The following is a 72,089-nucleotide window of genomic DNA, read 5'->3' on the forward strand; positions in this document are numbered from 1 at the left end:
GCAAATAAAAGGTTTGCCAAATGCTTTACATCAGATCATAGATTTGGAACTAGAAGGGACCTTGCAGGCAATCTAGATATGATAATATCTATAAAGGGCTTTGTGAACCTTAAAGCACTATAGAATTATTTTTTAGATTTACATTTTAGAAGCATTTATTAAGTATGTACTATGTATCATATTGGGGCAGCTAGGTGGTGTAATGAATAGAATGCCAGGCCTGGAGTCAGGAAGACCCGAGTTTACATCTGGCCTTAGACACTTACTAGCTGTGTGACCCTGGACAAGTCACTTAACCCTGTTTGCCTCAGTTTCCTCACCTACAAAATAAACTGGAGAAGAAAATGGCAAACCACTCCAGTATTTTTTTTAAGTGAGGCAATGAGGGTTAAGTGACTTGCCCAGGGTCACACAGCTAGTAAGTGTTAAGTGTCTGAGGCCATATTTGAACTCAGGTACTCCTGAGTCCAGGGCCAATGCTCTCTCCACTGCGCCACCTAGCTGCCCCCCACTCCAGTATTTTTGCCAAGAAAATCCCAAATGGTTTTACAAAGAGTGGGACAGGACTGAAAAACAACCCAACAACAACTATGTATCAGGCCCTATACCAACACTTTATAGAAATGATCTCATTTGAACCTTACAATAACCCTGGGAGGTAGGTGTGGTTGTTAGTATATAAATTTTAAAGATGAAGAAATTGAGGCAAACAGTGATTTGGCTACGGTCACACAGCTAGTTAAGTCTCGGAGGGCAGATTTGAACTAAGGTCTTCCTGACTCCGAGTTCTGGGCTCTATCCACTGTGCCCCTCATCCAGTCTCCTCATTTTACATGTAACACTGTCCATGCTGACCCCCCCCCCCCACTGCCTGAAGGCCAGGTGTGCTGCATTTTACCCTCTTCCCAGTGTTCTCTGCTAGTTTAAGGGGATTTGGGAAGAGTCTAGGCTTTCTGCCAAAGGCTCCAACAATCCCTACTGATGATAGTCCCTGGATTATAGAGGTAGGTTACCTGAACCCTCATTTAGCCACTAACATCCCAATCAGCTTGTACAAGAGAACTTTTACTTCAAAGGTATATTAATAAAGAAAGAAACATAAGCCACAACAGGTGAGGCTTAATCTCCCTCTACACCTCTTCAGTCTTTGGGAAGGAGAAGAGATTAAATTCAAAGATAAATGCAGTTTCTGTAGTGCAGTGCCCAGTTCCAAAGTTTGAGTCCAAAGCCCCTGCTAAGCTCATGTCTTAGGCACCCTGGCATCTCTGGGCTTCCTTGCCAGCTGAGTGACTACAAGATCCCACCTGGAATCCTGGCTCCAAAATCACCATGACTTGAAATCCTGGGTCCGGTGAAGATCAGCCCCATTGGCACCTGAAATTGGACAATCAGAAATCCTAGCCCTATTTCTCAGAGTCACGGGGTAAAGAGAGGGGTGGGAGATGTTTCCCGCCCCCTCCCCTTCTCAGCTCGGTTATGGTGCCGGCATTGTGGGTGAACTGTATGTGAGCTTTCCCCTTTGGATAGGAAAAGCACACACTGGCAAAAGAGGAAGACTATCCTCCTGTTCCAGCTACACAGCCAATCAAAGGAGGCTACTCCCACTCACAAAGTGAGAGAATCCATGACAGCTTCTCCCAGAAGAAGGCCCCTGGCATCTACCAATTGGTTGTCTCCATTTTAGGTGATCTGGGAATGAGCAAGCTGCCATTCCATACCAATAAGGAAACCAAGGGTTGGGAAAATCAATTGACTTGCCAATGGTCAAACTATTCGTAAACCTCGGGAAGTAGAATTTTGAATCCAGGACTTCTGACTTCAAAAGTACATTATTGTTGTTGCTTTTCAAACTGCACCATACTGCCTCTAATATGTTCATTTCATTGATCTTCACAACAACCCTGTGAAATAGGTAGTCATTAGCCCCATTTTCTAAAAACAAAACAAAAACAAACAAAAAAAAAACCCCTGAGACTCAGAGATGTCCAGTGACTTGCCTAGGGTCACATAGCTAAATAAATGTCTAATTCAGAATGTCAACTCATATCTTCCTGATTCCAAGTCCAATGCTCTATCTAATATACCAAGCTGCCTCCCCGCCCCCCCCACCAAGTTCCATTTGAAAGGATGTTCATCCTTTAGGGATGTAGGAGTAATAGCATTGGGACTGACCTTAACTCTCAAGGTTGGTTTTTATAGCAATTTACTCTTGTCTCATCCAGTGTTAAAGAATGACATCCGGCCTCCACTTTCCAAGGTCTCTCTCTTAGGAGCCAAAGTTTTTCACCAAGTCAAGGCTCTGAGGGATTCCTTCCTGTTGTATAGCATTTATTCATGGGTAAGAAATTAGGCTACTTAGATAGCAATTCTGGGGCACTCCTTGTTCAAACCTAACTGGACCATTGTCTCTCACTCACAAAGGTGCTTGCTCAGGTTGGCCCAAGCCATTGATTTCTATAATTAGATTTTTATGTAACCACAAACCGACAGGTAGCAGCTTTCCATATCACAGGCCTATTGTGCTATAAATAGCCTCTGCTACTTCTTCTTCTTCAGGGAAGCGTGTCCAACCAAAATATGTGAAACTGTGTAACAAGCTAGTAGAAGAGGATAGAGGTTTAAATGTCAGCTGAGAACAATGTTCATTTTCCTTCCGCCTTCAAAAAAAAATAAAATTCTTTTTAAAATTGTGAAGCTCTTTGAGCTGTTGAACTAAACTGCTCACTGTTTGAAGTTCATCCTGAAAATCCTTTTGCAAAATATTTGCTGAAACACAGTAATGTAGGAATTGTAGGGGATTAAGATTTGTTCAGTCCCTTAAGCTGGTTTCTGCAGACAAGGGAGCTTAAATCCCTGTGTCAGAGATCTAGATACCAAAAACAATATACCTCAGCCTGGCCAGCACATTCTCTCACCTTCCCCACCCCCCCAAAAAAAGTTCTAACTTCTTTATTGATGAAACGCTTCACTTAAAGCTATATCTGCTTCAATGAGCAAACCAAGCCCCTCTCATCTTATCCTTATATAAGTGTTCCTTAGAAATCTTAATGGTTAGGGCAGAGAGTTTTAAGTGGCCCATGGGTTCAAAGCCCTCCTATACCATTCATTATTTGTGTGCCCTTATGTGAGTCCCTTAACCTAGGAGGGCCTCAGCTTCACAGGATAAAACAGAAAGATTGAGAACTGGAAGGGAGCTAGGAGGCCATTTAATCCACCCCCTTTCTTGTAAAGAGGAGCATACTGAGGCCCAAAGGGCTTAACTGCTTTTCCCAGTGCCCCATAGGTGGTAAACTGATGTACATATATTCTGATATACATATATTCCTTCCTTTCTTCTTCCCTCCATTCTTTCCTTCCTTTCTTTCTCCTTTCCTTCTTTCCTCCTTCCCTCCCTCCCTTCTTTCCTTCTTTCTGAGAGAAATGATTATCTCTCTCATGTATTTAATAACTAAATTATTGAATTAGGACCAAGATTTTTTCTTCTTTTCTACTTCCTCATCCAGAAATCAACCATTGTGGGAAATCTTAGGCAAGATTTACCCAAGCTAAGATCTAATCAAAAACAATAAACACATTCTAAGTTTAGGCAAATGAGTAGATTCCTACTCATTGTGTTTACTCAGACAGGTCTGGGAAAAATATGGATTCTCCTTTTTGTCAAGACAGCTGATATGGCAATCAATGTCTCTTTGACCAAGATTTAGGTGATCTTTGTAATAAGCCCACTTCTCATTATAATATTTATTTTCTCATTCATTGTTTTTCTTTTGTTTTTGTGAGGTAATTGGGGTTAAGTGACTTGCCCAGGGTCACACAGCTAGTAAGTGTCAAGTGTCTGAGGCCAGATTTGAACTCAGGTCCTCCTGAATCCAGGGCCGTTCTTTATCCACTGCACCACCTAGCTGCCCCACTCTCTCATTCATTGTTTTTTTGTTTTTTGTTTTATTTAAGTGAGGCAATTGGGGTTAAGTGACTTGTCCAGGGTCACACAGCTAGCAAGTGTTAAGTGTCTCAGGCCGGATTTGAACTCAGGTACTCCTGACTTCAGGGCCAGTGCTCTATCCACTGTGCCACCTAGCTGCCCCTCTCTCATTCATTGTTAACCAATCAGAGTTGATTGCCACCCTCAGGAACACCCACTCTTCTAAGGGCATATAAACTGTGAGCCCAACACCATGAGGGATCTTTGGCATTCAAGAGTTTCACTGATCCTTTTATTAAAAAAAAAAAAAAAAAAAACTAGGGGCAGCTAGGTGGCGCAGTGGATAGAGCACCGGCCCTGAAGTCAGGAGGACCTGAGTTCAGATCCGGCCTCAGACACTTAACACTTACTAGCTGTGTGACCCTGGGCAAGTCACTTAACCCCAATTGCCTCACTAAAAAAAAACAAAACAAAAAAAAAAAACCTTAGCATTATTAATAAAATGATTATCTAGAAACTATGTTCTTGTACTTTTAAAATGTCACACTTTGTTTCTATTCAATTCCGGGCCCATCTGATTGTGAAGTAAGATGTTCATCTAGGCCATGGAATCCAGTATGGCTTCTTTAATTGAGATTTTTATAAGCAGATTTGAGAAGATTTTTAGATAGTCATTTAATTGTTGTTGTTTTGGGTTGGGTTTTATTTGTTTGTTTCTTTGTTTGTTTGTTTGTTTGTTTGTTTGGAGAAAATGGTCCAGGAATACTGGCTCTATTTTAGGGTTTCAAATTGTCCTGTCAAAGGACATGCAACATAGGACATGCTGTTGACTGACCTATTTCATTCAAAATTGGAAGTCTTTAAGCTTTCTTGAGTTGCTATCCCATTAGCACAAGTAGCCTCACCTGGTAGCCTGCTAAGCAAGGCATACTGGTCATTAAAATGCATAGTTTTCAGTGATTTTTTCTTTTATTTATTTATTTACTTTTATTTTTTTGTGTGAGGCAATTGGGGTTAAGTGACTTGCCCAGGGTCACACAGCTAGTTAAGTGTTAAATGTCTGAGGCCGGATTTGAACTCAGGTGCTCCTGACTCCAGGGCTGGTGCTCTATCCATGGCACCACCTAGCTGCCCCTTTTCTTTTATTTTTTAATCCCTTCTTAAATTCTTCTTTAAAATATCCAAAAGTCCAAAGTTTTTAATAGATGATAGTCAAGTCTAAGACATAGCACCCTTATTTTGAATCCTGAATCCACAAAAAATCAAAAGCCCTTCCATCTCTGGCATGAATCTTGTGCTTTCCTTTAAAGTAATGGGTTCGGCTGCAGCTAGGTGGTGCAGTGGATAAAGGATTTGGGAGGACTTGAATGTGACCTCAGACACTTGACACTTGCTAGCTGTGTGACCCTGGGCAAGTCACTTAACCCTCATTGCCCTGCAAAAAAAAAAGTAATGGGTTCAAAGTGTCATGACACCATCCAGTATGTTTTTGGTTTGTTGGTTTGTTTTTCCCCATTTTTACCAGTTACATTTAAAGGACTGAATATAAGATGTACCCAGAGTTGTAACTAGGATGGGGCAAATGGGGCTTTGAATCAAGCACTGAAAGCACTGAAGTCAGGAGGACCTGACTTCAGTAATCAGAGGACTTCAGTAATCAGAAACTTAGAAAAACTTGTTTCATACATAAATAACAGGGACATTGAATTAAAATATCAAGTTAACAGATAACAAGTTTTTTCCCCTAAAATCCCAGGAGAATACTTTCTCAGTTTGACCCCATCCTGATCCCTCAAATCCTGGCCCAAGGGTATCTCTTTTCCCAATCATGGGGCACTGTCCTGTGAAGTCTCATGAACCCATCCATCAGTTGAATTTATCTCAAGGTTGATTTTCTTTGTATATTTTCTCTCTTTTGCTCCAGGCTTCAAAATTATTTTTGTAGGTGGGGGTGTAACTATATAGTAAAGCAAGGTAGCCAGTGTTTATTAAAGCTTGGTATGTACCAGGTACTGTGCTAAGGGTTGAGTTTACAAATACAACAATAACAACAAAAGCAACAGCTCTCTGCCAAGAACTTTTCATTCTAATGGAGGAAAACTGAAAAACTGGAAGTAGAGAAATGAAGATACCCAGAATAGGAGGATGGCTTTGAAGTCCAAGAAGTCAGGAGCAGAACTGGGAGCTCAATGAAGCTTGGCAGGTGTGCCTCCTCCACAAATTGAGGCCCCAGAAGGAATGGGGAAAAGAGGCAAGCCTGGAAGAAGGTTATTTCAGCATTAGAAGACCATGGCAATGATTCGATGTTCAGGATGAGGAGGCCCCAAGTCCCGAGAGAAATTTCAGGATGAGGCAGCAGCTGAGGCATGGCTTTGAAATCCTGAAAGTCAGGAGCATAGCAAAAAGGAGATGGAAATTTGGCTACCCAGCAGCCCTCCAGAAAATAGAGGGCTTGAGAGGAACAAGCAAAGGGAAAAGGGAACCAGTCAGGTGGAGGGATGTACTAGGGTGAGCAGACCCCAGGGAGAGCTGGCTATTCCAGGATAAAGAGGCCCTAGCCACTGAGGGAAGGTCCAGGATGAGATGGGGAGGGGAAAGGAAGGGGAATTGGGATTTCACAGTCTTGATGCAGTGCTCCTATTGGTAAAAACACCCCATTGTGAGGTCAGAGCTGAGATTGTTCAGCCATGCTACTGTTTGAGCCTGGTCATATTAGATGTGAGTATGCTGAGGCTAAGGATGGTGGAGGAGAACAAGAAAACATTTCAGAAGATGTTAAGTCATTTATACATGGCTCCAAAGCCCAAAAGGGTAAATGGCTGTTGTATTTCCATGGCCCCCTCTTTTATGAAGTGTGCAAAAGTTGCCATAAAGGACAAACAAGGAAATAGAATGTATGAAATAAGAACAGGTATGAACAGGCTCAAGCAAGAAGCTGAGGCCTCAAATATATGGACCCCAAACTGTAGAAACAAAGCCCATGTGGAACAGTCAGTCAATGAACATTTATTAGGCACGTTCCATGTGCCTGACACTGTGCTAAAGAGTGGAGATACAAAAAAAGGCAAAAGATAGTCCCTGCCCTCAAGGATCTTACAATCTAATGGAAAGTGAAACAGTCCATGCTCTCAAGGAAGAAAGGAACAAGTATTTATTAAGTGCCAACTTTGTGCTAAGCTCTGTGCTAAATGCTTTACAAATATCTCATAATCTTCACAACAAAGCCATGAGATAGGTTATTATTCTCATTTACAGTTGAGGAAACTGAGGCAGACAGAGGTTAAGTATAAGAAAAAGATGCAGCTCCAGGAAAGAATACATCTTATCAACAATAGAAAAATGTCAAAGTGAAATAAAAAACACACACACACTAAAATTAGGGAAAGTGGTAACATCAGTGAGGTGCCTGAACCACCTTAAGAGAAAAAGGTCTGAGAAGGCCTGTAAGAAATGAAGAAACATTCACCAAAAGAGTAGAGTGCTAAAAGTAAGATGTACTAAGAGCTGAAGCCTTGGCTTCTTTATGACTGGGACTTGTTCACCAAACTCAAACAGCTGTTCTGTCTTGCTGCCAAAAAGATTGTGAATTCAATTCTAGAGGATTATATGAGTTATAAGAAATCATGTGGGGGGCAACTGGTGCAGTGGATAGAGCACCAGCCCTGGAGTCAGGAGTTACCTGAGTTCAAATCCGGTCTCAGACACTTAACACTTACTAGCTGTGTGACCCTGGGCAAGTCACTTAACCCCAATTGCCTCTCCAAAAAAAAAAAAGAAGAAGAAGAAAATAAATCATGTGGAAACACAGATAACTGTGCTGTTAATGAACTTGTGTTAATGGATCAAAGAATACCTCATTGTGATGTTGAGCACTCAACTACTCTACAAACTTGAGAATAGAGTATGATAAAAATCCTAGCAGATTGTCCCAATGCCCCTATGTTGGAGGTCTATGGAACACCAATCAGCTAATTATCTGTACAAATTGGAGCAATGCTGGCCTACACCCTTCTAGAAGGGATCATTTGCTTTTATCTTTAAAATATTTGCATGATATCTTGAAATGCTTAGCATATAATTCTTCAGTTTTGTTGGGTGGAAGTGACAATGAGGTTGTCCCTCTTGAGCATCACAGGAAAATTATACACAATGGTCTGTCATAATTTAATATTTGGATCCTGTTTCTTAATTCCTCTGTTGCACATGAAACATATATGTGTGTGTGTCCATATACATATATATTAAATTTTAAATTGTTGGGCAGCTAGGTGGCACAGTGGTTAGAGAACTGGCCCTGGATTCAAGAGGTCCTGAATTCAAATTCAGCCTCAGACACTTGACACTAGCTGTGTGACCCTGGACAAGTCACTTAACCCCAAGTGCCCACACACACACACACACACACACACACACACACAAATAAAATTGTTTGTGTATGCTAGCCTAAAGAAGGCTGATCTCTGGATCATGAAGCTAAAATTTGAAGGGACCTTAGAATCTATCTAGTCCAAACACCTTATTTTTCAGATGGGATCTCCCATTGCTATGATAAAATTACATAATGAATCATTATTTTGGTGCATTTGAGGAGTACTTGAACATGGGGAATATGGGCATGCCCTTGGGCACCTTGCTGAGAGAATTCAGTTTCTGATTGGTTTCCAGTGACTAGGGTCACCTTCAAGAAAATTGGATGAAAGGACAACCTCAGGATCTCTCCTCTAAAGCCTCAACTTCAAGGGAACCTTTCTGAATTCCTTGTGGAACAGACTAAGCATAGGCTTCCTTCCCCGTAGGCCCAACTCTGCTTTGCTAAATGCTAGAATGTATTCTGAATGACAGAAGTTACAAAGGATGCTCAAAATAGCGTGAGCCGAGACCTCACCTTGTTTTCTTATATATCACAGAATGGGGCAACTCTTTCAGCTGAAGTTCATCCTTTAGAGTCCCAGACGATCAATCATCTTGGAGACAGCTACAGCCACGGGAAACCAATCAGGATTATTGTGTTCTCTCAGCAAAGGGCCAGTGGGCATACCCATACTCTTCATGGAAAGGTGTCACTCAAATGCCTCCAGACAAAGGCTTCCTCCCGGAAATCTCATCCAACTGATTAGGAAACCCCTCCCCCTCATTTTACATTAGAACTTTCAAAGTACAAATCAACCTCTCCCCCTCATTTTACACTAGAACTATTTGTTGCTTAAATACTCTGTTGTTTAAAACAGAAAGGACAAAGTAATGTTTCAGGGTCTCCTTTCAGAATTGTTGGTGACATATGCAGTAATGGACAAAGAGAGTGACAAAGACATATATGCTGTTTCATTTTATAGTTTACAAAGCTGTTTAAATTCTGATGTTTCCATTTCTTTGACATTAAGCACTCTTAAAATGTGTTAATGCAGAATGACCAAAAAAAAAAAAAATCCAACAACCCTGATTCCTAGTACCAAAAGTTTAACTCGTATATAGCTAAAAAATTCATTCATTGGTGTTCATTTTGGTTTGGATTTGGTATAGGAAGTAAACAGATCCTCCTTAAAATCTAACTGTGTTATTCCATGGTTATTTCTCTTGCCTCACATTATTGAAGAACAATGATTTGTTTTTTTTTTCTTTTTTCCATGTTGATTCTAAAGCACATTCTAAAGGATTTGAAGAAATGTATAGGGAATCTATCTCCCTGGTCTGATGGGAAAACTCTTTAAGTACTTCCAGCAGCTGTTTTACAAGTCTTAGAAAGATTTTTTTTTAATTTGAAAAATGTTAAAAATCATACAGGTTTCTTTACAAATATTTCTTAAATATTCCACTTAGTGCCAGCATCAAGTGGGGTACAAAACAGGGGTTTGTTTCCTAAGGGGTTCACCAGTATCATGGAAGATGAGCTTCAAAGAATCTTATTGACTATAAACATCTCCAAATACTTCCTGCTCAATGTTTGTGTTGCTTTTACTATAGTAAAACACTAACAAGTTTCTTCAGTGAGAATAGTATTCCAAAAACATCAGCCTTGCTAGCCCCATTGAAAAATAAAATTGATGAAAAATGCCTAATGTCCAAATCACAACAAGTCCACTGAGTCAGTTGCTATTTTTGGCTGTCCAAATCGTTTTTAAAATATTTGTATGGTCATGAATGTAGAGATTGAAGAAATCTTAGAAATGATTGAGTTTTTTTCCTTTTATTTTTCAGATGAGGAGATTGAATCATACCTACATAACATGACTTGACCAGGGTCACAAAGATATTCAAAGTTTAGATTTAAATTCATGCCCACTGGCACCAAATCCAACATTCTGTCTACTATAATGTCAACATTCTTCAAGTGATGCTCTGTCTATGAATCATAGAGCCCCATGATAGCAGAAAAAAACATCAAATTTATAGGTCAGAGTAGTAGGGTGCAGTATATTCCCATATTATCAACACATAAGGTATTACTCAAGATATCATTAAAGACATGTATGGTGAATGAGGGATTACCGAGAATCTAACTCTTGCAGTATTAAACTCAGGAAACATTTCTAGCTTTAATTTTTACTTCTCTCCAATAAGCATCTTGGTGCTAGTCACCTGGTGTTTTGCTATTTCTGTTCCTTTAGTGAAGCTGTTATTTCCACTTGGAATACCTTGCTCCCATTCTATGCTCACCACACCATAGCCATATTTCCAAATTCAATTCAAATATCATTGTCTTCATGAAGCTTTCTCTGATTCAACTATCTAAATGTAAATTCTCCTTCCAGCAGCCCCCACTAGAAACTTCCAAATTCTTCAGACATGGTGATTTAGAATTGAAAGGACTTCTCACCTTGGTATGATGTAGAAAATATTCAGTGGTCCCTCCCAGCCTGTGACAGGGATAGTGAGGGGGAGAGGAGAGATGAAGGATGGTGAATCAGTGCAAAAAGGAAATGAGCTTCAAGGTGGTTCTATTTTCCTTTGACCCTTCAAGTGGTACCTTATATAGCTCTCTCATTTCCACTGGTGGGAGAATAACATGCTAATCCTTGCCTACCAGCATTATGGCCACTTCCTTGTCACCTAAAGGTTAGGCTCAAGTTGTTCAGAGGTCTTGATTCCATTGAAAGAAGGTAGCTGACAACAAAAAGAAGCGTCTTCATCAGAGAAGATGACACCAACAAGAGAAGCATGAAAAGCTCCTGGCCCGGCTAGCCAGAAGACATGGATTTTAGGAAAGACAGTACAGAACTAAAGGTGAAGGAAAAAATGCTTAATCAGTATTCTTGAAAAGTGCTTTATGTTCTGGTGAGGTTTGCATATGTATCCCAGCAGATTGTGACAATCTTTTTAAGTTAGGTTACTGAAGCCTGTCTTAAGTAGTTCTATCAATGCATCCTGTGCTTTTATGTTTAGCAATTCTATTGTATATAAGAAAAAAACACCTGCCCTGTGTCTGATTTAAATTACTCATTGTGGACTTTTTTTGCTTCCTCTTTGGGGGAGGTGTAGTTACAGCCTAACAACTTAGGTCTTTGGCAATTGTTTCCCCAGACCACCAGGATATAGGACTTAATGATCCAAAGAGTAGGAGAATAGGTAGCCTAGCCCCCTTCTCATTTTAGGCCAAGATCCCCCTGGAATGAACCTCTTATAAACCACATATATGGGTGCAGAGCAGCGGGACCCTCTGGGGAAAGGAATTAGCTGCAGTGCCACTGTCTCCCTTGGGCCCAGCAGTAGATATTAGTATTATATATTCACCTTTATATAGACCATCTGTTTAGTAAATATCCAACTAATATTCGGAAGGAAAGGTAATAGAATCGTGGTATTCCAATGGCAATCTAGTCCAGCCTAGTCCACCCAAGAAGTCATTCTACAACATCCCCTGAAAGGTTCATTCAGCTTCTCCCTGAAGATCCACAGGTAGAGGAATCCACTAATGCCCAAGGGAATCCAAGCCACTTTGGGATAGCTCTAATTTTTAGGAAATATTTCTTTACATTGAACTGAAATCTGACTCTTTGTGATTTCTACCCATTGATCATAATGCTTCCTTCTGGAGCCAAGCAGGGTAAGTATAATCCAGGGGTATATTGGTAAATGTTTAACAACTGGCTCTCCAAAAACATATATTATATGCATTTAAGTTTAATCTGTGTCATTAACATTTTCTCCATCACTTTCTTAAGTCTAGACACCACAAAAAAATGAGTGCTGATTTGTAGAATTTGCCAATCTTTCAAGTACATACTAAAAAGCCAGATAAAAAATAACAGGAAGGAAGGAACGAAGGAAGGAAGGAAAATAGAGGAACAAAGCTAGGTCACCAGTGCTTCTGGTTGGGGAGAATGCAAGTATCATGAATGTTCACCTTGCCTGGCACTCATAGAGAGAGCATCACACTCAAGTAGATGTTCAATCAGTATACCCTGGTGATATAGTAAATGCTTTCCTGAATGGGTAAAGATGACAATGGTCTTCCCAAGAGAACAAGGGTAACTGAAATTTCAATGATGCTTTAGACTGTGCAAAGTACATGATCTCATTTGCCCCCCAACAACTCTGAGAAAGAGATACTATAGGTATTCTTATCCCCATTGTACAGTAAAGAAATTAAGGTTCAAAGAGGTTAAGGGAGTAGTTTGTAATCACACAGCAAGTAAGTTTTAGAGAGAAGGGTTCATTGAACTCAGGTCTCTCCTTAGTCAAAATCCAGTGCTCTTTGCCTTTTAATAGATACTAGGCTGATCAACTGGAAATGTTAAGACCTTTCCTATAAGCTCAGTTTACCCAATTGAACCAAAAATCAGGGGAACATGTTTATAAACCATTCTAAGATTTCTAAGTATTAGGAGTTTTAAAATTTTCTCATATTAGGATATTATCCAATACCCATAAAGGGTTATTATATGCTATGACATATATAATTTAAATCTTTCAAAATCTGTGTAAAATACTACCCCAAAAAAATCTTGTTGCTATAAAAATATATCTGCAATGTCGGCACATTACATAGACAGACTTTTATAACCATCAGCTTAATTGTTTAGAGCCAAGTTTAACTCCTTTTTCCTCCAGTATATTTTTGCACAAAATTTAATTTGAGGCTAAATAGTCCAATACAAGTGGAGCAGAAAAGGCACATGGCAACCTCACATTTTCAGCACATTGTGCCTTGCCATACATTTTTAATATCATGAAATTGGCTCATTCTGTAATATTTTGATTGGAGATTTATGCATACTGTTGTCACATATTCTTTAAACAGATGTGCAATAAATTTGATGAAAAATTCTCTTCCTTGTGAAACTAGGACACTTGCTCATTTAAATAATATAAAACAACAACAGTCACTATAGACCTTTTAGAAATACCATGTTCTATGAAGTAAGAGGCCTTGGAATGTGCAGTCACTGTTCCTTTCCCAATTCATTGTCAGACTCTTAAATCAATGGATATATGTCTTGCTATCATGCCTACAACCATGGCTTCTAGGCACTCTGACAAGCTTTCTACGATTTCACAGATAATTGTGAAACAAGTGAGAAAATTACCCCACTTTGTCATGGGTTCAAATCCTATGTGGGACAGCTACCTACCACTTTTACAGGGTCATGCACTGCAGCCCTAACCCCAAATGGGCTATCTTGCCATCGCGTGCCCTAGGACACATGATAACTAGGTGAGAATATGTGGATGGTTCACTGGTTCAGGGTAAAAAAATCCTTACTGTTAAAGACACAGTTCAAAGTCTTTTCTCTATTGTTGATTTTATATATGTGTTTGTGTATGTGTGTGTGCTTATGTGTACTGTGTATATAGTTGTATATATACATATGTCTGTATGTATACATATATAATGTGTGTTTATATACACACATTATATATGTGTGTGTGTGTGTGTGTGTGTGTATGTTTGTACACACACACATACACATATTCACAGAAAATGGGTTGCTAATTGGCACAGTGTCAGGCTTGGAATCAGGAAGACTTGAGTCCAAATCTGACCTCAGATACTTACTAGCTAAATGACCCTGGGCAAGTCACTTAACCCTGTTTATCTCAGGTCCTCATCTGTAAAATGAGCTGGAGAAGGAAATAGCAAACCATTCAAGTATCTTTGCCAAGAAAACCCCAAAAGGAGGTCACAAAGATTCTGACATGACTGAAAAAAATGACAAAAATTTACAAAATAGCAAATTATTCCATTAAAAAAATATTCAAATCCCAACTCCTTGAAGCTCTCTATTCAGACTTGGGAAATAAGAGACTATGGATGATCTTCTCTTTTAGCCCTTCCCAGTTCTGGGGATTCCAAGATTCTTCTTGAAGATCAACAAGAAAGAGCCCCTTAATTCTCCCAGAGCCTCCAGACTAAGTCCTACAACATTCTCAGTAGATGCCCTTGTCTTCTATTTTATTAAGGCCGGCATCATTCAACTCAACCTTTCTCAGCCTCAGTTTCCTCACCGGGAAAATGTACATAATGATAGAACCCATCTCACAGATTTGTTGTGTAACTCAAATTATACATTTATAAACATATGTACATATATTTGTGTGGGTGTATGTATGTATGTATGTATGTATGTATGTATGTATGTATGTATGTATGTATGTATGTATATGCTAAGGGCTTGGTGAACCTAAAAGTACACTCACTATAAATGCAATGATGAGGGTAATGAATATCTCTCATACTTCAAAACTTTTTATACCTTTGCCCATCTCCTTCTCCTTCATTTTAAAATTACACAAATAACTGAGCTCTATATTTACCAAATGTTACCACTCCAGTTGTGCCCTTGATCCCATGCCCTCCTGGCTCTTCTAGATCCTGAATTAATTAATTAATCATCTCTTTTCCTCTTTATATCTTCAATATATTTCTCTGCACTGGTTCCTTCCTAATTTTCTACAAATATGCCGAACTGTCCTTGATACTTAAAAAAAAAGATCTTTCCTTAAGCCCCAGTGCCCCCTCAAACTACTGTCCCACTTCTTTCTTTTTCTCTCTTATCTTCAAAGTATTACAACTGCAACTTACAACTGCAACTCTCAGACACCTGGAGTGTTACATCTGGCTCCCAAGGTTGACTGGACAGTCTCAGACAATTGCCATTTCTGAGATGCAGCTCATTAGCTTTTTTGGGAAAACCTTATTATCACAGACTCACCTTTACTGAGAGGGTGAAGAACGCCTTCCCTTCTCAAGTGCCCTCTCTGTCCATTCCCAGCCCTCTCCAGGAAGGCAGAACTTGTCATCAGCACTATAATAATCACTTCTACTATGGATGTTTGGATAGTTATTGTGCTATTAGAATGATTCAGGTTTCTTTTTTTTTTTTTTTTTTGATTCAGGTTTCTTTAACCAATTATTTTATCTTCAAGTCACATTAACATAAAAGCAAATTAAAACTAATACATGCTGAAGATAATAACCCTGTAGGCTAGAAAAGGAACTTAAAAATCAATTTACTATACCTTTTAAACTTTGCATTTAAAAAAATGAACTTCAGCATATACATATCTTTATCAGTTACTCCCTCTGCATTCCCTTACATTCTTTTCATTTCTATATCTGCCCCTAAATTTGTAGATATATTTTCTTTTTAAGTAGCAATAGTCAATATCTACACTCTTCTATTGGTTTTTCTTTCCTTACTCTGTATAGCTTCATGTACTTTTCCATATTTCTTCATATTTCTCAAATTTATCACTCTAAACTACATTATAACATTCCATTATATGTCAGAGTTTATTCAGGCATCTCCCAAATATACTTAAGTTGTTCCCAGTCTTTGTTGGGCTTGTTGTTGTTGGGTGGTTTGTTTGTTTTTTCTGTCATAAAATTTACTTTGATTTGATTATATAATGCAGCAATGAAGTTTAGAGACAGCATAATGCTGTGGTGAGATTATTGAGCATGATGTTGGAAGAACTAGGTCTTCTAAAGCCAAGTATTGGCATTATTTGTATTGAAGAAATACTGAAAGCTTTCACAAGAATAGACTGTCTCATCACTACTTGATGTAGTTCTTCAAATGTCTGCAAAAGCAATGGCAGAATAAGGAAATTAAAGGCTTAAATATATGCAAATTGGAAATAAAAATATCTCTACTTGCAGATAACATGATGGTTTACTTAGAAAACCCAAGAGAATCAGTGAAGAAACTAATTAGATAATTAATAGCTTCATTAAACAGGATAAAAAATAAATCCAAGAACACCAAGAATACTTCAATCATAAAAAAACAAAAACATCATATTTTGATAAAAAGCGAAATCCCATTTAAAATAAGAAAATGCACAAGATATCTGGAGGTAAATTTACCAAGATACTGGAACTATATTAATACAAATACAAAAAAGCACCTTCTTGTCAGAATTAAAGGAAAGCAAGTAACTATAGTGATATTCATAATCCATGCACTTATGTTTCAGCTCCATAATTATAATAAAAATGGCATTATTACCTAAATTAATTTACAGGTTTCATGCTACACCAATCAAACTACCAAGAGGTTACTTTACAGAACTGCACAAAGTAATAACAAAATTCATATGAAGGAACAAAAGAATCTCAAAGGAAATAGTGAAAAGAGGACAAATTAAGAGGACATACCACTTTTATGCCTCAAATTATATTATAAATAAGTATCATTAAGTTCAGCTGGTACTCATTAAGAAATAGAAATATATATCAGTAAGATATATTACATAAACAAGAATAAGAAACAACTGAACTCAATGGTCCAATGGTCAATAAATCCAACAACATAAACTGATGGGAAAAAGACTATAGAGCAGTCTGGCAGAAGCTAGGTTTAGGCTGGCAACTTTCACTATATACTACAAAAAATAAGAAATGAATATTCAACAAAAACATCCACATCATTTAAAATTGAAAGCATGCAAGGAGTTGCTTTTCACAACCACAGCTAAGAGTACAATTTTTAACCAAAGGATATAAGTAATCATGAAAGAAAAAGTACTTCATTTCAACTAGATAAAATTTTAAAACTTTTGTATGAACAAAATCAATGCAGCTAGAATGAGAAAGGAAATTATCAATTTTGAGAAAAGTATTAGCAACAAATCTCTCTGATAAAAATCTTATGTCCATGATATATAAGAAATTTTCACAAATGTATGAGGTCAAAAGAAGTTTTCAGAAGAAGTATTGCAAATTATCAATAACCATTTGAAAAGTTGTTCCAAATCAGTAATAAGATAAGTTTAAAATAAAACAGCTGAAGTTTTATCTTGCACCCAGAAAATTGGCACCAGTAACAATGGAGCTAAGGAAAGATAGCCATACTTTTGTTGCTATTGGTGGGGCAGTTCTTAAATGATCTGTCTGAATTCCTAGCACTGTTTAAAGCTCAGTTCAAATGCCACCCATTTCAAAAGGTCCTTTGTAATTGTCCCAACTATCAGCACTCCCCAAGTCATTACATATTTATTTTGTATATCCATTTACATGTGAGCATGTTGTTTACCCTCCAGTTAAATGTAACGTTCTTGAAAGTAGAGACTGTCTTTACTATTTTTAATATGTATCTCCAGCACTTAGGACAGTTAATATCATTGTTTAATAACAAATGGTTAATGATTGATTGATTGATTGGCATTCTCTCCCCTTGGATATTCTTCGTTTCAAAGCCTACTTTTCCTTCAAGATCTAACTCAAATACCAATTCCTCTTCAATATTTCCTTGATCCCTCGCTGAATTCTCATAGTACTCTGGTTGTCCACTTCCTGTGTATTTGTCCCATTCTGCTTGGTAACACATATTTTATGTGCCTCTCTCCTATCCTTTTATGGACTTGACTATTCCTTGAGGCCAGGGACTGCATTTTATTGATCAAAGTAGTCCAGCAACAGCCTGCCATGCTCCTGGTACATAGAAAGCACTTGATAAATATTCATAGAATTGAAGGAGACACCACTGTCAAACTTTTTCATGCTATGAATATTTACTTTGAAACATTTGTTTACAGAGCTTTAATGGTAAAGTGTAAAGTCTGTAATCTGTGCTAATCCATAAGTAATCCCTAATTCTTGTTTAAACCATTATTTTCAAATTACTTCTCCACTCAATCTTCTAAAAAAAGAAAGTGTGTAGCCAAGGTGGATAATTTGAATTCTGGTTTCCCCTCATTTTAGAAGTACTAATGAGCAGTAAAAGAAAAAAAATCCAAAATGTAGATGGAAAAGGGAGAGCCAAGTGAATATAATCAATCAATCAATGCACAGGTATTTGTTAAAAATTTACTATGTGCAGATACTCTGCTAGGAACTGAGGATATAAAGAGAAAAATGAAATAGCCCCTGCCCTCAAAATGCTTATATTCTAACAGAAAAGAACAAGTATAAAATAGTATTTACAAATTAAAAACAAGGTTGTTTGGGGAAGAAATCAGAAAAAACTTTATGGAGAAGGTGGCTTTTAACTAGATAAGTAAACTCAGAATAGATGACTAAGAGCTGTAGCTTTATTTTTTATTTTATTTCATTTAATTAATTAATTATTTATTTATTTGATTTTTTTTTTTTTTTTGCAGGGCAATGAGGGTTAAGTGACTTGCCCAAGATTACACAGACAGTAAATGTCAAGTGTCTGAGGCCGGATTTGAACTCAGGTCCTCCTGAATCCAAGGCCAGTGCTTTATCCACTGTGCCACCTAGCTGCCCCCATTTGTCTGTTCTTCTTATACATTACTTCCCTTCTCATGCTTTTTGATCCAACCATACTGGACCATTCACTGTTTTGAACGAATAATCCTCCATCTTCCATCTCTTTTGAATTGGTTATCATCCATGCTTAGAAAGAATGCTCTGCCTCCTTATCTTTGCCTCTTGGAATCCCTGATTTCCTTTGAGACTCAGCTCAAGTACTTCTTTCTGCATGAAGACTTTCTTAGTCTCCTGAACTGCTAATGATCTCCCTCCTATAAATACATGTATTCATTTTTTGTATAGTATGCTTATGTGTACATATACACATTCTAGGCAAAAGGTGACAGAAACCTACAGAAAGGTGGAGGGTGTGAAGGGTGTGTGTATGTGTATGTACATACATGTATATGTATGCAAATGCATATGCGTATGCATGTATGTGTATATACATGTATTATATATACATGCATATAGATATAGCTGTATATAAATATACACTTATCTATACATGCATATACACATATCTGCATAGGCATTGTGTGGGCATACAGATACATATGTGCATGTGTGTTTGTCTATATTATACATGTCTGTTGTTCCCTGTATTGTGTTGTGTTGTATTATACATGCATGCATGAATGATGTGAAGATAGAAATAACAAGGCTTGGTAACAGACTGGATATGAGTAGTAGTTTTGAGTAAGAAGGATGATACTGAAGATACAAATCTGGGTAAATGGCAGGACAGTGGTTCCCTGGGGGTAATAGGGAAGTTTTGTGAAAGGAGGGGCTCAGGAGGAATAACAAATTCGGTTTTTGGAAATGTTGAGATAGAAATGGCAACATTTGGCAACCAAATAGATATTTAGGGTGGCAGAAGAGTGAAATACCAGAAGGATGGAGAGGCCTTTGACAGAAATAAGGAATTTTTGAAAGAGGGTTGAGTTTGGGGAAAAGATAAAGGATTCATTTCTGAACATGTGGAGCTTGAAGTGTCCAAAAGGCAATTAGTGCTATGAGCTGAAAGGGCAGGGTAGAGACTTTGGCTAGATAAATAAAACGGGGAATCATTTGCATAAAGATTATAGTTAAATCCATGGGAGCTGACAAGGTTACCAAGAAAGAGAATATAGAAGGAGAAAGTATAAAGGAAGAGGTTGTAGGACAGATCCTTGGCCAGAACCCACTGTTAGGAGGACGTTAAGGGTAGTCAAACAGATAAGAGAAGAATCAAGAGAAATTACTGTCACCAAAAAATAGAAAAAGCAAGAAAGGAGAGTGTATCTTAGAGAGGAGATTGATCCACAATGTAAAATACAGCAAACAGTTTGAGAAGGATGCAGACTGAGTTAGAGCAGCTTCAGCTAAGCAATGAGTTCTGAAGCCCGGGGTGCAAAATGTTGAGGAGAGAAGGTAGAGTGAGAAGAGAGAAGCAACAGGTGTAATTGCTTTTTCCAGATGTTTTGTTGAAAGGGGAGGAAAGATATAGGAGAATGGCTTGATTATAGAGTTTTTTTTTGGTGAGACAATTGGGGTTAAGTGACTTGCCCAAGGTCACACAGCTAGTAAGTTTCAAGTGTCTGAGGCCGGATTTGAACTCAGGTCCTCCTGAACCCAGGGCCAGTGCTTTATCCACTGCACCACCTAGCTGCCCCTTGATTATAGAATTTATTGGGTGAAAGGGAACTTAGAAATCATCTCCTCAAACCTTTCATCTTACAGATGAAGAAAATGAAACTCATAAAGGTAAAGTGACTAGCCTAAGGTCACACAGGTAATAAGCAGCAGAGCTGAAATTCAAAAAATAGTCATCTGACCCCAGACTTAATGCTCCTTCTTCACTACTTGGCCACTTTTCCTTTGGGTCAAAGAAGCAGTATATTCTGAGAGGCATGTATAAGAAGTGCTATAAAGCGACATAGAAGGAAGCTCAAAAAATAACTTTAAGTCAATCAACAAACAATAAGTACCTACTATGAGTCAGGAACTATCCCAGATGCTGATGATGCATAGACAAAAGTGAAATAATCCCTGCCTTTGAGGATTCTTTCAGAGAGACACCATGGACATATGTAAATAAATATAGTTTATCTGACAAATAAAGTAATTTTAATGGGAGGTGAGGGGGGAGAAGACACTAGCAGCTGGAAGGTCTCACTAGAAGGTGAGGCTTGATTTTAAGAGTAACTGATGAGGAGAGAGTGCATCCCATATAAGGGGGGACAGACAGCATGGAGATAAGACATGGAGTAGTGAGTACAATAAGAAACAATTAAGAAAGCAATTTTGGTTGGACCCTGCTGTGCATGATAGGAAGTGACCAATAAATTGATCAACAAGTATTTCTTGAGGCAGCTAAGTAGCTCGGTAGGTAAGCTCTGGACCTTCAGTCAGGAAGACATGAGTTCAAATCCTGCCTCAGACACTTATTAGTTGTGTGACTCTGGGCAAGTGACTTAGCCTCTGTCTGCTTCAATTTCCTCAACTGTAAAATGGGGATAATAGTGGCAACTACCTCCAACAGTTCTTGTGAGGATCAAATGAGATAATATTTTAAAAGAAGGAGGAGGAAGAAGAGAAGGAGGAGAAGGAGGAGGAAGAGGAGGAGAAAGAGGAGGAGGAGGAGGAAGGGGAGGAGGAGGAGACAAGTCTTAATTAAGCACCTACTTTATGCCAAGGACAGTGCTAGGCTTTGGGATTACAAAAACCACATCTCTAGGAATTTACATTCTAACAGGGGTGATAGCAAAGACATGTAAATACATACAGGACAAGTAGGAAGGAAATAAATACAAAGTTGTTTAATTCAAAAGAGTTTGGAAGAAAGAGCACTGGCAGCTGAGGAGATCAGCAAAGGCTTTATGAAGAACGTGGTGGTTGAGTCAAATCTTTAGGACTAATGGGATCCCCTAAGGCAGAGGGAAGGAGGAAGCACATGGTGGGTGGCCAGTGCAAAGCCATGGAGATGGGTAATGAAGCATTGTGTGTGAGGAACAGAGAGGTCAGTTTGATCTAATTGCAATGTTCAGGAAGAAAAGTACTGTCCAATGAGATGAGAAAGGTTGGGGCCAGGTTGAGAAGGGCTAAAAAGCTAAACAGAGGAGTTTATATTGATCCTAGAGGCTTAGGGAACCACGGCAGCTGATGGAATAGGAGATTGACATGGCCAGATCCGTGATTAAGGGAAATGACTTTGGCAGCAGTGTGGAGGATAGACTGATGAAGGGAAACACTTGAAGAATGGAAAGCAATTAAGAAGCAAAAAGGTGGTGAGAGTCTGAACCTAGCTGGTAGCTGCATGAACCGTGAAAGGGGCGGGGGGTTGCATGTGACATGTTGTAGAGGTAGAAAAAACAAGATCAGACAACCTATTGGATAATTAGGGCACAGGAGAGGGAATAGATGAGAATAACAAGATTACAAACCTGAAAGGCTTGAAGGAAGAATTTTAATAGAATTTGGAAAATTTGGAAGAGGGGAGGGGAGCATTCAAAGATAAGGAGTTCACTTGCGAATGGGTTGAATTTGATATGTCTCTGAAACATCCATTTTGGAAAGTCCAATAGACTATTGTCAGTATAGGACTAAATCTCTGGTCAGAGGCTAGGGCTGGATATGTATATAAGGAAATCATAGGTATAGAGATGATCATTAAAACAGATGAGAACATCAGAGGAAAAAAAGAGAGAAGGACCTAGGACAGTGTTGGGGGACCTCCATATTTAAGGGAAGTAGTGTGAAATAAGGCCAGAAAGGTAGGTTGGAGCCAAGTAATGAATGGATTGAACCAAAGAGAAGCCCACTTGAAACCTGCAAATAGTAATGGGAATCTTAACCTCCAACCCCCTGACCTGCAGGTGCCCCAGACATCCTCTGCAGAAGAAGCTAGGATTACAAAGTCAGGCAAGAGCATCAAAGAAGATTCAATGCTGTTTTAAGGAAATGAGCTTGTATGAAATAAATGACACCTATAATGGTCCTGGGAAGCCTTTGGCAAAGCGAAGGTTTTGCCAGGTTTGTTGCAACCAGGTGGAATCAACACTGTCTGGTGGCCCTGAGTATAGCAATGGACCCTTATAAGAGCACAAAGAAAAACCCTTTCAGTTACCCACACAGGTGAGTTTCTATTCATCACTTTGCTCTCAAGAAAAAGTTATTTAATTCTAAGATGAGAGGAGCAGCTCTACTAATCATTCCTGTAGCTTAAACTTGCCCCGACCGCCTGCTAAACACATTTTTTACAATCTGGCAGTGATCTTTGCCTATTAAGCATCTCTGGCTGCAGAGAAGTGATATTGATTTATTTCACTTTTATGGTTGGAGGTATTTATGCCTATTTGCTTCCTTGCTTCTTCATCCTAGTTTTAAAAAAAAAAGAATCCCTTGGTGGTGGTAGAATGGAAAGCTGATGATTCATAGTTTTATGGCTTGAAAGAGCAAAGAACTGGACAGTGAGAAAAGGAAAGAACTATTCAGGCAACTCTACTACCTATCAGGGCTTCCTTTTTATTTGCACATCAAAAAGGAGGAAGGGGAAGGAGATGGAACAACTAGAAGAAGAGCCTGAAGAATAAGATGAAACCAGAAAATAGAATAGTAAGAGCCTTTGATTGGGCCAAGGGCCAGGAGTTTGAGCCTCTGCTTTGTCATTGACTAACTGTGTGACCTTGGGTAAGTCACTTACTTCTGTTGGTCTCAATTCTCTTATTGGTAAAAATGAGAGGCTCACTGGATAATCCCTAAATCCCTTTCCAGTACAAAATCAATTTATGCAAATACATTACAATAAAAAAATCAACCAATCAATATAGCATTTATTAAGAACCTACTGTGTGCCAGGAATCATGCTAAGCACTGGAGATACAAAGGGAATAAAAAATATCCTTGTCCTCATGTAACTCACAATCTAACGGTGGAGTTGGTAAATGAACAAACATGTATAAACAAGCTACAAACAGGATAAATAGGAGTAATTAAAAGAAGGAAGTCACTAGAATTAAAAGAGGTTGGGAAAAGCTTCCTATAGAAGACTGAGACTTGAAGGTAGACAGGGAAGTGAGGAGGTGTAAATAAGGGAAGAGAGCATTCCAAGCATGGGAGATAGACAGCAAAAATGACTGGACCCAAAAGATGGAGTGTCTTGTTCAGGTAACAGCCAGGAGGCCAGAGTCACTGGATTGAAGAGTCCATGGTGGGGAACGAAGTATAAGAAAACTGGAAAGGAGCAGGTTGAGGGGACCAAGTGATGAATAGCTTTGAATGCCAATCAGAGGATTCTGTATTAGATGCCAAACAAATTCTGGACGGGAAGACACTGGAGTTTATTGAGGAGGGAGATGACATGGTTGGGCTCACATTTTAGGAAAATCACTTTGGAGGTTCAGTGGAGGATGGATTGAAGTGGGGAGAGACTTGAGGCACTCAGAGCCACCAAAAGGGTATTGCAATAGTCCAGGCATGAGACGATAAGAGCCTTCCCTAGACAGGCAGCTGTATCAGAGAAGAGAAGGGGATGTATTTCAGAGATTTTGAAAAGCAGGAACCAACAGGTTGTGGCATTGGTTTAGAAAATTCTGTGCTAAAAACAATTGGCATTTATATAGCATTTTAAAGTTTGCAAAGGGATATGTATTATCATGGTTACCTTGTTTAAGTCTGAAAACATCTTTATGAGGTAGATACTACGGTTATTATTCACTCCTTTTGACAGATAAGGTAGTTCATTGCCTGCAGCGAAGAAGGAAGGAAGGAAGGAAGGAAGGAAGGAAGGAAGGAAGGAAGGAAGGAAGGAAGGAAGGAAGGAAGGAAGGAAGGAAGGAAGGAAGGAAGGGAGGGAGGGAGGGAGGAAGGAAAAAGCATTTATTGAACATCTACTATGTGCCAGTTACTATATTAGGTGGGATACAAATCCAGCATTAAATAATATTTGCTTTCTAGGAATTAACACTCTTATAGGGGCAAATAACACAAATAAAGGAGTGATGATTAGCTAGGTGGTACAGTGAATAGAGTGACATGGCTGGAGTCAGGAAGACTTCCTGAGTTCAAATATGGCCTCAGACACTTACTAGCCATTTGACCAAGTCACTTAATCTTGTTTGCCTCACTTTCCTCATCTATAAAATGAGCAAACCACTCCAGTATCTCTGCCAAGAAAACCCCAAATGGAATCATGAAAGATCAGACACAACTGAGAAACTACTGAACAACAGCAAGGCAAGGGAATGGGTCTAAAAATCCATAAAGATGGTAAGTAGAGTCACAGGTTAGTCATCATGCCCCTCCTAGAAGCAATGGCAGTATCAGTACCATCAATACTTCCAGACCAGGGGAGGGACATAGAGTGGAAGGGTACATGTCAAGATACAATAGGAGAATGTCTGGATGGGAGAGATGACCAAAGAGTAGATTAAGAGAGTTTGCCCTCATTCCCAAAACAGGACAGCTCAGCCCCAGGATGGAGTTCCAAAAGTGAATGGATTAACTTGATCAGGGAGAGAGACAGTCCCTGAAAATCATACCTAGATAGTGCTGTTCTGGGTAAAGAGAAAAAGGTGGTAAGGAGATGCCCAGGCTGAATGCCTGTATGAGCTGTGAACTGTTTGTTACCTCCCCTGGTTCCTGCTTCCAGTACTGCTCTTCCTCCTATCCTTCACATAGCTGCCAAAACAACATTCCCAATGCACAGATCTGATCATGTCACTTCCTTGCTCAAACAATTTAGATAGGTCCCTATTGAAAGTCTCTAATGAAATACAAGCTCCTTAGCCTATACCAACTCTTTTTTAAAAATTAATTTATTTATTTTTAGCATTTTCCCCAATTTTTAAAATAAAAGTATTTTATTATTTTCTAGTTACATGTAGAGATAGTTTTCAACATTTGTTTTTATAGGATTTCCACCTATACCAACTCTTAAAGCCTTCTATGGTGTGGTTGAACCATCCATTCTCAAAGTGGCTTCATGGGGAAAATGCTGGGTGTGGCAGCAGAGGATATAGGTTCTAGTCTTAGCCAAGTTCCTTATTTATGTGTGAGACATTTCCACCTCTCAGTCTTCCTTCTGTGAAGAGTAAAACTATATGTGTGGTAGCTTTATTTCTGTCCCAAGTTTGGGGAAAATTAGCTGGGTTTCTTAATATGGTTCTTATTTATAAATTAGAAGCATTAGCACCAGTTTGGGGGCATTAAGCATTTATTAAAGCATATTAAATATTAGTAAAGAGAGCACACATGTCTCTGAAAGTTAAGAAAAAGACCTATCTAGCCTAAAGGAGAGAATAGAACTCAGCCTGGCCTGCTTCTTCCTCCAAGCCCTCTGCCACCAAGAGCACCTCAGAGAGAGTCTAACTTAGAGTAACTTCGTGTGGAAGCTTTTTCTAGGTCCGGAGGAGAGGCTGTCCTTACACACTGATTCAAGCTAATTGGCTAGCATCAACCAAATCCATTGGTTCACTGGACTTGTGTTGAGGTCAGAGTTCACACCCTCTGAGAACACAACCTCTTGAGGGCCAGGCAGGTGTGGTTTTAATGGAATTAACTTAAAGTGAGTTAATCAGCAAAGTCAGTCAATCTAATCAATCTTAATCCAATCAATGAGGGGGAGGGGTGCTTTGGGTGTTCCCAAAACCCTATTATTTTTTCACACTTTCTGAATTTTGTGCCCAACTTGTGGTAGAGCATTCTAAGCCCTTATTGGTCTGATCAGCCACAGTTGGACACATTGTAACTTGACTCTAACATAGTAATGTCATTTTGGTACTCTTTGAGAACAAGGGACAACCACCACCACTTTCCTTTCTAAATAAGGGTAACTATAATTGTTCTGTCCATCTCATGGACCTATTAGGGGGGAGAAAGGATTCATAAATCTTGGTGTACTCATAAATATGACTTACATATATTATCTCATTTGAGCCTCATAACAATGCTGGTATATATGTGCCATCATTATCCTCATTGTACAGATGAGGAAACTGAGACTCAGAGAGGTTAAGTGACTTGCCCAGGGCCACACAGTTAGTAAGTGTTTAGGGTGGGATTCAAACTTCGGTCTTTATGATTCTAGGTCGACTGCTCTATCCTGTATGCCATGCTATTGCTCAAAATTAAGAATTAATGTTGGGGGCAGTTAGGTGGCGTAGCGGAAAAAGCACCGGCCCTGGATTCAGGAGGACCTGAGTTCAAATCTGGCCTCAGACACTTGACACTTACTAGCTGTGTGACCCTGGGCAAGTCACTTAACTCTCATTGCCCCCCCCAAAAAATTAATATTATGTGTCCTAATATAAAGACCTCCCCAAATGAAAGAAAATTGTTCCTTAAAGGCAGAACTTGTAGCTAGAATATAAGATCTTAGATTTCAAATTGGGAGAGACCTTGAATTGAACTCTCATTTCCCAGATGAGAAAACTGAAAGCCATAAAATTTAGGTGACTTACCTAAGGTCACACAGCAACTAAGGGTCCAAAGTAAGACATAAATCCACGTCCTCTTGACCTGGATTCCAATGTCTCTTTAACTGCACTCTACTTCCTCTTATTACAGCACTGCTCTTAAAAACTCTACAGGAAAATTGGCATACCAGCTGTTCCCAGACCACATGCTGTGTGTACTCTATCCCCTCTGCAATCCTTTAGCCCATTCTTTGTACCTAAGGTGCATTCCATTGCCTCCCCCTTTCATATCCTTACCTTCTTTCCAGACCTAGCACAGAAGCCACCTCTTCCATAAAGCCCTCACCCAATGCCTATTTTAGCTGCTCTCTCCCCCTCACCAGCAATGAGCCTGGGCTGAGCCTTCAGCTTAACAAAAGGAATGCAGATTGAGCCTTCTGATTAGCTAGGGGAAGAAGCAAACCTAGACAGATGGCTGGAATTTGATCTCTAGATCAACCCCCAAGTTATGTAAATCAATGGAACTGAATGATGCTAACCAATGAGCTTAGATCAATGTATGGTGACCCGCCTCTACCAAAAAGAGGATAAAATCGCTGGGCACACCAGGGTCACTCACTTGTCTCTCTTCTTTCCTGGACTCTCTTTTACTCTCCATGTACCCTCTCCTCTTGGCTAAATATGCTAGGTATGTAATTGTTTAGGCCTGTAAGCCTGTGGTTAGTGGGGAAGTCAGGGAGACATGTAGTCAATACTTTTAAAATATGTGATATTAATTAATAATAAATGCTTACTGCAAAAATTGGTGCAATAACCATTAATATATAATTTAGTAATATTTTAGAAAACCCAGCCTAGTCCCCCAATAATTTAAATAACACATGCCACTGTTGACAGAGCCCTCCTCCTCCTCAAATACCATCAAGAGTGTTTTGTCTGGATTTCTCCTTTTCCATGGTCAGATTGAACCTTGAGATTGTATGGTGTAATGGAATGAACATTGGTCTTGGAGGCAGAAGACCTGTGTTTAATTGTCAACACTCCCATTTACTAGCTGTGTGATTTTGGGCAAGTCTCTTTAACTTCTTTGTACATCAGTTTCCTCATCTATAAGATGGGAACAATAATATTTGTACCACCCACCTCACAGGATTGATGCGAGCAAAGCAAAACATAATGTAAGTGTGAATAATTATTAGCATATTTATTTGTGCATGCATCATATTATCCCTATTAGATTATAATCTCCTAAATAAGGGATTCTGTGGTTTTTCATCTTTGAAATGCCCAGCACAGTGCCTAGCACACAGTAAGCTTCCTGTTAATATGTGTGGAAATGAATTGGATCTAACTGAATGGGTTCAGGAATATTTAAAAATTGATGGGTATTGTCATCAACTGGGACAGTGAGAATCAGCAGACCTGTGGCAAGGTCTCCCCAATGATAAACTCTTTCACCTGGGAAGGCACACCCAAGTATCTCTTAAAATTGAAGTGGATCACAGGTTGAAAAAAGAGGAGCAGAGATTGACATGTGGTGTCTAGTAGATATTAAAACTGCTAAGTCAATTGCAGAAAGGTTAGAGGGTTCTAATCAGCAAAGCCAAGAGAGAGATTCAAAGAGAAAAGTCTAAAGTGGCAGGTCAGATTTAAACACCAAACAAGCAGGAGTGAGAAGTTCCCTGTGAGGTAGACTCAAAGATAATTGAAACTGACTCTTCTCCTTTTGAAGATCTCAGGTGTCCCTAATGAAACTAACTGCCTTCTCTGGTCTTTAAAGCAACATTACCTGACTATCCCCGAATATCCTACCAAGTCCTGATACTAGATGCCATTGTAAGAGCAAGACATGGTCCAGAGAATAATAGCTCTCATCTAAATGAGGACCAAAGGGAAATACAAGGGGATTAGCTGGAGATTAGCCACAAGGAAATAAGAAGGAGGTAGATATAACTGGATAATCATAATTTTTACTGTGAATATATTTCTTTGACCTTGTGATGTTTATATCTTTATCAGTGACTTGGTGAGGCAGTGTAGAATAGTTGATAGAACAGCAGCCTTGGAGACAGGAAGACCTAGGTCAAAAAGACCTGGCTCTTAGGGGCAGCTAGGTGGCACAGTGGATAGATAAAGTACTGGCCCTGGATTCAGGAGGACCTGAGTTCAAATCCAGTCTCAGACACTTGACACTTACTAGCTCTGTGACCCCGGGCAAGTCACTTAACCCCCATTGCCCACAAAAAAAAAAAGAAAAAAGAAAAAAAAAGACCTGCCTCTGACATATACTACCTAGATCACACCTGGAAATTTATTAAACCCCTCTGTGAAGTGCTTCATGCAACTCTCTGAGCCTAAAAAAAATGCAGACCAATTACTGATCCACACTGACAGAGGAGTTCCCTATAACATCAAAATCACGTCTAGTCCAAATAAATAAATGATTGAGATAAATATATAGGTGGCATAGGTGTGTGTAGATGACCCAAAGTAGGAGGGATAACTAACATACTGATACTCTGACTCTAATGGAGTCAGATTCAAAAAGATCTCATTGTTCAGAACACGGGGCTGAATCTAACAAGTAGAAATAACAGGTTTAAATGTAAAATCTTATACTTGGGTCCAAAAAGTCAACTTCAAGTACCAATTGGATAAATGTGACTATTTCCTTTGATAAAGATGTCAGAGTTTTAATAATATTGCTCAACAATGTGACATGGTAGACATAAAAGTTAGAGTGATTTGGGGGAATGGTGTATTAAGAGAGACAAGGGTCATGGAAATAAGGAGAGAGTCCATCTGTCTAGGAATCTATCTTGGTCAGATCCCATCTGAAGAATTATGTTCAGTTCTAGGCAACACAATTTAGAAAAGACGGGAGTAAAAGGGATCATGTTCAGAGGATGACAACCATGGTGGTTGTCCTTGGACATGAATGGTCATGGCATATGGAGATCAATTAGAGGAGCTGGAGATGTTTGACCTAGAGAAGGAAAGACTTGGGAGATATATGATAACTATTTTTAAGTATATTAGGGTCTGTGAATGTGGGAAAATTAAACTTGTGTTTGGTTTTTTTTAACCCCAAGAGCCCAGAGAGCATACCTATGATAAATGGATGAATTACAAAGAGGCAGACTTTGGCTCAATGTCAGGAAAAACTCCCTAGCTCTTAGAGCTGTCCAAAAACATAGGGACCAACCAGGAGAGGGAATTTGTTCTCTCTCACTAGAGGTCTTCAAGCGCATGCTGAATAACCATTTGGGGGGGAGAGAGACATTATAACAGAAATATATGTCCAGATATGTATCGTAATTTATGATTTCTAAGGGCCTTTCCAACTCCGATATTCAATTATTGTGTTTCATCCCAGCAATAAACCCAGAGGCCCCTTATATCGTGATCTCTTCTGCAGCGCTCATTGACTATTGCTCTGCTTACCATCAGCCTCATAGTTGCATCAAGGTTTGTTTCACTATTTCTCAGTCAATGGGCATCTATTTTGTTTCTAGTTCTTGTATCCCACAAAGTGCTGCTATGAATATCTCAACATATAAGAGCATTTTATTTCTGTCATTGACCTCCTTGGATATACAACTAAATTTTATGTCAGTGTCATTGAATATGAATATTTGGTCACTTTTCATCTGGAAGAGGGAAAAGGCAAGAATCACAAGTAGAAAAATTGGGGGGGGGGGGAAGAAGTAGGAATAAAGGGCCAAGCAGTACCAGATTCCTAATTATACTACAAAGCAGTAATCATAACAATAACTTGATATGGTTAAGAAAAATAGAGGTCAATCAGTGAAATAGAGTAGATCTATGTTTTGCAAAAAACAGAAAACATTTGAATCTAGTGTTTGATAAACCAAAAGACAAACTACTGGGGTAAGAACTCAACTATTTGGCAAGATTTCCTAAGACAACTGAAAGTCAGCCTATCTAACTGTCCTGCATTCCTGGAATACTCTCCATCATCTCCACCTACTGGCTTCTCAGGTTTCTTTGAAGTCCCAACTAAAACTCTGTCTTCTACAGGAAACCTTTCCCAAATTCTCTTAATTCTAACACCTTCCCTCTGAGGTTAATTATTTCCCACTTATCTTTTATATAGTTTATACATATTTGTTTGCCTGTGAGCTTGAGGGTAAGGACTATAGTTTGCCTCTTTTTGCATCCCCAGTGCTTAGCATATATTATTATTATTCAATCGTTCAGGTGTGTTCTAACCTTCATGACCCCATATGGGGTTTTCTTGGCAAAGACACTAGAGTGGTTTGCCATTTTCTTAAATGACTTGCCCAGGATCACACAGCTAGTAAGTATCTGAGGACAGATTTAAATTCAGGTCTTCCTGACTCTAGGCCCAATGTTCTATCCACTGAGCCATCTAGCTGCCTCCAATGTGACTAGTACATAATTGGTCCTTAATAAGTGTTTATTGACTGACCACTATTGCAATTGCATTTTCTTTTTTTTTAAATGAGGGGGAAATGGAGATGGAAAGAAAATAGATTTTTGCTCATTAAAAATTAATTTAGGGGCAGCTAGATGGCACAGTGGATAGAGCACTAGCCCTGGAGTCAGGGGGTCCTGAGTTCAAATTCGGCCTTAGACACTTGATGCTTACTAGCTGTGTGACCCTGGGCAAGGCACTTAACCCCAATTGCCTCACCAAAAAAAAAATAAATAAATAATTTGATTCAGAAAAAAGAAAAGGCAATGGTTCAGCCAAGTAGTAAGAGCAAGAGAAATCCCCTGGGCCACACACATATTCCACTGGTATTCTGAACTGAGAACAGACTGTATGTGATAGAAACAGATTGATGGTTCCACAAAGAGCTAAACAGAAAATCAACTCCATAGCTCAAAGGACATTCAAGTGTCTCCTATTGAAGGGGGGAGAAGGAAAACTTCTAACAAGCATGAGTTGTTCACAACCCTTTGCCATAGACTGTCTCTAAGATTGAGCCCACTTTCCCCTGGACTCTGTATGTACTAGTGGGAGAGTATGTCACAGACTTTTGGGGAGAGAAATCTTTTATACCCACATTTCCTACTGTACCACCTTAGTAAATGTCATTGGTCATTTTATATTTACAAATTGATTTTTATGAAAGTTAGAGACCAATTCATATCTCTACCTGATTTAGAAAATAGCTATGTGATACTGGTCATCACTTTGGGGTTACTTTGGGGGTCTCAAAGTTTCCTCATTTGTAAAAATGAAGGGGTTGATACCAATTGCTTCCAAGGTATTTTCTATGATTCTGGTCTTCACTAAACTATTGGAAGGATAGCAATGCTTCCCTAATTGTTGGGGCTGGGAACCAAAATGAAAACAAGTCTTGACAGAATCAGAAATAGAATAAGAACTCTTCTAAATGTGTAATTCAAAATTCCAAATGTGGGTTCTAATCTGTCCCCCCCCCCCAGTTTTGGGAGGAAACTGACTAAAATCACTGATAAATGAGTTTGGAATTTTTTTAAGGGTTTATTGAAAGATAGTAAAAGAAAGAGAAAGATTGAGAAGAAATTTCTTATAACCTGGCAGTCCTAGCCTTCCTCATCTCCCACTTCTGAAGTTCCCTGCCACCATGCCGATGTCTCGAAGCCAAAGAGGAAGCACAGTCCCACCACTGCCTCCTTCCTCCTTCGTGTCCTCCTCCCAGAAATGGGAGGCTCCTCAAGTTGATTGGCTGGTAGCCTTGATAGACAGTACCCACGAACAAACATCACTTCCTGACGCAAAGGACCTTGACTGCAAGGCTTGCCCTCAGAGGTCTTCTCCTCATGGTGGATCTTTTCTATAGTAAGTCTCCAGCAGGTGGCATCATTCCAATCATTATATAATAATGAGTCATATACTTTTGGACCCAAGGGAAGCAAGCATTATTCTACTTGGCTATGCATACTTGTTACAAGAATTTTGTTTTCCTTTTTTTTTTCCAAGGGGATGAGGATTGGGAGAGAGAAAAAATATTTTTATTTAATTAAAAAAAAAAAACTGAGTTTTAAAAATTCTCTTCCTAACTTGCTATGTGACCTTGAGCAAGTCTCCTCATCTTTCTGCACCTTGGTTTCCACATCTCAAAAATGAGGTAGTTGGGGGCAGCTAGATGGCGCAGTGGTAAAGCACCGGCCCTGGATTCAGGAGTACCTGAGTTCAAATCCGGCCTCAGACACTTAACACTTACTAGCTGTGTGACCCTGGGCAAGTCACTTAACCCTCATTGCCTCACCAAAAAAAAAAATGAGGTAGTTGGGCTAGATGATGGTAATAATAATTCACATATTGATAGCCTTTTAGGATTTACAAAGCAGTTTCCTCACAACAGCCTTGTTAGAGAGGTAGTGCAACAATTATTTCAGAGATGAAGAAAATGAAGTTTATTGGGGTTAAATAACCTATCTGTGTTGAGGCAACAGATTGGCTATTGGAACTGGCATTTAAACCCAGGTGTTTTCCTTTCTCCAGGTTCAGTACTTTGCCCACTTTACCATGCAGCTGGTCTTTAAGTTTGTGGCCCCCTCTATAATTTGATCCTCATGTTGGGGGTGGGAAAGAGAAACTTCTATAAGTCATAGCTGGAAAAGAGCAATGAACTTGGAGATGAGAGGTCTGGAAACTCATTCTCATTCTTCCAGTGAATAACTACAAGTCTTCTGTTAAAAAAAAAAAAAAGTTCTGTCTCTCTGTGTATCAGTTTCCTCATCTGGAAAATGGGGAGTTAAGACTTGATGATCGGGGGCAGCTAGGTGGCGCGGTGGATAAAGCACTGGCCCTGGATTCAGGAGGACTTGAGTTCAAATCCGACCTCAAACACTTGACATTTACTAGCTGTGTGACCCTGGGCAAGTCACTTAACCCTCATTGCCCTACAAAAACAAAAAAACAACAACAAAAAGACTTGATCGGAGCAGGTAGGTGGCACAATGGATAGAACATCAGCCCTGGATTCAGGAGGACCTGAGTTCAAATCCAGCCTCAGACACTTGACACTTACTAGCTGTGTGATCTTGGGCAAGTCACTTAACCCCAATTGCCTCACCCCCCCCAAAAAAAAAGACCTGATCTTTAAGTTCTCTTCCAATGATTCTACATGCCTAGTTTAATCATGATTATTTGGCATCCAAAGGGAAAAAGCCTTAACTGAAGCTGGTGATCAGCTCATGTCATGAAAGAAAGAAGAAATTACCTGGGGAGATGCAGTCCTAAGGAGAGTGAGCACGGAAACCGTTGTTATTCTTCTTAATGTCTTGGAGCCTGGCTAAACTATGGGCTTCAGTAATAGCATGTGGGTTAGGTTGTTTCATAGGTTAATTATACATGGTGTAGAAAGTATTTCCTTTCATCTGTTCTAAATTTGTTCTCTTTTAATTTTGTCAAGTGGTGCCTTGTTCTCCGAATAGGGAAAAGGGTAACTGGAAGTCTACAATTGTCTTTCTCTGTGCCATCCATTATGTTCCCCACCTCTGTGATAGCTTGCTTCTTTTCTCCACTCCTTTCAAAATGAAATATTTAATCTTTCTTTGTATAGAAGCTAGTCCTTCCCCCATATTCATCTGGTGTGCCCTTCTGGAGACCTTTTCTATTTCTGCTCTGTCCTTTTTGAGATGAGGTGAGAAGCAGAAGGGAATGAGGTATTCAAGGTGAGGAGGGAGCATTGATTTACTGGATAGAATTATAATACTGTTCCAGTTGTTATCCAGTTCTTTCCTGAAGCAGACTAGTGTCTTTGCTCATCCTTTGGACTGTCACTATCCACTTTGAGCAACTGGGTCCAATGGGCTGTCCAAAATAATGCCCAGTTCTTTTTTTTACTCAAGAAGTTACAACTCAGTCTGAACCCACAGGTGTGAATCAGCAGTTTAAATCATTCTCACTGATGATGCTCAATGCCCCAGATGCTCTCTTCCTTGTAAGTGGATGCCTTGATCTTTCCAGGAAGGAATGAAATAAATTGCTCATTTTGGGAGGGAGATTACATTTTAACTCCTTCTGGTCCTGGAGGTACCTGGTGTAAAAAAGAACATTGGTTACTACATAGAATCAGAGATCATATGGTCTTCTGGTCAATTTCCCATCCCTATAGGAAGAAAATCACATAATCTCAGAGTTGGATCTCAAAGATCTTCCCTGATCCCCTTTCTGGTTGATAGCCTTTTGCTTACAGCTCACAAAACACTTTGTTTTATAACTCTCTTGTGCACTAATTTTATATTATAACTATCTGGATTGGTATCAATCCCTACTAGACTGTTGAAAGCAGATCCCTAAACTTTTTTAGCAAAATGTTTTTATGTCCTATAGAAAGTTGATGATGTGGCTTAAGGGAGATTGGGGTATTAATCATTCTTTAATGAATTCAATTTGATGAGCATGTGATACAATCAGTTTTCAGTTGGAGTATTCAAAAACATCTCTCTCTATAGCGTATGGATAATCACATTGGAACCTTTTCATAGGACAAAGACAACTCTTTATTGTCTTCTGCTGGCTCCCTCCAAGATGATTTATTGGCTGGAATTCTTTGGAGGACAGTATTTTGTCAGAGGCTGCCCATAGATTTACCCACCTATAATGATGAACCAATAGACCACTCAGCATTTTTTCCCTTTTTCACTTCTTTCCTTGTATTTCTTCTAGAATATAGTATGGGATGAGGGGATTTCTCACTCCCAACCTTGCTCTAGTTCTTCAGGAATCATGAGTAGTTTCTTTTCAGCAGAAGCAATCTGAAGAACTCCTTGTGCATGCTCCCAGAGGCCTGAGAGGGCAGCACCTCAAGTTTCTTTAACTTTCTAAGCACAGGTGAGAGAACATGCCTTCTAATGGTGGACTCTCAACCCAAGGGATAGCAGCATTCAAACAAGTGATATAATATGAGTGTATGAATGAAAAAAGTATTTATTAAGCCATTACTACATGCCGAACACTGTGCCAAGTGCTAGTAATACAAACACAAAGCAAAGACATCCCATGCCTTCAAGGAGTTTATGTTCTAATGGGAGATGAAGCATATAGAAAAGTGGTGAAAAGAGAGAGAGGTATTTTGGGTTGGAACATTACAGGATGGTGAGTTGAGCCAAAGAAGAGTTGTCAACGGGTCAAAAAGAAATTGTTAAATATGTACCATGTGCTGGGTACTGTACTAAGAAATAGATGGATATACCTTTTCAAGGAGCAAATGCACAGTTGATATGAATCTGGTTCAAGAATTGAAAAATGGATGTGGGGGATGAGATGAATACATGTGGTTTAAGTATTTTTTTTCTGGTCCAAGCAGCAAAGCAAAAAGATGGCTAGTAAGAAGATACCCAAAGAGTGAAGCAAATCATGACTGAGACCATACCCAGATGTAGTTGGTGACTTAGACCTTGAGGTCCAAGCTAGTTAAGGAGGCACAGGATTGACCATCTCACACCCCAGCTCAAAATATTCAATGGCTCTCTATTAACTCTAAGGTAAAATGTCAGTTTTGCTTGGCATTAAAGAACCCCTGTGAACTGTCTGGAACCTACCTTTCCATTCTTTTTTTCACATTATTTCCCTTCATTATATCTCTTCCAACCAAGTTGGACTGTTCTCAGACTCAATATGGCATCTCCTCTCATGGGGGGCAGCTGGGTGGCATAGTAGATGGAGCACTGGCCCTGAATTTGGGAGGATCTGAGTTCAAATCTGTCCTCAGATACTTACTGGCTGTGTGATCCTGGGCAAGTCATTTAACCCCAATTGCCTTAAAATTCCAGGGCCATCTCCAGTCATTTCATCCTGATATATATCTTGCCACTGGACCCAGATGGTTTTGGAGGAAAGAGTGAGGCTAGTGATTTTGCACCTGCCTCACTTAAAAATCCAATTCACTGCAAGTCATGACAGCACCCCAATGTTATTGTCCACTTCGAGAACAAAGAACAAACAGCAACAACAGATCACAGAGTGTCTGGAAGATAATCCCTCATCCTAGCAAATAACACAGTGCTTTGCACAAAGTAAATGCAATTACTAAGTAAATATATGTTGAATTTTTAATTTTTAATTGAATTAATTGAAAGGAATGGATAGAGAGACAAGGGGTGTGTCAAAAAGGCTTAGTGTAAGAGAATAGAAGATAAAGAATCAGAGGTTGTCACTGGAAAAAAGAATTATGATATTCCAGATCTGTGAAGTGATACAGAAGGTGGAGTCTAAGACTTGGCCATGTCAGTATGTGACCAAAGAGGAGTGGAAATGGAAGTCAATAGGGTAGAGAAGATTAAGACATTGTGGTCAGGTTGACAGAGGGGTTATCTTCATTAATATTGAAGCAAGAGCGGAGATGGAGAAGACGACCACAGGCCAGATATTATTGTCACTGGAGAATATCAAAGAGAATGACCTAGAATGCAGCAAAGGTGATGGAAATGATGATGGTAATGAGTTTAGGGAGCAAGCTGAACACATTGCATTTGTCTCAGAAAAGGAAAGCTCACCAAGGGATGATGGTAGAAGAATACACTGTGATCCAACAATTGATAAACATTTCTTAAATGTGAGTGTATGATAGGCACTAGGCTGGGAGCAGGGGATACAAAGACAAAAGTGAAAACAGTCCCTACCCTCAAAGAGCATACACAGGGTCTAGAGCTCTTGACCCAAACAGCTGCAGCTGTTAGAAATAGCATGTCCTCATAATGATATGTACACTATAGTAATAACATTAAAATAATAATAATAAGCCTTCATATAATGATTTAGGGTTTGCTAAGGGCTTGATGATACAGTGTGCCAGAAGTCCTAAGTGCATTTTTAAGCTTTAATAGTTCAGAATGCCCTAAGACTTTGGGGACACTAAGTTGTCTCATTTCATTCTCACGAGAACCTTAGGAGATAGATACTATTATCATCTCCATTTTACAGATGGGGAAACTGCATCAGACAGTGGTTAAATGACTTTCCCAGGGTCACATGGATTGTGTTTGATATAGGATTTGAAGTCAGTTCTTTCTGACTCCAGATCCAGCACTCTACCCACTGCGTCACCTAGTTGGCAAGTATACACAGGGTAATTTGGGGAGATGGGGAAGGGGTAATATATTACCATCTGGGAGGAAGGATCAGGAAAGACTCCCACATAGAAGGTGACTCTTGAGCTGAACCTTGAAAGAAGGTAGGGATTATGAAAGACAGAAGTGAAAAGAAGAATTGAACTTCATAGCTATGCCTTCTGATACTAAGTCTGATACTTCTGATACTTTGAGTCTGGGGGCTGGATACGAGTAGGAAAAGCAATCTTCCAATAGAAGAAGATTTTTGCTTGTATATTTTTTATGTTTTATTGTATGAACATGTGTTATTTTCTCTGATAGGATGTAAACTCCTTGAGGCCAGGGACCTTTTTTGTCTTCGCCTCTCAAAAATTGTCATAGTGCCTATCACACAGTAGATATTTAATTTGGTTTTTTTAGGTTTGGAGCTTTTTGCAGGGCAATGAGGGTTAAGTGACTTGCCCAGGGTCACACAACTAGTGTCAATTATCTGAGACTGGATTTGAGCTCAGGTCCTCCTGAATCCAGGGATGGTGCTTTATCCACTGTGCCACCTAGCTGTCCCCTACAGTAGATATTTAATAAATGTTAATGGATTGATTGTTAGAAATGTCCTCACCAAAGAGTAAGGTTTTAATGAAATTGTAGAGGTGGAAGAAATGTTGGATGAAAAATGTGAGGATGTAAGGAAATTTGTTCCCATAGATAAGCAGTTACAAGTGACATAGTGGAATTGTTGAGGAGATGGATGAACTGCTTTAGATTGGGCCAGAGAAAGAATAGGTATGATTAGAAGGGAGCTGAGGGTTCAGGGAAAAGCTGAGTGGACCATGACTCTTGTACCTTAGGCTATGAGGCCCTATGACCAATATTGGAGAGTGAATACCACAGGGGGAAAGATTCATACAGACATGCTTTTTCAATGGAAGATTTACACATTTAGCACAGCTGGTGTTTTTGTTTGCCTGTCTGAGGTTTATTCCCCAGGTAACCCTTTGCTCCTTGATTGAAAGAGAGACAGAGAGACAGAGACAGAGACAGAGAGACTAGGGAGGTTGGGGAGCTGAAAAGTCATTTCCATGGAGTTACTTCCACAATAGGCAAAGTCTTGAAAGATACTAAAGAAATGAATGCCTTGGGTGACAGGAAGCCCAAAGATAGTGCCCTAGTTAGAACCACTAGCCATATCACCCTTCTGCACCTGGCTCACATCCTGGGTTTGCTGTCCACTTGAGCAGCCCATGTGACTGGTAGAGAGAAGGGAGGCAAGCTTCAGTCCTTCCCCAGAAGCCCTGCCTGCCTAATGCGCTGACTGTTTATTATGGATTCCTCCTGATCTAATGGGAGTTGAAATTTCCATTAATTAAGAATATAAATAAATAAATGGGTAGGAAGGAAAGCAAGCTGGTGGCGTGTTGCCCAGAAGGCTCTGCTGAAAGCAGCCACTTCACGCTTCATTAGCATCTTCTCTCCCTCTCCAAAGCTGCTAGCACAGCCTTTCAGCTTTGATACATATACAGGCAACTATAGTTTGGAGGAGATGCTTTTATTTTTCCCCTCCAGGGCTTCTCAGCATCTCAGAATTGGCCCTTCCTGGCCTTAAAGGCACCTACCTTGAAGGTACTTTTTCCAAGCCTTCCAAAACAGAAATCAGGACCACCTGGTTGGACTCCAGTTTACTGTCATGATGAGCTAGCTATATGTGAGCAACAAAGCATTAGAACGAAGTTCTAAGTTTTCCAGGTCAGCCCCTTCCCTCATTTGGACCTTTGGAGTTCTCAGGTCAAAGATTTCTTTTCCATATTATCTTTTTTTGTTTGTTTTTTTTTTTGGGGGGGGGGTTTGGTGGGGCAATGGGGGTTAAGTGACTTGCCCAGGGTCACACAGCTAGTAATTGTCAAGTGTCTGAGGCCGGAATTGAACTCAGGTCCTCCTGAATCCAGGGCCGGTGCTTATCCACTGTGCCACCTACCCGCCCCCCCATATTATCTTGAATATGGAGTTGTCACAAGGGGAACAGTCTTTTAGGACCAGTTTGATATTAAGTAAAGCTGAGGCTTTGCTGGGATTGAAAAGAACAGCAGTGTGATTAGTCCAACAACACATTTTATTCAGCAACCACTCAGAACTCAACACAGTGCAACAAACTTTGGAAGACATCAGGAAAGGCTGTCACATTCCATGCCCTCAGAGAGCTTATAATCTAGTTGCAGAGGCAACAGTAAGACACATAAGCAAAATACCAACAATATGAGTACATAATTGTTAAAATTATGTGACTATAAATTCGATTTAAAAATTGCTTAGTAAATGCCTATAATTTGCAGAGGACTGTGTTCAATGTAGGGGAATAACGACACTTAAGATATAATTTAGTCTTTGCCCTCAGAGAATATATGATCTAGGAAGGGTAAATGGTACAGACACAAATAACTTAAGTGCAATAGAAGAAGGAGGCAATGTGGTTCAGTGCTAGGAAAGCTGGCCTTGGATTCAAATCCCAGCTGTGCGGATTACTTGTAGGATTGGGCAGGTCATTTGATCTATCTTGGTTGCAGCTTCCACTAAGTGACATCTTCAGTCCTCTCTGGCTCTAAATCTAGGATCCTATGGGATGTAATAAATACATGAGATGGACTCATTGTATGATCTATAGAATCTTAAGAGGGAAAATATCACCGAATGGTGGAACCAAAGAAGACTTCTTATAGGCGACAGCAAAGAACTGGGTTATAAAGGATATGTAGGAATTAAACAGACACAAGTAAAGGGAAAGACAATAACATCACCATCATTATCATAACAATCACTAGCATTTATTTATTTATTTCACTTAAAGGTTTTCAAAACACTTTACAAATATCATCTAATTAAAATGAGATGCTGTGAGATAACTTCATAACAACCCTGAGAGGAAGATGCTATCCTTTCCCCCATTTTATAGAAACAGAAATTGAATCAGAGGTTAAATTCCTTGCCCAGGATCATGTAGCTAGTTATTTTGAAGTCCAGATTTGAACTCAGAATTTCCTGACTCCAAGTGCTACCCTCTATGCACTGTATCACACAGCTACCTAAGCAAAAGAAAGTGAGGCATGTACAACAGTTAACAAGCAGCCCGGTTTCATTAGATCATAGAGTACATCAAGAAATGAGAAAACTAATTGTTTTCCTTTTATATTAATAATCAATTATTAAAATAGGATTAAGCTTTTTTCTTTCTATTTCTTCATTCAGGAACCTGCCCCTGCAGGTTATTCAGCCAGTCTCTGAAGGACATTGCTGATAGATGAGATTGTCCAAATCTTCTGGGTACAAGCTTCTCCATGCCCATCCAACTAGAAGACCTTACAAAGAGAATACAGTCTCAGCAATTTCTTGCCCTTGTCCTTGGAACCTTCCGTTAGAATTTAGGGTGACCCAGCTTATGGAGGAGAAAACCAGCCAATGTGGTCTGTATAGAGATGGAGTCTTTTGTCCAGACTGCTAGAGGCAGCTGAGTCTCATGTTCAAGTCATGTTCTCAGCAGGAGGAGCTGAAGACTTTTAGCCCACCTCCTTATTAATTATTGATTATTTACCAATCAGGTTGATCTCCACCTGTCAGGGGCACCCAATTTTTCAAAAGTATTTAAGCATTCGATGATCTCCACAGTCTGTCTTTGGTTGTCGAGAGAAACCAATGATAATCAATTTATTGATTATTAGCTGTCCTTATTAATAAATTGATTATTAATTACCCAGAAACTCTGTCTCAGGATTTTTTTGCATCACAGGGAGGTTGTACTGCATATACCAAGTCTGTAAAGGCAGAGTTTTGTCACATTGTTCAGGGCCTTAGATTTTATCTTGTAGATAATAGGAAGTTATTAAAAGGGTTTTAAACAATGGAGGGGCATGGCCAGTTTTATGCATAAGTAAAATGTCTGGCAACAGGGTGAAGGATAGATGGTATGGGAGGGTAAGTGGAGGCAAGCAGATGTACTAGGGGATAATTTCAATAATCCAATTGATAATAGGGACCTATACTAGGTTAGTGGCAGCGGAATTGAGAGGAGGGGGCCGATGAAAGAGACATCCAAGAAAGATATTCAACAGGACCTGATAAGTGATTGAATATATTCAACGAAGTAAAGCAGAGTTCTGTAATACCTCATAAGGGAGCAAAATGCATTGAAGATTGGAAAAGTCAGGGAAGGTTTCCTGAAGAAAACAGTACTTGAGCTGGGTCTGGAAGGGTGGGTAGGTTTTCTCTTTCTCTGACTCATGGGGAAAGATGCTGAGAGTCTAAGATGGCTTCATGGTGCTAAAATCAGTGGAAAATTACTTTTAGAAGCTGAGGCAGAGAAATCAGGGAATTCAACACTCACTATTCCATAGCCTCTCACCTTGAAGGTCTTGTCACTTAGCTAGGAGAAATGAGAGGAGCTTCAAGAGACCTCATACTCCTGCCCTGCCCCCTACCTCTCTCCCATTTCCATTGAGTCCATGCTGCCCAGTGCTCCTGATTCTAATCCACGGGACCGTGAGTGATATTCTCTGGCCCTTTCCCTCCCCATCCTCTTCCTTATGCTGCTTCCCTTTCTTCACTGCCTCATCCCTTGGTCCCAAGCTACCTTCATTTGTACCCCTGTCACGGTTTGACTCTGTAGCTTCTATGGCTATTAGAATGGGATTGGCCACCCTGCTTCCCACTGCCAATCATGGTTTTTCCTGATGAGTGTGCAAAGAACTGGGAGTGCCTGCCCCATTTCATAGTTTCATAAATTATAGGCTAAAGATAAGAGGCAAAAAAAAAATATTTAGAACTGTCCAAGAGAGGAATGGGTTGTTTGGAGAAGCAATAGATTCCTCATGGTAATAAAAGTTGACATTTGTAGAATGCTTTAGGGTTCTCTGAGTATTTTATATACATTCTCATTTAATTTTCAAAATACTTATATACTATAATAATAACAATAATAATAGCAATAACATTTAGATAACAATTGAAGATCTGTAAACCACTTTGAGTTATTACTAATAATAAATATAATTATGTAATTATATATGTAAATATATTGTTATTTGATCCTCACAAGCCTAGAAGATAGGAGCTATTATTATATCTATTTTACAGATAAGGAAACTGAGGCACATAGCTGTTAAATGACTTGTCCAGGGTCACACAGCTAGTGGTGTCTGAGACAGGATTTGAACTCAGGTCCTGTCAATTTCCAATCCTTCCTTCTATCTAATGCATCAGCTAGATGCCCATGTATTATTATTATTGTAACACTGAACTAAAAATATTATTATTTTCATTTAAAGATGAAGAAACAGAGGCTGAGGGATATAAGGTGAATTGCCCATGATTATATAACTAGTCTCAGAAGTAGAATATAAACCCAAGTTTTCCTAATTCCCAGTCCAGCACTCGATGCTCAGTTTCTTGATCCCAGTGAGTTCAAATTTACCTTCTTGAGGTAGTATTTCAAACATTGCTTTCTACCTGTACTAATAGTAAGTAGCAGAGCTAAGATTCGAACCCTGGTCTTCTGACCTCAAGTCTAATTCTCTGTTCACCACAACAAGAATACATTCTATGCCAAAAAAAAAAAAAGAATACATTCTACTTTCTAGCTGCATTTATGTAGCACTTAAAGTTTACAAGGGATTTTACAGCTATTTGGTCATTTGATTTTTACAATAATCCTGAGAGGCAATGCAAGTCTTGTTATTCCTATTTTACAGATGGCAAAACTGAGGTCAAATGACCTACCCATGACCGAATAACTATTGATCTCAGTAGGAGAGGCTAAGGCTCTCTTTTGTCTCCAAACCCCATGCTATTAATACTATGTCATACTGTCTTACTTACTCCCTTCTCCTCACACCAAAGTATGTATTAAGGAGACCAGATTGAGGAAACAGGAGGAGAAGTGGGGTGGATTACAGGGATCAGATGAATGTAGAGGGATAGATGACAAGACCACCACATACTTCTAAAGCACTTGCTGGTTTATAAATCACTTTTCTCACAATTACTAGGTGAGGGAAGTAGTTTCAATACTATTAGTTCCACTTTTTAGATGAGAAAGCAAAGGTTCAGAGTTGTTAAATGACTGCCTCAAAGTGACATAGCTAGAGAGAATCAGAGATCAATCCCAGGTTTGGGGAGCCCAACTCCATAATATGCCATTGCCTTATGGGAAAAATGTGTGAATGGACCCCTAAAGACAAAAACATTAAGATATTTTCTTCTATATTTTAACATAGGAAAAAAACCTAAGGAGAAAAATGCATGGAAGTATATACATACCCATATAAATGTGTATATCAATCAATCTATATACTATACATGTATATAATGTGTATATGTGTATACATACACACATATTTCACACACAGGGAATTCCAAAAATCTTAGTATAGGTATAAGCTTCTAAGGCTTAAACCTGTACTAAGACTTGGGAAGAGAAAAAAAGGCCGGGAGAAGGGAAGGGAGGTAGTGGAAGGTTGTGAGGAAGAGAGGCAGGGGAAGAGAGAGAGAGAGAAAAGGTGAAAGGACAGGTGAGGAAGGAGAGAGCCAAAAACAGAAACAGACAAAGAAACAGACAAACATAGAGACAGAGATACATAGAACACTGGTGTTAAAAGGATTAACTTCTGTGGCCTGGAGCATTTTAGAATAACTAGGATATCTATAGAGAGCTAGATTTCCTGCAACATCTTAAAATGACTAGGATATCTATATAGAGATTAATAGCTTTATACAGATATACAAATAGATACTTTATTTTTTTTTGCACGGTCAAATGACTTGCCCAAGGTCACACAGCTAGTTGTGTCAAGTGTCTGAAGCTGGATTTGAACTCAAGTCCTCCTGAGTACTGAACCAGTAAAGTACTGGTGCTTTATCCACTGCGCCACCTAGCTGCCACCTTAGATAGATATTTTAAAAGGAAAAAAAAAAGTCCCACCTAACAGAAGTACACAGTATCTTATAGAGGCATCTTGTTCTTTTTTTTAATCAATTAAAATGTTTGTTGATTATTATGAAGTACACAATTAAGAAAGATATACATATGTTGTGTGTGTGTATATATATATATGTATATATATAATATATGTTATGTGTGTATATGTGTGTGTGTGTGTGTGTGTGTGTAAATAGTTAAGAGAAAGGGTGTACACATCTCCAGGTCCTTTAGTCCTAATACCTAAGACATGCCTCTGCATGCTTTCGTTATTCCTCACCCCTATACCGATGCCTTGACTGGGTCTGATTCTGATTTCTCCACAAATGCAGAAAGGGAGTGACACATCTAAAAGTTGTTTTCTCTCCATTCATTCTGGGAGTCTTTATCCCCAAGCTGCAGGAATCCTCACACTTTATTGAAAATGCATTGCTTGGGGGCAGCTAGGTGGTGCAGTGGATAGAGCCCAGGCCCTGGAGTCAGGAGTACCTGAGTTCAAATCCGGCCTCAGACACTTGACACTTACTAGCTGTGTGACCCTGGGCAAGTCACTTAACCCCAATTGCCTCACTAAAAAAAAAAAAAAAATTAAAAAAAAAAAAAAGAAAATGCACTGCTTGGAACACTAATGCATTATTGGTGGAGCTGTGAACTGATCCAACCATTCTGGAGAGCAATTTGGAATTATGCCCAAAGGGCGATAAAGCTGTGCATGCCCTTTGACCCAGAAATACCATTTTGGGTCTTTTCCCCAAAGAAATCACGGGAAAGGGAAAGGGACCCACATGTACAAAAATATTTATAGCTGCTCTTTACATGGTGGCAAGGAATTGGAAGTTTGAGGGGATGCCCATCAACTGGGGAATGGCTGGACAAGTTGTGGAATATGAATACAATGGAATACTATTGTGCTGTAAGAAATGATGAGCAGGAGGAGTTCAGAGAAACCTGGAGGGTCTTGCATGGGCTGATGATGAGTGAAGTGAGCAGAACCAGAAGAACATTGTACACAGTATCATCAACACTGAGTGTTGATCTACTGTGATGGACTATAATCTTCTCACCAATGCAGTGGTACAGAAGAGTTTCAGGGAACTCATGATAGAAGAGGATCTCCAAATCCAAGAAAAAAAAAAAAAAGAACTGCGGAGTATAGATGCTGAATGAACTATACTATTCCTTTTGCTTTTGGTGCTCTTGTTTTTTTCTACTTTGAGGTTTTTCATCATTGCTCTGATTTTTTCTCTTATAACATGACTAATGCAGAAATAGGATTAATGTTATTATGTGTATGTATATATATGTATATAGATATATAGATAACCTATATCAGATTACCTGCTGTCTAGGGGAGGGGGAAGGGAGGGGAGGGAGAGAGAAAAATCTGAAATTGTAAAGCTTGTATAAACAAAAGTTGAGAACTATCTTTACATGTAACGGAAAAAAAAATACTTTATTAATTAAAAAAAAAGAAAAAAGAAAATGCATTGCTGAGGTGCTGGGTTGGTCAACCAAGAAGAGGACCTGAGATGTCCATAGTAAAGGTCCGACTTGGAGGGGATGAGGAAGGAACATCTTTACAGGTACTACATTTTCAAATTCCTTCTGTAAAGGAGATAAGCCAGGAGCTGTCCCCAGCTTGGATTTGTTATCAAAAGCCCCCAGGATTGACAGAATGTTCAAGGCAGAGCAGTAACTAGACAGTTTTGGCACCCAGGGCAAATAACACAAACAATGCCCAAAGCGAGAGACTTGAGTTACTCCTTCTTCAGTTGATGAGTTGGGGGGGGGGGCAAGCATGGCAGAATGAGGCTCATCGCAGCCTACCATCTGCTAGCTTTCTGCTTTAACTAATAATTCATGCTCGCTAGGTACAAAGATCTGTTGTTTCTACACCACTGATCGAAAGTGAGATCTGTTAGTTCCCTCTAAGTTCAACACTGCAGGCAGGTACTAGGCATTTCATAAATGCTTTTTTGACTTGACTTCACTTGAAAAAAACCTCGAGGGACTCAGCCCACCAGTGTGGAACCCATCCCCAAGATCTGAGATCTGAGCAGAGGATTATAATGTTAAGAGCTCACTTTAAAATCTAATCCTGGTTATCAAAGTTGATGAGGGGAGAAGAGAAATTGCTGTTGGCTGCTAATGGAGGGTGTGAGCTTGGGAGGAAGTTGACTTAAAGAAAAAGAGAAGGGGCCAGCTAGGTGGCACAGTGGATAAAGCACCGGCCCTGGATTCAGGAGTACCTGAGTTCAAATCCAGCCTCAGACACTTGACACTTACTAGCTGTGTGACCCTGGGCAAGTCACTTGACCCCCATTGCCCCGCCAAAAAAGAAAAAAAAAAAGATTGTTGTGGCCTCCATCTCAGTACTGGGGGCCTTGTTGAAGCTTGTCTAATAAACAGACTTCACAGTTTGCTCAGTGATATCCCATCTGTTTGATGGCCTGGGAAAGAGGTGATGAGCATACATTCTCTGAGGCAATGAGATACAGAAGTTTCTTAACCTTTATCTGAGGCTCCTTCCCCATTCATTACCACCTGAACTAGAAGAGAGTTAGAACCCAGCTCTGTACTGAAAGGCTACTGCCTTAACCCCAAACAACAAGGAGGCTCCATTTTTGTTTCTGATGAGGAGAAGATGAATGTATCTCTTTATTCCTCCTAATGAACATTTCAATCTTCTAATAAACATCCTAATAAAGAAAAATTGAGACTTAACTCACTTTTATTATCACAACTGACATGTCGCAAGGTCTTAATTGGGCTGAAAACAGCTTCCAATAATAATATCCACCTTAATTGATTCATTAAAGTAGCCCCTACTGAGACAGAAGTGCTAGTTCCAAGGGGGAAAAAAGTAAAATAGAGGCCTGATTTCCCACTGAGTGGCTATGATCCCTCTGCCATTAACACCCACCAGGCCATTTAGGAAGGAGCTTGGTAGCATTTGATGGCTGGAAGAGTCTCTCTAGCCCATAAATAGAGGCACAATCTAAACAGTCCATCTTGAATCAAGGAACATTGAGTCACTGCATACCACATCATGCTCCTTACATGATATAAAAAAAGGGTGGGGTGGGGTGTGGAGAAATAAGCAACTAAACCATTAGCCAAAGAAATGAATGAATAAATGACTAAGTGGTAAGATGCATTTTCTTGATCCACTGATTTATTCATGTCCCTCCCCAGCTCACAACTCTTCAATGGTTCCCTATTGCCTATGAAAGAAAACCGTTGTTCTCTTTGACTTTTTTTTTTTTGGGTGGGGCAAAGAGGGTTAAGAGACTTGCCCAGGGTCACACAGCTAGTAAGTATCTGAGGTTGGATTTGAACTCAGGTCCTCCTGAATCCAGCCCACCTAGCTGCCCCCTCTCTTTGACTTTTAATATAGATTTTGGTTAATATCTTTTGTTTTTACATAGGCCAGATTTCCCCCTATATCCTTCCCCTTCCTCCTCCCATGGGGCTATCTCTCATAAGAAGAATTTTTTAGAGGAAAATGATACCAAAAATGTAGCAAAATAATTAACGCATTGAAAAAAATCTCTTTCTCACTCCTAACCCCCACCTCTGAAAAGGAAGAGGGGGAGAAGTGTCATCTTATATCACCTCTATAGCCAAATTTGAGCTTTATGATTTTCAATATTCCATTTCAGTTCTCTGTAGTCTTGTATCACTTGACCTTTCTAGCCCTATCTCAAGAAATGCCTCTCCATGTATTTTATATTCTGGATCAGTTGCAAATTCCTGACAAATCTGAGTTCAAATCTGGCCTCAGGTACTTTCCAGCCAGTGATCCTGGGTAAGTCACTTAACCTTGTTTGCCTCTTTTCTCATCCGTAAAATGAGCTGGAAAAGGAAATGGCAAACCACTCTGATATCTTTGTTAAGAAAACCCCAAATGGGGTCACAAAGAGTTGGACACAACTGAAATGACTGAATAACATGTGGCTGGCATTGTGCAAAGCTTTTGCAGGAACCAAAGAAAAAATGAAAGAGTCCCTGCCCACTTGAAATTTAAATTCTACCACAGATGATGACAAATAAGCATATAAGAGTATATTAAATAAATGCACAGTGTTGGGGGGAGGCAGCTAGGTGGCATAGTGAATAGAGCACTAGGCTTAGAATCAGGAAGATTCATCTTCATGAGTTCAAATCTGGCCTCAGACACTAGCTGTGTGACCTTGGGAAAGTCACTTAACCCCTGCCTGCACAAAATTGGAGAAAGAAATGGCAAACTACTCCAGTATCCTTGCCAAGAAAACCCCATGGGCAATTGGACCACGGGGTCACAGAGTCAGAAATTCATTACAACAACAACTTGTTGCCTGTGTGACCTTGAAGAAATCAGTTAATCTCTCTGTATCTCAGTCCCTTGGTCTATAGAAGAGGGGAATTATGACTCCAGGCACAATGTTCTAGCCAACTGTGCCAACCTACTGTCAGTAGGACTATAGCTCTGAATGTGTAAAGGACCTTCAAGTTTACCTAATCCAAACCCATGTTACAGATGAGGAAAATGAGGTCCAAACAGGTTAAGTGACTTCTTCAAAGTCATACAGGATAAGTTTACAGAGCTAAGATTTGAATCCAAGTCCTCTGGCTTTAAATTCATTCCCTTCCTGTTGAATCATGCTAACACATTTGATTTTTTTTCCTTCTACTATTGAGCTGTCAAATATTGCTAGGGGGAGAAATCAGATCACTATGCCAACTGGTTCTGCTATAAATTCAACTGGTCCCTCCCTGCTACTTGGCAATCTCTGGTATTCATCTCATGCTGATCCTCTCTTATGTTCCCTGCAAGCCAGGATGTCATATTGAGAAAAGAATTGGACCTAGAGTTATGAAGGGCTGGGGTCTGAATCTTGCCTCTGATACTAAGTAGCTTTGTGGACACAGAAAAGCTACTCTCTTCTGGGACTCAATTTCACTATCTAAAAGTTCTCATCAACATTTGTTGCTTCCACCTTCTCGCCTCCCACTTTCTTTTCAAATCTAGTTTCTGACCCAACCATTAATGGAACTGCTCTCCCCAACATTACCAATAGTCTCTCATCTACCGAACCAAATGGCCTTTTCCAGCCTTCATCTTTCTAGACCTTTCGGCAGTTATTGATGTTTTTGACACTTTCCTTCTCTCTCCTTCCAGGAATTTGGTTACACTCCTCTCCCCTGTTTCTCTTCCTACCTATCTGACCACTCTTAGTTTCCTTTGCTGGTATGCCCCATAACTCTTGTCTAAAGCTCTTGCTCTGTGTGTGTGTGTGTGTGTGTGTGTGTGTGTGTCTGTCTGTCTGTCTGTCTGTCTCTGTCTCTCTGCCTCTCTCTCTGCCCTGCCCCATTCTCTGTCTCTTTCCTCAATCTGTCTCACTGTCTTTGTCTCCCTATCTCTCCTTCCCCCCATCTCTGTCTCTCTGTCTCTCTCACTGTCTTTGTCTCTTTCTCTGTCTCTCTCTCCCTCTGTCTCCCTCAGTTTGTTTCTCTGTCTCTCTCTGTGTCTCTCTGTCTTTCTGTCTTTCTCTCCTCTGTCTCTCTCAGTTTCTCTCTCTCTCTCTCTCTCTCTCTCTCTCTCTCTCTCTCTCTCTCTCTCTCTCTCTCCCTCTCCCTCTCCCTCTCCCTCTCCCTCTTCCTCTCCCTCTCCCTCTTCCTCTCCTCCTCTCTCTCTCTCTCTCTCTCTCTCTCTCTCTCTCTCTCTCTCTCTCTCTCTCTCTCTCCCTCTCCCTCTCCCTCTCCCTCTCCCTCTTCCTCTCCCTCTCCCTCTTCCTCTCCTCCTCTCTCTCTCTCTCTCTCTCTCTCTCTCTCTCTCTCTCTCTCTCTCTCTCTCTCTCTCTCTGTCTCCCTGTTCTCATGGATTCAATGATCATTTATAAGCAGATAACTCTCAGATTTTCTTGTCCAATCCTCATCTCTCGTCTGAACTCTAGTCCCTCATTACTCATTAGGCATTTTCACTCAAATGTTCCATTGACAGCTCAAATTCAACATGTCCAAAAGAAACTTATTATCTTACTCACTGCCCAACCCTTGTCCTAATTTCTCTATTTCCCAAATATTCTCAGCTCTCCCAATCAAAAACAAAAACCTTCTGGCCCATTATTCCTTCAACCTATTCCCATTTATCTTTCCTTCCTTTCTCAGGCAAGAACATCCAAAGATGTTCTGCCTCCACTTTTCTCAATTTCCATTCACACCATGACATGCTATAGTCTATTTGCCAATTCCATCATACTACCAAAAGTGTTCTGTCAAAGGTTACCAATGAATTCCAATTGCCAAATCCAATATCCTTGGCTCAATTCTTTTTTTTTCTGGGTAATTTAATGATTTCATTAATATGGCAAATAGGATATTAGTAAAATAGGATCTATGGCCATCTCTCTCAGACCAAAAACCCCTTTGCTCAATTCTTGCCTTCATTTAGCTCTCTGCAATCTTTGACACTGCCACCACTAGGAATTCCCTCCTCCATTGGTTGTCATGACACTGTTCTTTGCTGGATCTCCCCCTATCTCTCTGACCACTACCCCTCTGTTTCTTTCTTTTGCTCCTCTCTAATTCTGAACCTAAAATCTAGCTATTCTCGGAAATCCTTCTGGCTTTTCATTATCCATTCTTACAGAGTCACAGAATTTCAAAGATAGAAAAGCCCCTCAGAGGCCTTGAGTCTACCCCATACCTGAATGACAATCGCTTCGACAGAATAGCCAAAAAACTGTCATCTAGTTTTTGCCAAAAAATCTCAAGTGAGGAGGAAACCCTTATATCCTTGTGACAGCTCATTTCACTTTGCAAAAGCTCTAATGGTTAGAAGTTGCTTTTTTTTCCTGACACAAGCCTAAACTTGCCTGTCTGCAATTTCTACTGCTGGCTCTTAGTTCAGCCTTGTGGGGCCGGCCAGAAGAAGTCCAATCCTTCTCCCATATGATGACCCTTCAGAAGCTGGAAGGCAGCTGTCCTGTCATGTTCCCTTGCCTGGTCCTCCTTACCCAACTCTTCTCTTCTCTAAGCTGTAAATCTCTAGCTCCAGGGTCATGCTAGATATGGCTCCTACATGACTCAGGAGAGCTTTTTAGTTCCATTTTCAGTGTAAACATTTACATCTCAGAAGTCAACAAATGTTAAAAGTCAGGACTTGGTTTATAGTTTTGTTCATTTCTAGATTTAAATGACAGAAAAAATGTTAACAATATGTGTTGAACTTAAAACATGTCCCATGTATATTATTTGCTCCAGAGATCTGGAACATTTACTGGAACACTGCTGCCCAGTTCCTTCACTGATCATCATATGTCCTTCCTAAAATATGGTACCCAAGACTGAGCAAAATGCTTCTGAAGTGCTCTGATTGGGACAAATTACAACAAGACCATCACCTATTTATGCCTGGACACCAGGCATATATACAGGATAAGATCCCATTAATTTTTATGACTGCCATAACTGTCAATTAGAAAGATCTTTAAAGTTTACAAAGCCTTTAATATACATTGTCCTCCAACCCTGACAATAACCCTGTATGATTGGTATTCCTCATGTTCTTGCTATTTTACAGATAAGGCAACTGAGGCACACAGAGGTTGTCATTTGTTTATGGCCACACAGCTAGAAAGTGTTAGATTCTGGATTTGAGCCCAAGTCTTCCTGACTCCAATTATGAACACTGTATTTTAAGTCTGTTCTTTGCAGTTCAAAGATCATTTACCTTGGTAGAGGAAACAGAAGCAAAATCAAAACTGGGCATCAATTATTTTTTGTTTTGGTTTTGTTTGCTTGTTTTGTTTTGTTTTTGGTGGGGAAATGAGGATTGAGTGACTTGCCCAAGGTCACACAACTAGTAAGTGTCAAGTGTCTGAGGTCGGATTTGAACTCAGGTCCTCCTGAATCCAGGGCCAGTGCTTTATCCACTGTGCAACCTAGCTGCTCCCAGGGCATCAGTTCTTATGCCATTCATTCTGAGCATCCTTTCTTTGATCTTCCTCTTCTCACCACTATAGCTTTTGAAGAAGCCTTGTGAATAGCTTTTCCCAGCAGCCTCAGTTCATTCTAAGCTTTAGGACTGCTATCACTATTCCTACCATAGAATGCCACTCTTTTATATTCATCTTCTGTTGCCTACCCCTTCCATCTTCTGCATGCCTTTTAAAGATCATAGTTAGATGATGAGTTCTCTGTCCATAGCCCTTAGTCTCTTTAGGGAGCTACCTTTTCCTTCCGCTCTTAATAATTACTTCTTTGCCTCTTCAGAATTTCATTCTTTACAGTCTTCATCCCCTCTGAAAATAAACTTGCCCTTGCAGAAATTTAAGCTATGGGATTCTACCTGTCCTTTGTATGTATCCTTGGAAATCTGTTCTCCTAAGCTCTAAGGTACATGTCTGACTCTCCTCTGCTTTTCTTTCTTTCTCTGTTAAAAATTATAAGATGGACTAGTCAGTAACCCTTACGGTTTTTATCATTTTCAACTCAATACTGAAAAGTTCATATACTCTGATAGCTTCAGTTACCAACTCCATATAGATCAACTAGCTCATATCCATCCCTAACCTCTCTCCTGAACTTAAGCATTTCCAGGTGACTGCTGGAATGGCATCTTCAAGATGTTCTGCCAATACCACCAACTCAACCAAACTCATCAACTTCCCCACAAAATCCATTCACCTCCTGACTTCCTTATTTCTCTTAATAGCATTGCCAGCCACCCAAACTAAAAACCTTGTAGTCCTCATTACCTTTAATGTCTCCCTCTCCATTGCCCAGCTGTTGATTGTGTTCAGTGCTTTGAGAAGCTTTAATTTTATGGAAATGGAAATGCTGATGAAGACTGCAATTCCTCCATGCCTTAGTAGGGTCCTTAAGAGGGCTGTAATGAAAAAAAAAGGCATCATTGTGGCCAACCTTCTGATAATGAGCCTATCTAAGCTGAGCTGTTGGTCCTCCAATAACACAATCTATTGCCAAGCCTATACTCAAAGGCCTGAACACCAGATGATGAAGTACCGAGAGAAATTAATCATAGAAATGATTTTTTAATCCCACAAAATGTCCTTTTTTACCACTGACAGAGGTAATTCTTATGTTATTGCTAGAGGCTACATGAAAACAGTGCTGATTTGGAAATATGTGTACAACCACAATAAGTTCCAAATGGAGATAGGACCCTAATATAAAAAGGTCATATCATAAATAAATTAGAATAAAACAAAAGATAGTACCTTTTACAACCGTGGCTAGGGGCAGAATTCTAAACCAAATAAGGGAGAGAAAGGATCATAAAATATGAAATCAGTCATTTTGATTACATCACAATAAAAAGCAAATCAATGTAGTTAAAATCAATGTAGTTAAAATAAGAAGAGTAACTGTTGAATGGAAAATCTTTGCATCAAGTATTTCTAATAAATGTCTGATATCCAAAATATATAGGGAATTGAGCCAAATGTATAAAGACCAAGAACTAGTAGAAAAATTATAAAAGGATATGAGCAGTTTCCAAAAGAAGAAATGCAGGCTCTCAACAACCATGTTAAAAATGTTCCAAATCATGACAAACAAGAGAAGTACAAGTTATAACAACTCACTGGTTTCAACTCACACCCTTAAAAGTGAAAAAAAATTATAAAAGATGGAAACAGCCCATGTATGCTGGGGATGATAACAGGAAGGATAACAAGAGGATGTTCTTGGCAGTATTGTGAACTGACCCAAATGCTCTGGACGACAATTTGGAAACTTGTAAGAAAAGTGACTAAATTGTTCGTAGACTTTGCCTCAATGATCCCACTACTGAGCACACACGTCAAGAATTTCAAAGACAGGGATAAAAAGCAAACTATTTATAGCCACACTCTGTGGTAACAAGGTCGTTGTTGTTGTTGCTGTCATTGTTCATTCTTCATTCTCAAAGAGGACCAATGGTATCATATGGGTGTCTTAAAAAAAAAATCAGTTGCTCCAAGACTGGGAAAGGACTGAACAAATAACCTGTGAGGTAGTTGCTATTATTATTACTATTATTCCAATTTTACAAATGAGGAAATTGAGGCTGAGAGAGGTAATGTGACTATCTCAGGGTTACAAAATGAATAACTGTCAGAGGCAGCACTTGAACTCAGGTCTTCTTGACTCCAAGTCTGGTTCTCTATCCACACTGTTCTACCTAGTCTCAGGGACCTAGCTTGTTCCTAGAGAACAGATGTTGTACTCCCCTTCAAGAGACAGATGTAGGACTATGAGGCTGAGGATATATACACAGATATATTTATTCTGTTTATTGGTTGTGTTAAACTTTTTTTCTTTGTTACAAGTGTCAATGCACTACCAACAGAGCCTGGGTGATTTGTGTGTGATTGTATCTGCAGGACACGTTACTACAGATTGAAGGAGAGAAAACTGAGCATAATGTAATGCTGCTTTGTATGAGACTTACAGAGCCGGGGCCAGAATTTCCTCAGGGAAAACATGTATGGTCCCAGACACTCTTCAGGGAGAGGTATGTGGAGAGGGAAATAGCAGATAGGTAGGAGAAGCTGGTTCTTTGACGCGGTCCTTAATTCCCTTCTTGTCTCCCAAGAGACTACTCAGATGGGCCTCCTTGGAAGAAATCAGGCACTCTCCTTTGGTTTGAGCTGAAATATTATCACAATCCCAGCTCAAAAGCTCATTTACTCCTCTGTATTCTTTGATAAATTCTACTCTATATAACGTCTACAATTTCTCTTTGCTGTTTTGCTTGGATAAACAGGTTTACTCTCTTTATTTGTGATGGTCTTTTATGTAACGAGAATTTGGTGGGCAGGGGATAAGATGACAATCACAACAAGCCTTAAGAACAGAATACTGTTTTTTTTGTTCTGAGCCTACCATACCCATAGATAAGAGATATTTGAGAAGTGGTAAATAGGCACAGTTTTATCCCAATATTTCTCTCAGTGACTGGAGAAAAGAACATCAGCCTTGAGGTGTTTCTGGGCCCTGCCTGCTGCTTCCCTCCTTCTTCCCCGCTAGCATATTGGCTGTATAGGCACTACCCTTGGCCCTCCTCCTCTCTGCAGAGAAGAGCTACCCATTATTTCTACCCATGAGCTGAGCTGCCTCTAGAGATTTAGATGACCCATGTGGACATACATATACAAGGGAGGGTTCCATGTAAAGTAAAGTGTGGTGGGCATCCCCACTTTACAAGAAACTGTAGTGATATTTTTTAAATGAAACTTTAAAAATAAAATATCTGCATACAGACATGAGAATTTTTTCAGATTCAAGTTAATGACACCTTTGCTATTTGTTAACAAGCATTTAGTAAGTGATTACTATGTGCCAGGCACTGTGCTAAGCACTCAAGCAGAAGGACAGTCTCTGCCCTCAGGAAGCTTACACTCTAAAGGGGGAAGACTATACATAAAAGCTTTAGAGAGGGGTGGGAGAAGGGGGAGGGCATAAATTCCACTCTATGAATCCCAGGTTGAAGAGGTTTCTGGGATGTAAGGGGCTAAAATTCTAGATAGTCTGTCTAAAATATCTAATGAGTGGTCACCAATAAATTATAAGCTTTAGCAAGAGTTTAGACTTTTAAGCATTTATTAAGGAGAATAAGAATTTGGTGAAGAGAGAGAGAAAGGCCTAGATTCATCTATCTATCAAAGGGAGAGTGTATTTTTAGCTCCACTCTCCACCAGAGTCCTGATGAAAGAGGGAGAGCCACACCTCCTTCATCCCACAAGCCTCCTGTGAAACTGGCCACATCCCATCCACTTGCACACACACACACATCTCCAAGCTAATTGACTGGTAGCCTTGACTGACAGTACCCACAAGCAAACGTCACTTTCTGACACCAAAGAAAGCCGCATGGCTTGCCCTCAGATGCCTTCTTCTCATGGCGAAGCTTTCCTACAGTAACTCCCCAGCAGGTGGCATCATTCCAATTGTTACAGGGTCAAGGTAGAGTAATTCAGTTGTGAAGCCTGTAAAGGAATGTCCTTGATTACTACAAATAATCTGGAAGTAATCCTACTTCACCAGTGTGGAATACATAATCCCCAAGAGGCCTACAGCAATACCCTAGGATCCTAGAATCTCAAGATTCTCACTCCAAGTCTCAAAATTTAGAATTGGAAGGGGTCTCAGAGGCCATGTGGTCCAACTCCTACCTAAGCAAGAATCTTTTCAATATCATCACCAATGAGGGGGTAGCTAGGTGGCACAGTGGATAAAGCACCAGCCCTGGATTCAGGAGGACCTGAGTTCAAATCAAGCCTCAGACGCTTGACACTAGCTGTGTGACCCTGGGCAAGTCACTTAACTCTCATTGCCCTGCCAAATATATATATAAATCACCAATGAAATAGTCATCTAGCTTTTGCTTGACAAGTAACCAGGAGCTGGCCTTCCCTCAGAAAACCCATTCCCTTCTTAGATTACTCTCCATCCCTTACCCAGAGCCAAAGACAGGATGTCCCTGAGCCCTCAACTTTAGCTTTCAGATAATGAAGGCTCCCTCGTTCAGCATGATACACATCAGTAAAATACTGAGTCACCAAATGGATTCCAGGAAGCTGGGAAAACAGGGAATATAAATCAACCCAATATACTCAGAGCACTGTCTACAAAATTCCCAGAAGTATTGATCCACAAGATACTACCAGTATTTGCAGCAAGGAGTGTACTTACTTCATAAAATGGAATTCAAGGTGTTGGGTTTTGTTTTGTTTTGTTTCGTTTTCCCAGAAGACACTATAAATATTTTCACTGCACAGGGACAGCAGAATAGTAAGCATGCAGATGGTTGTCCACAGGGTGAGGGGAAAAGGTCAGATCACTAACTCTTTCGATATCCATTTGCTCCATGGAGATGGCCAACACAGTTTTTATGAAGAAGATTATTTAAGAAATAAATCTCGCCCAACATTTCCTCTCAAGTCCAGCTCAGGTTATGCCTTACCCTACTAGTAGTACTGGGTCATGCCCCCAAGTGTTTCATAACAGCAATCTACACATCAGACAGCCTCAGTCTGTCTCCCTACAAAGCCCACACAGACATCTATGGGTTATGATATGTAGGGTGGGGAGAAAGTATATTTCTTCCAGTATGATCCAGTGTCCAAAATGCCTTTAGGGTACTTATCTATTTGCCTTTAAAATACTGAAAGCTTCTGTTAAAATGGAATAATCAGTTCTCTAGAATGGATAACCCATCCAACTCTTTTCAGTCATTAACACCTCTGCATAAATTAGCTTTTATAATTTAGCAGAAACTGAGGGAGAGGGACCACCTTCAAGATAACAGCCCCCTGAAAGGGAACTAAGCTCCCTGAGGATAGGAAATGTCTCACATTTGTATTTATATCCCAAGTACCTAAAACAGTAATATTTTTACATAGGGAATTCTCAGTAAGGAAGCCCCCTCCCCTCTCCCCAGTAATGTAGATAAGGAACTGGTCTGAGATTTAGGTTCATTCACAAATACTTGTGAGTGAAAAGACAATATAGGAATCCCATCACCACCATTACCAAGGTTACCTAGGACACTGAGAGGTTAAGTGACTTGTCCAGCTTCACAAGTCAGTATGTATCTGACAGAACTCAAATCCAGGTCTACATGACTTAAAGGGCAGCTCTCTATTCACTATACCAAACTCCCTGGCACACAATAGGTGCTTAATAAATGCTTATTGCTTGATTACAAGGTACTTTTCTCACAACTTTCCTGTGAAATAAAAGGCAGAAAGTCCCATTTTGTAGATGAGAAAAAAAATGTTATGGAGGAGGGAAGTTAACTAGTCATCCTACCTGGCAAGTAGCAGACCTGGAAGGTGAGCCCAAGGCTTCTGACTCCAAGGCCGAAGCTCTTTCCACCATAAGAGATAGTACCCCAAGGCAGAGAAGTGTTATTACTAAAGGCAAGAAAAAGACATGAGTAGGTGGTGTTGATGGAGAAGGTAGACGTCAGTGAGCAGAGCCAGTCCCATGGGATTGAAATCAAGGAAGACCCAAGCATTCAGGAGATGCCACACTATTATAGGAACTTAAAGCTACTGAGTACAATGTCTCAGGGAATTCAGTGGACAAGAAGAAAAGAAACCACATCTATCCAATGTTCTAAATGACAAGAGAGAGAGAAAGAAAAGATAAATGAATGAATGGATGGATAGATGATAGATGGTAAATAGACAAATGAATAGATAAAGATGGATGGATAGAGGGGTAGATAAATAGATGATAGATGATGGATGAATAGATGGATAGATAGATGATAGATGGTGGATAAATGCGTACAGATGGATAGATACATAGATGATAGGTAGACAGGGGGGAATAGAATGGAGGTGGTAGGCAGGAAGTGATACGCCAGTAGCCACAAATGTCTACCTGGAAAATAACAAGAGGGGCAGCTAGGTGGAGCAGTGAATAGAGTACAAGGCCTAGCATCAGGAAGACCTAAGTTCAAATCTGACTCCAGATACTTACCAGCTATGTGACCCCTGGGAAAGTGAATTAACCCTGTTTGTCTTCTCATCTGTGCAATGAGATAAAGAAGGCAATGGCAAACCGCCATAATATCTTTGTCAAGAAAACCCCACATGGGGTCACAAAGAGTCAGACACGGCTGAAACAATAAACAACAGCAAACAAAATAAGCAGGTAGGACTGCATGATCTCTAAGGATCCTTCAGCTCTAGATCTGCAAGACTCTGTCAGAGGCATCATGTTATATTTATCTGTGTATATATATTTATGATTTATATATTTATAAATATATGCATTTATATATGTATATATGTATATAAATATATACACATGTATATTTATAAATATATATATTTACACATACATTTATACACACATGTGTTACCCCATAGCATGGTAAGCATAACAGATATTCAGAAAATATTTGGAACCAGTTCCTCATTTTTCCAAAGAGGAGACAAACCCAGAATGTGATTTAACTAAGAGCATGTAGATAATTACTGTCAGAGCTAAAATTTGAATTCAAGTCCTTTGACCCCAAATCCAGCTCCCATTTCACTGTACCATGCTGTCCAATACACTATATTCTTCCTTTTCCCCCTCAAGGATACCCTTGATCATTTTAATAAGATCTCACTGGTGCACAAATGGGGATCAGAAGATAGGAGCAGAGACCCATAAAGTATGATTAATATGGGTGTCAGTATAAATTCCAAAAAAAAAGAGGATCAAAGATATGGGGAGGGGGGGAAGAAACTTTAAAGGTTTGAACAAGTTTCCTAAAATGAGCAGATTATATACTCTCCATTTTTTTGAGGGGGGGGTCTGTTTTGGTTTTTTTGTTTTTTTAATAGAGAGGTGTGGATAAAGCACTGGCCCTGGATTCAAAAGGACTTGAGTTCAAATCCGGCCTCAGACACTTGACAGTAGTTCTGTGACCCTGGACAAGTCACTTAACCCTTATTGCCCCCCCCAAAAAAAAAAGAGAGAGGGGAGAGAGAGACAGAGAGAGAAACAGAGAAAACCAAAGAAAGACACCAGATTCCTTTTCATAAAGAACTAGTTTAACATGACTCAAAATAGTAATGGAACCAATATATGAAAGTAATAAAAAAACAAAACAAAACCCATAAGCACTTGGCCCAAGAAACCATTGTAGAGGAAAAAGTAAAGTCAAGGAGAAAAATATGTATCTCTTTCTTGGGAAGAAAAGAGACTAGAGAAATTTGGCAGGAAAAGACACTGCGATTAATTAACTGCAAATGAGGAAAAGGATTTCTTTTCTAAACCAATGACCCCAAACCCAATGCAGAGAGGAATAAAGGAGAATGAATGGATTACAATAGTCTAGGAGGAAAAATGGTACAGGAGGTAGAAGTTCAGGGCTTTTTGCTTTGGGTTGTTCATGGTGGCTTTCTTCTCCTTCATCCCTTCTCCCCACCCCCAGCAATAAGAAAATTGGAAACCAGTGGAATTCAATGACTGCTGGTCTCAATAATTGGAAATCCCATTAAATTTTTTAACAAAAAGCTTATATGGCCATTCATTCATAATTGTAGGGTCACAGAACCAGAGGATAATAGATTTAAAGCTGTAAGGCAACTGAGAAGTCATTTAGTCTGATCCCCCTACTTTATAGATGAGGACACTGAATTTAGTGCACTGTTTTAGGCCCTAAGGAGAGAGAGCCTACAGAGATGAGGCTCTGATTCTTGATCTCATGCAGCTCATAGATTACAGACTTTGAAATTAAGCAAATGACCACCCAGATAGCCTTTGAACCTAAGATATATAAAAGGAATCAGGGAATGAAAAGGAATCAGCCATGAAGTGAAATGACATTTTTTTTTTACCTTGCTCAAATCATCACCCTGCTGAAGCACTCAAGTGTTACAGCAATATCTGCTGTGGAAATAGACAGGTAGAAATTCTGGCCCCAGCTACTTGATTTGCTATCGAAACTTAAAGTCATTTTCAATTCCTTGGCCCCACAAACCTCTCTGATAACCAACTCCTGTTCTCCTCATGGCCACAGCCATTATCTCCCTACCAGCCTCTCTATTGTCATCGCTATCCTGAGCTCCCAGGAACCTCCAACAAACCATCTGAGCCCTGAATTGAAGCCGCTCCTTGGCATTCCAGCCCCATACCCCGCCTGACCCTGATCCGCGATCTATCTTCAGGTCTGATTGGCAATACAGCTTGGCTTATTTCAACCCCAGGGCCCTCCTGGAGAGACCTGCCTTATATGCTGCACATGGTGATTTTAGGAGATGGACGTGTCTGTGGAGTCCACCACGGTTCTTTTTCCCCCCTAATATCTTAAACTGAGCTGGTTTCTCTCTCACTCAGTTAAGCTCAAGGGTTAAGAAGCTCAAACTGTTAAACCTTATCCCTCAAACGTGCTGGAAACATTGCTATTAAAAATACTGTTTGAGCAGCTTGGAGGAGAGGGAAGGTCGCTACAATATCACATGTCCACAGATTTATTTCTTTCTGTTCATCCAAGCCTGTAGGAAAGGAATTTCAGTAAACCCAGAGGGAGAAAAGGAGGAACTGAGTGAGGAAGGGGAAAAGAGAAGTAAGGAGGGAGAGGGGGAGGGAGGGAGGGAGGCAGAGAAGGAGAGAAAGAAGGTGCCCTGTTGAGGGGATCAATTTCCCCATGTCTTCAGGCTCACTTTCTCTCTCTCTCTCTCTCTCTCTCTCTCTCTCTCTCTCTCTCTCTCTCTCTCTCTCTCTCTCTCTCTCTCTCTCTCTCTCTCTCACCTTGAGTACAGTAATATTGCCACCTAGAGGCTTAAACAATGGCTTCTTGAAATATATACTCTTATTCCATAGATTCTGATTTTCTCATTGCTATTGGATAACCATGGGTCTTCAAAGAAAGGAGGTAGAAAATGGGATGGGGAGGGAAGTGCAAAAACAATCAAAATTCCCCAGCTCCTTAGCTAAGCCAAAGTAAGAGAGGTGGTGCCTGTGACCTAACAGTAGCTGGAAAACTTTTGTGCAAAGTCTGCCTTCCTATCCACCCATCAATCAATCATTTGCTAATATTGCTAATCTCCTAATAGGCCAGGCAATGTGCTAAACACTAGGGAAACAGACACGATAATGAAACATATTGCTTTCGATGAACTTACCCGTAAGAGAGAAGAAACCTAAAAAGGTTATTTTAACTATAACCCTTCCCCAACCTTCCCACAGGACCATGGACAGCTAGGTAGCACAGCCAATGGAGCACTGGATTTGGAGTCAAGAAGACTTGAATTCAAATCCTACCTAAGACACTCACTAGCTGTGTGAACCTGGGCAAGTCACTTAATCACTTAATATGCCTCAGTTTCCCCATATGTAAAATGAGGATAATGACTCATACCTTCTAAGGCTGTTGTGAGATTGAAATGAGATAATATTTATAAAGTACTTTGTAAACTTTAAAGCTCTATATAAATACTAGGTATCATTACTATTATTACTTATAGACCATACCAGACTGGCAAGTTGCTATTATAGATTTTCACAGTTTTCCCTGTCTTCCACACCTGCCCCAACTGGGAATATGATTCCACACATACTCCCTCAGTAGTCAATGTGTCTTGGATAAATCTTCCCTTGTTAGTACCTGGCTCATGAACCTTAAATGGCTCCCTACTACCTGCAGAATGAAAGGCAAACTCTTTATCTTGGCATATGAAGTTCCTAATATTCTGGTTTCAAGCACACTTTTCCAGATTAGTATTGTATTACTCTCTTTCAGACCCTCTACATTTGAACAAAAATAGTCTCAAAAGTAATCCCTCAAACTCAGTGTTTTATCTCCCATCTCTGTCCCTCTTCCCCTCTGTCTCTTGGAATCTATTTCCTCCCTCAAAGCCCAGCTCATGGGCCATCTCCTGTGAGGAGCCTCTCTTTACTTTCCCATTTGTTACCATTCTCTTTCTCCCCAAATCATGCATACTTACATAATACCTTGTATCATTCTGGGTAGAATCTAAGCTCCTTAGAAACAAGAATTGTCTCTTTTTTTTTCATGACTTCTCCATACTTCTAGCACAATGCTTTTCTTTTCTCTTCTTTTCTTTTTAACTTCTTGGTATTAATTGCCATGAGGAATCCTGGCAACATATACATGTAATTACATCTATTAAATTCTATATAATTCAGAGCACACCTGGGAAATTGGTAGCATACAGTTTAAGAACCATTGCCCTAATGTCAAATACAATGCTTTGTCCACAAGAAGCACTTAACAAAGGTTGGGTTGGCATCCCAATTCTTCCTTATTTCTAACCCAAGTTTCTACCCTGATTTAGCTACAATTCATTTCTCCTTGCTCTATCCTCAGTAAGGATGAAGAACAGCTTTGATAAGGGAGGGAGGAAGGGAGGGAGGGAGGAAGGGAGGGAGGAAGGAAGAGAGGGAGGGAGGGAGGGAGGAAGGAAGGAAGGAAGGAAGGAAGGAAGGAAGGAAGGAAGGAAGGAAGGAAGGAAGGAAGGGAGGGAGGGAGGGAGGGAGGGAGGGAGGGAGGGAGGGAGGGAGGGAGGAAGGAAGGAAGGAAGGAAGGAAGGAAGGAAGGAAGGAAGGAAGGAAGGAAGGAAGGAAGGAAGGAAGGAAGGGAGGGAGGAAGGAAGGGAGGGAGGGAGGAAGGGAGGAAGGAAGAGAGGGAGGGAGGGAGGGAGGGAGGAAGGAAGGAAGGAAGGAAGGAAGGAAGGAAGGAAGGAAGGAAGGAAGGAAGGAAGGAAGGAAGGAAGGAAGGAGGGAGGGAGGGAGGGAGGGAGGGAGGGAGGAAGGAAGGAAGGAAGGAAGGAAGGAAGGAAGGAAGGAAGGAAGGAAGGAAGGAAGGGAGGGAGGGAGGAAGGGAGAGAGGGAGGGAGGAAGGGAGGGAGGGAGGAGGGAAGAGAGGGAGGGAGGAAGGGAGGGAGGGAGGGAGGGAGGAAGGGAGGGAGGGAGGGAGGGAGGGAGGGAGGAAGGAAGGAAGGAAGGAAGGAAGGAAGGAAGGAGGAAGGAAGGAAGGAAGGAAGGAAGGAAGGAAGGAAGGAAGGAAGGAAGGAAGGAAGGAAGGAAGGAAGGAAGGAAGGAAGGAAGGAAGGGAGGGAGGGAGGGAGGGAGGGAGGAAGGGAGGGAGGGAGGGAGGGAGGGAGGGAGGGAGGGAGGAAGGGAGGGAGGGAGGAAGGAAGGAAGGAAAGAAGCTCCCATCACAGTAATGCAATTTTGGGATGCAGGATGTGAGTTTATGGGGGAAGGTGCCTGCTCAGTTGTTGCCATGGGTGTCTGGAATTGAAGTTAGGTTATAACTACCTATTTCCAGTGGAGAAGGGAGTGGAGAAGTGGACTTCGGAGACCAGAATTACGGAGAGGGAACAATGGGAGACAATGAGGGGGAACAGCTGATGATAATGGGTAAAGGGGGAAGTCTACTTGTATTGGAAAAAACTGAATGAAGCAATGGAAGAGGGGCATGGTGGGATGTAACCCATCTTTCCAACCTCTGATGGAGAGTACCTCAGGCTTCTGATGATATTCCTAAAAAGAAACGAATCCAAGTTTTGTTCTATCTTTTTTGCATATTCAGACATCTAAGCATAGATGGTGATATAATTTATAGCAGTCAGACTAGGTAAAGGCATTGGTTGGTAGGGAGCAGAGCCACTTCTTCCTCTTAAAAAGGAAAAAAGAGTAATTATGAGTCATACATTGAGGTATTTTGAGAGGAACAAGAATAGTAAACTCGAACTGGTTGGCCCCTATTTCCTTGACTTCTATTTTCCAGCCTATAGTTATCAGTGTCAGGATCCTAACAGCTAACCCCCTAAAACAAATATTTCCAGGGAACCTATGTCCTAGGTGGTTATCAAAGCTATGTCAGCAGTTAAATCATAAAAGCTCAGCCATCACTTCAATCTTGGGTTTCAGGCAAAGAAAGGATGCGTTTAGATGTTGAAAAAAAAAAACATAAAAAAATTTTGAAGCTGTCTAGTGAACCTGGGGTGAAGGGCTTCTTGAAAATGGGTAGGCCAAAATGAGCACAGTGATTTGTGGCCTGCAGACTGTGAATGAGTTTAGCTGACAACAAGATCACAAGTAGACACAAGGCCTATTTGGCAGAGTTAACAGCAGCAGGAAAGAGAGGTTACCCTCTCCCAACAAGGGCATATTCCTTTCCTGAGCAGAGATGAAATAGCAGTCAGCAAGTGAAGCCTTGAGAACTATAGACAGAGGACTCACTAAGTGAATCCATATGTAGCATCTAAAAAAATAACCAGTCCTTTTTTTTTTTTTTGAGAGGCAATGAGGGTTAAGTGACTTACCCAGCGTCACACAGCTAGTAAGTGTCAAGTGTCTGAGGCCAAATTTGAACTCAGGTCCTCCTGAATCCAGGGCTGGTGCTTTATCCACTGCACCACCTAGCTGCCCCCAACCAGTCTTTTAAGAGTAAAAATTTAGGGATTACCATGTTCTAAGTTTGTGATATAAATTCCCAGATTTATATTTTCCCATGTAGCCCTAACACAAGTAGCTAAGGGCCTAGTGACTCAACCAAGGAAGCTAACTCTCCACATACTCTCATAACAGAACCTAGACTGTAAGTTCAAGGCCTGATTTATTCTTATTTTCCTAGCTCCAGCTCCTTACATGCTATTATTTCATTTTGCCTTGGTTTTTTCTCTTTTTGACCAGACCTGTGATTTCATGGAACTCTAGGTGATAAAATTCCCCTTCCCTAAGCAGATTCATATCTACTTTGACTTTTAGAAAGCTCCCTGGGCATCCTGAGAGGCTAAGTGATTTGCCCAAGAGTAACACAGCCAGTGTCAGAGATGTACCTAGTATGTGTTTTTTCCCCACAGGTAATGGAATTAAGTTACTTGCCCAGGTTCACACAGCTAGAAAGTATCTGAGGTTGGATTTGAACTTAGGTCCTCCTGACTCCAGGGTTAGTGCTCTCTATCCACCATGCTACATAGCTACCCCTTAGTATGTTCTTAATAAAGGTTTGCTAAATGAATACCTACTGTGGGTGACTAGAATATTAGTTAGAGAACCACATAAGAGTTCCTCTTTAGAAAATAAAGCAGAGATGATGATAATATATAGGGAAATAACACTGGTGGGAAACAGGAGACCTGAGTTCTCACCTAGACTCTGTCACTAAATAGCTTTGAGCCTCATTTTACTAACTTGTAAAATGAAGAAACTGGGGGCAGCTGGGTGGCACAGTGGATAGAGCACTGGCCCTGGAGTCAAGAGTACCTGAGTTCAAATCCGACCTCAGACATTTAACATGTACTAGCTGTGTGACCCTGGGCAAGTTACTTAACCCCAATTGCCTCACTAAAAAAAAAAAAATGAAGACATTGAACTAGATAGTTTCCTGCCAATTCTAAAATCGTGTGATCTCTACTAGGTCTATATCCCAAAGATATCATAAAAAGGGGAAAAGGACCCACACGTACAAAAATATTTATAGCAGCTCTCTTTGTGGTGGCAAAGAATTGGAAATTGAGGGGATGTCCATCTATTGGGGAATGGCTGAACAAGTTGTGGTATATGAATGTAATGGAATACTATTGTGCTATAAGAAATGGCAAGCAGATGGATTTTCAGAAAAACCTGGAAATACTTACATGAATTGATGCTGAGTGAAATGAGCAGAACCAAGAGAATGTTGTACACAGTAACAACAGTATTGTGTGATGATCAACTGTGACACACACAGGTCTTCTCAGCAATACAATGATCCAAGACAATGCCAAAAGACTTATGGTGGAAAATGTTCTCCACATTCAGAAAAAGATCTATGGAATCTGAATGCAGATTGAAGCATACATACTATTGTCACTTTTGTTGTGAAATTTAGGGCCTACCATGTTCTAACTTTGTGGTATAAAATCCCAGATTTATGTTATCCAGTGCTAAGGGCCCAGTGGCTCATCCAATGAAGCCAGGAGCTAACACTCCACATACTCTCATAACATAGGCTAGCTTTTCTGTTGTTATTGCTGATGATTCTTTCATGCATTTTTTTCCTTTTGTTCTGATTTTTCTCTTGCAGTATGACTAACGTGGAAATATGTTTAAAAATGCAATGCAATCAAATTCTTAAAAATAAAATAAAATTGTGTGACCTATCATCTAAGGAACGGATTTTTTTTGAGCAGGGCAATGGGGGTTTATGACTTGCCCAGGGTCACACAGCTAGTAAGTGTCAAGTGTCTGAAGCCAGACTTGAACTCAGGTCTTCCTGAATCCAGGGCCGGTGCTTTACCCACTAAGCCACCTAGCTGCCCGCTAAGGCAGGGATTTTTAACCTTGTTTTTCTCATGGATCCCTTTGGCAGTCCGGTGAAGCCTATGGACCCCTTCTCAGAGTAAGATTTTGAAATGCATAAAATATGGATAACATATAGTAGGAAGGAAATGAATTATATTGCAATATAGTTATGGAAATATTTTAAGAAACCAAGTTCTTGACAATGTAGCATCTCTACCCTATTTCACAAGTGGCATCTGAATTTAGCCCCTGCCCATTGAATGATTGCACCTGTGAGAATAACAGGGATCTGTGGATATGGTCCAACCCACGCCCAAAGGGAATTGATCCCCACTATAACAAACAGATCAGGGGCAGCTAGATGGCACAGTGGATAGAGCACTGGCCTTGGAGTCAGGAGTACCTGAGTTCAAATCCAGCCTCAGACACTTAACACTTACTAGCTGTGTGACCCTGGGCAAGTCACTTAACCCCAATTGCCTCACACACACACACACACACACACACAAAAATAACAAACAGATCAGGCAAGTTGTCATCTAATCTTTACCTAAAGGCTTGGCAAGGCCAGTCGAGGACTTCCAGCAATTAAAACCCCTTGATCAGGTTCTGAAATGGATTCACCCTATGACACATTTCAAGCCTCAGCAATAGTAATTATGGTGACATTTCTGTGTATTGTTCTTTTTACACAGGCAGGCCCCAAAGTCAGTTAGACTTTCTGTGTCCTACTCAAGCCTCAGGCAAGAGACAAAATGTGCCCCAGGAAGAGCAAAGAAAACTCTTGAACAGCTTGGCAGCTCCCAGGGAGGAAAAATGGGGGAAGGAGGATATTTAAGCTTCCTAATTGGATCTTAAGAACAGGGCAAGGCCTGGAGAAAGCATCATATTCGGTGACATTTCAGTATTAGAGCACGGGGAAAAAAAAGACTGAAATTCTGATGAGGAATTTCCTGAATTCATGCTAATTTCTCCAAGGCCCTTTGACTTTAAAAGGCTAAACTTCAAAAGATCGGTTTGCAGCCTATGGCAGAACCTGCTTTATAATAATGGAAGCCCTTAATGATGATGGAGACCAATTCCTGCATGGAGCATATTAATTCAGGTAATTGTATTTATTCAATTCACTAAGCATTTACTAAGCCCCTGCTATGGGTTACGCACCAGAGACACAAAGATAGATCTGACACAATCCCTGTCCTCATGAACCCTGTGATCTTTGGGGGGTTTTAATGTGTGTGTGTGTGTGTGTGTGTGTGTGCAATGGACCCCTTTGGCAGTCAGGTGAAGCGTACCCATGCCTTCTCAGAATAGAATCTGTGAATGCATAAAATATAATACATGGGAATACAAAGAAAACCAATTATATTGAAACATAATTATCAAAATATCGGAAGAAAACAAGTGCTTGGAAATGTAGACTCACTTTCCTCTTGAGGAAATGACCTGCAAGTTTAGGCCCTACCTGCTCAGGGAAGTTAAGAATGTTTCTAAATGCCAGAGAAAGAGGTAACAAGGGCACTATATTGTTTTGTTTTTAGAATGGGGGGGGTACCTCACAGCTGAGTAGTAAGTGTTGGTACTTTGGGATTGGGTCTAATTCAGCAACCTCACCATTTGCCTAGGTGCAGATTCAACTTCTGGAATGTATAATTGGGTTTAATTTGTATGGCTTTATTATAACTTCACAAATTTGGGGAGGTGGAGAGAGGTTCTTTATGTGTAGCTCCCCAGACCTTTTATTTTTTTTTTCCTTTTCTTAATCATGAATTTGATGTAAAAACAATTTATATATACAAAGAACAGAGGAAAAAAGAATTTTATAGAAAATTATGAGGGTCTGTTGCACATAGCTTGATCTTATCTTCAAGTGTGTATTAAATGTAGCACAATAGCATATTCCCCTCAAAAGTTCAGAGATGCCCAGAATAAGGACTGCCCCCTCTTAATGCCCATTCAATTGGGGAATGACTGAACAAGTTGTGGTATATGAATGTCATGGCATACTACTGTGCTATAAGAAATGGTGAACAGGCAGATTTCAGAAAAAAACCTGGAAGGACTTACATGAACTGATGCTGAGTGAAATGAGCATAACCAGGAGAACATTGTACACAGTACCAGCAATATTGTGCAATGATCAAATGTGATAGACTTAGCTCTTCTCAGTCATACAATGATCCAAGACAATCCCAAAGGACTCATGATGGAATATGCTCTCCACATTCAGAAAAAAAAAAAACTTGTGGAATCTGAATGTAGATTGAACCATACTATTTCAATTTTTTTATTTTTTGAGGTTTTTCCCTTTTGTTCTGATTCTTCTTTCACATTTCACAACTAATGCAGAAATATGTTTAATGTGATTGCACATATGTAACCTATATGAGATTTTTTTTTCTTTCCTGGGGAGAGGGGAGAGAAGGAAGGGTGGGAGAAAAATTTGCAACTCAAAATCTTGTAAAAACAAATGTTGAAAACTATCTTTACATGTAACTGGGGAAAAAATAAAATACTATCAATATTGGGGAAGAAAAAAGAACTGCCCCCTCTCCCCCCACTCTGCTTTAGAGAAATGTGACATGTGTGTAGGCAAGTAGCAAGAACACAAGAAGCAGAGGAGAAGACCAGACAAAATGCTTTAGGAAAATTTGAGAGAGGCAAGACGACAGAATCACAGCTTTCAGAACTGGAAGACATCTTCAAGACATCTTCAAGTCTAACCTGTCCCTGAAAAAGGACTTATCTCTACAATGGCTTTAGCCAGTCTGCTTTTGTTCATGGGCTCTAGTGATGGGGGTGATGACAGAGCATAGCGTCAAGGATGTTGAAGTGGAGGTCAGAAGAGACATGGATTTAAATGCCATCCTCTGACACTGACTGCATGGGTGACCATGTATAGGCCACTTGACCTCTTTGACCGTCTTCCCCTTTTCTCAGGTGAGGGTGAAAATAGCTGTAGTATTTACCTCAAAGTACTGTTGCAAGGATTAAATGATAATATATGTAAAGCACTTTGCAAACCTTCAATTCCTGTATAAATATAAGCTATTATTATTATATTATGGGAAAATCACTACTTCCCAAGGGAATTTATTTCACGTTTGGATAGCTCTAATTGGTAGGAATTTTTTCTCCTTAAATTGAGCTAAAAGTTGCCTCTCTACAACTTTCTCCCATCGCTTCTATTTCTACCCTCTGGGACAAAATAGAACAAGTTTAATCTGTCTTCCATGCCTGATAGCTTTTCAATTACTTGAAGACAGTGGTTATCATCATTTCTCCCACCACTGCAAGGTCACACAAGTAGCAAGTCCCTGAGGTAGAATTTGAACCCAGAACCTCTGCTCCTTCCCATGTAAGATCCTGCACCCTAAGAATATACCAACCTCCAGAAGAAGGTGAAGCAGCCTCTCCTGAACCAAATCCATGACTAGCATTTTAAAAAAGCATTCCCTGATTCTTTTTCCTTCTTTTTTTTTTTGGTGAGGCAATTGTGGTTAAGTGACTTGCCCAGGGTCATACATCTAGTAAGTGTCAATTGTCTGAAACCAGATTTGAACTTAGGTCCTCCTGACTCCAGGGCCAGTGCTCTATCCACTATGCTGCCTAGCTGCCCCCCTGACTCTTTTTCTAATGAAGATGAATAAAAAAGGATATCCCCCCCAAAAGAAAAGAGAGGAAGTACCCTTCTCAGCAGACAGCTCTAAGTAGATTTTCCCTTTTCCTCCTTCAGATTCCCAGACCTCTCCTCCAGGCTCCTGGGAAGCCCAGAGTGGTTTGATGCTAACTGGCCCTGTCTCCATCCTCCATATTTCCATAGTAGCACAGAGTCCCATTCCAACACCCAGGATTTTCTCCACTTTACCAGCAGAGCCAACAAAAGGCTTGAAAAAACAAGAGAGAAAATAATGTTAGGAGTAAATAAATCACTGAGGCGTGAAAGGAATCTCTACAAAGCACACATAGAGACACAGGCCAACATAAGTGAGGGTAGGGCAAGATGAACAGGGATAAGGGGAAAGCTGAGTTCCAGCATCCTCTACAGCACAGACCTTGTCAGAGCCTGAGGAAGAAACTGTTCTAAATTGCTAATCAATGTTAGGTAACAGCAACAGCTAATAACAAAGAAAGGATCACCTCTCCTCCGTGGTAATGATTTCTGACACAGGTCTCCAGGAGCACTGTCAAGACTTAGGTTAGCAGCCCTGAGTGATAATAACCCAAGATGACCAGAAATATACAATGGCTGAAGAAACGGAAGGTGGTAGGGGTAGGGGGGAGCAATTAGAAATACTTGTCATTATGACTTCATTGTGAATGGGGGCGGCGGGAGGCGGGGGATCCACTTTGTAGCAGTCTGGGTTGGAT

General features: G+C 40.1%; 1 pseudogene; it reads left to right on the forward strand.

The window, feature by feature from the left end:
- Positions 1 to 6,661: 6,661 nt before the first annotated feature.
- LOC122754611 lies at positions 6,662 to 35,312 on the forward strand (annotated as a pseudogene).
- The last annotated feature ends 36,777 nt before the right edge of the window (positions 35,313 to 72,089 follow it).

The sequence above is a fragment of the Dromiciops gliroides genome, chromosome 4, assembly GCF_019393635.1.
Source record: "Dromiciops gliroides isolate mDroGli1 chromosome 4, mDroGli1.pri, whole genome shotgun sequence".
NCBI lineage: Eukaryota > Metazoa > Chordata > Mammalia > Microbiotheria > Microbiotheriidae > Dromiciops > Dromiciops gliroides.